The following is a 72,089-nucleotide window of genomic DNA, read 5'->3' as shown; positions in this document are numbered from 1 at the left end:
CAAGAAAATAAAGATATAGAAAAAGATATACTAAATCCCTATAATAGCTAAACTAAATAATAATAATAGAATAATAGAGGTTCGTATCAACTCCCCCACGGTTAAAATCCACCTTGTCCTCAAGGTGGGAACCACGAAGCAAAAAGGAGAGTTGAAAGCAGAAGCTTCGGCGAGGCAACTCCTCCTGGATCAAACACACACACAGATGAACGTCTTCCTTCTTCACTTCCATAAAAAATCAACAAAGGAGACCCAACTTTGTCGGAAAAATTCCTTGCCAAATCGAAAAGCTTATCCACGCCTCCCAGAATGCCCAAGCATAGCATGTCATTACTCGGAGGGATCAACCTTGCATCTTTGTCGAGCGATGCTGATCGATGATTCATACTTGGACCATCACCGACATTCAAATCCACATAGACACAAGCAATTACGGGCAAATCGGTGTAAGCAACATCTCCTTTCATGCCCCAACAATTTCCAACAACATTTTTGGATGACACTTGAACAACATTGAGTGAGGCGATTATCTTCTCCACTTCACCGATAGAACCATCCTCCTCTTTATCTTCTAGCAATGTCTCCTCCTTTTCTCCAATCTCCTCATCATATACCCCAACGAGCACTTGCGGTGGCTCATTGTCGTTCTTGACAATCCCTTTGTTCTTGAGGAACTCTCCAGGGGACTCGTTGTTTGGAACATCAAGAGGAGCGCCATCATTGTGAACATCGGTAATGTCATTGGGAACATCATCACCGAATACTATCGTGGGAGTATTATCAGTTTTCTCTTCGGCTAAATTCTCATCTTGAATGTTCTCCTCAAACTCCTCCCCATCATCCGCATAACAAAGAATGTGTTGTTTACACACATGTCCCATCACCCATTTCTCGGGACAGTGCCAGCAGAGACCCAACCTGGACCGTTCTGACTTCTCCGCCTGGGAGACTCGTATTAGCGGCAGGCGTGGCTGCTCCGGAGTTTGACTGGTCACACGTGCGGGCTGACTGTTCAGGTCCAGCGTTGGCCTTTCGGTGGAGTAGCGGGGCTGGTGGGAGGCGGGCTGGACTCGCGCTCTCACCTCCTCTCGAGGGCGAGGTCGGTCCCAACACGTCTCCGAGGGTGGAGGCCGGTTAACGGTCGGGTAGCCGCGGTCCTGCTGTTGCGCCGGTGGGTCCCAGCACGTTGGGCGGTGCCGCTGCGTTGCGGTTGTCGGGTAGCGATCAAACCCTAATTGGTTTTGATGATCTCCGCGATCAGATAGGTGGCCACCCCTCTCGACGTAGCCACCGTGGTGTCGGGGCCAAGCGTCTTGCGCGCGATCGCGGTACCCGATGGGCTGGTATCTCGGCCGTGGGCGACGATCAGGTGGATCCAAGTGGTGTGAGACGTAGGGTGATTCTGGATCAGGCAACGACGGCGGACGGAGTACTTCCACCCGGCTGCTCGGAGGGTCCCAACTGGTTACACGGCGAGGTTGGACCGGCTGGTAGGGACGGAATAGCTGTGTGGCATGAGGGAAGTCGTATTGACGACGACGATAGCCGGCGTAGTCGTATGACATGTCGACGGACTGAAGCGTGGCTGTGGTGGATGATGATCGTCTGACTTCGACGCGGCACGCGGGAATCCTTCTCGTCGGGTGTTGCAGAAGTAGTGTTGTCCGGCGGCTAGTGCTCGGCGGACAGGCGGGACTCGACAACCAAAGCAGTTGTTGTGCGCGGAATGTTCTCCGTCGGGCAGCGGTGTAGCTTCGGTTCGAGATGGTGGGAGGGTCAGCTCTCAATGAAAGCACCAGTTGTTACGACCCTACGTCGTATCCCGTTTCACCGGCGTCCTAACGAAGGATCGACGGTAGCAAGAACCGGCTGTGCGCGGGAATTCCTCTCCGTCGGGCAGCGCGAGATCTTAGTAAAAGATAATTTTCAACTCGTCGTTGGGCAAAAGATTAATATTGTATTTCGTTGATTTTCTCAAATGATCACATTCTTCCCTATTTATAACACTTAATCCTAACTTATTGAATAAGAAACAAATATATGTAAAGATATGCAAAATCTTAATAAATCTAAACTAATTAAGTGAAGACTCGTACCATCTGTCCCGCATTGTCCACAACAAGCGGCCGTCTTATCGGCTCCATTATACCTACTGGCCAGGTTGCCGGACTTCGGATTGGGACGGTTCAGGCTTTTCTTCGGTCGTCACTATAATAACATTGGTGCTGGTGACCATTAAGCTGCAACTATCAAATTAAATAAAATCAAATTGTACTTCTGAATTTCCTTTTTCCTGCTAGTCCATATCTATTATGGAAACCTTTTCTCCATCTCTTTCATTTTATCATTTATGGGCCCTCAGCATCTACTATATTATGTCAATTACTTTTTTCTCTTCTCTCTTACTTTACCAATTATGATTTAAAAATTGTGTCATTTATTAAGTGTCCATCAGAGGCGGAGGGAGGAGGGACAAAGGGGTACGAGTGTACCCCCAAAATTTTTTTTTAGTAGTGTTATATATTTAAATACAAATTATGAGTTTATATTAATAATATATGTATAATGTCCCCCTATTTGGATACTCCAAAAACTACGCGGCCAAAAACTAATGTCCCCCTAATCCATATTTGGCTATTCCTCCAATAAATACCGGAAAAAAAATAAAATACATTTAATAAATCAAAAAGTGGTAAAACTCAATTTTAATTCAAAGCATTTTTTACCGAACACAATAAAAATAACAAACCTATTGACATCCCCAATTGAAAACTGTCGACTGCTTCTGCTTCTTGCCTTCTTCAGCCGCCGACTACCGCTCTCCAACTCCAGTTTCTTGACTTCTTCCGTGACTTTCCGCCTCAATTTTCATCATACACTTTGTTCTTTGTTGAAAATGTGAGTGATTAGGAATTTAGGTGTAAAAGTTTAGTTCATTAAATAATTTAGGGATTCTGGCAGCTTGTGCAAAATAGGATAATGTTTTACACTTTATGACTCTATCTTATTGTCTTGGAAAGTTGGAATTGGGGTGAATTGAAAACAGTCGTGCTTCCAATTATTTGTGGATGAGAAATTCTCAAATATGTATTATTTTAGGGATTATAGAGTATTAAATGCAAGTATTTAATTTTAAATAGCTTCATTGTTGTTTTGGATTCTAAATTATTGTGTTTCAATTTTAAAAATTTGATCTTCTCACTTCTATTATAAGTTGTTTTTTTATGTCTAGTTATAATTGTTGTGAATGCGCAACATTAGAATTGAATGGTCAATATTTATTTTGACAAATTTTGTAATGACATCGTGTGTAGGAAATAAAATAAAAAGTGATGAGAAAACAATCCGACCTTCAACAATTTATGTCCAAAAGGAGAAAAACTCATGATAGTTCAAGCTCTCCGGCTTCAAGCTCTCTACCTTCAAGCTCTCCGGCTTCAAGCACTCCACTTTCAAGCTCTCTACCTTCAAGCTCTTCTGAAATTCTCGCACCCCTGAATATAAATTCCTGGATCCGCCAGTGGTGTCTATGCTTGACTAACTTTGTTGCTTATATACACTTCTCTATTAGTTATGTTGAAGCAGCGTATATTCATATTCCAATTCTAAGTCTTGACTTCTTTGCAATGCTAATTAATAATTGAGAGTTGATGAAAATATATATGGAGTTCCAACATATGAGTAGGATGGCCGGAATCGGTGTTTCTCCCATCGTGCTTCTGTCGCTTCTCCTCTTGGCGATCGGAGGAGCCCACGCCACCATTTTCTTCCCGCGACCTCTGACCGTGACGGGGCAGCTGTGCTGCACCCAGAACGGCAACTGCCCTGGGACACCCGTTGCTGGGGCCACGGTGACGCTTAACTGTCCGGGTTCAATCTTAAGGCCGCCTGTGTCGGTCTCCACCACCACAACTGCTACTGGTACCTTCAGCCTTTCCGCTATCAGACAGAGCATCACCGGCCTCACTATTTTCGTTGGATGCACCATCACCGTGCAGCTTCCGGTCCCCGCCACTGCTGCCTGTCCCGTCTTGTCCAATACAGGCGGCATTCTTATTTCCCTCATTAGACGTACTGGCGAGGTTGGCGGAGTTCAGAATGGGGTACCTTTTCCATTTGTTCGGCTGGGGTGAACAATTGAACATGTAATGGACGTCCAAAGACATACGTATGATATGTCTTTTGGCGTGTTATGTGGTATGTATAATAATTAATGTTGGTGTTGGTCACCATGCACCAATCTCCAACTGTCATATTTAAATAAAATTACCATGTAACTAAATAAAATTATATGAAATTATACTACTCCATCATCTACTAAGTGTTCCTGATTGACTAACTTTAATTTGTTGCTTATACTTATGTGTTGAAGCATTATTACCGTTTATTCATATTCCAATTCTAAGTATTTACTTCATTGTAATGCTAATTAATAATAGAGCGTTGATGAAAACATATATGGAGTTCCAACATATGAAAAATTATTTGAGGACATGCATGCTCATTTAAACACAAGTGTTATGAAGTTATAATGAGTATGAACAGAAACGAATTAAACATTAAATGATCGTCTCTTTCTAACAATTCACACGTGACATAAAAATTTCAGTCTTCTTGTTAGAAAATATAACCCCATGAGTATGAAAAGAAAGCCATCGTGGGGGATGAATTTCTGTTTGTATTTTTCTGAATCTATTTATAGTGGAGATCTATAGTATTTAATTTCCTTCACTGAAAGTTTAAGCTCATTTCAAAAAGTTGTTTCATTCTTCATTAAATTTCTAGGTTCGTTAGAAGGAACTCTTCAACTTTCTATTCACAGTAAGGAGCTTTTCAGTTTTTCATTGACAATTATGGTACATGTGAATGAGCTAAGTCAGTAATATATATATGTTCATATTTAGGTCCTATTCTAGATATTTTTTTGCTCGTATCTAGGACTCTAGTTTTGCACATTCTTGATCAAAGATTGGTTCTTTCCTTCAAGGCTTCATAACTTCATAGTCCTAATTTTCATTCCAGTGGGTCAAACATTGCCCCTGAATCTGGTAGTATTTGATTGACCCCAAAATATATTGGTCCATTCATTTAGGCTCTTTGTTTAAATCTAGTTATTGATGCCCAAAACCGGACAAGACCCATTAATTCTTCTTCTAAGACGACCCGTTTACTTTCACTTTAATTAATGTTAATTATTTCAGAGTATATAAGTATTTTTAATAATGGTGTATAGACGAAGGAAAATTTTAGTTATAAGAAGAATAGAATATAGCTTTGATCACTATAAGAAAAAAGAAAGGCTAAAGACGCTTTTTTTTTTATTCCATTAAAGACCCTTTTTTATGTCCCTAAATAATCACTTATGTTTCAAAAAGCATCCTTATCGGTGACGTGCCAAACAAAAATAAGGACACAAATAATCCAATCATATTGAGAGGTGTCTCTAAATAATCCAATCTCTAATTTAGAGACGCATTTATTTATAGTGTCCTTAATTTAGAGACAACATCTATTTATAGTGTCCTTAATTTAACATTAAGGACGCATGTATTTAATGTGTCTCTAATTTAAGTATTTAGAGACATATATATTTAATTTGCCTCTAATTTAGAGACACTTATTTTTGCGTCGTAGATTTTTTATTTTTTCAAAAATACTCTAAGGCGAGTAATTGCGTCCCTAGTTTTATATATTTATTGTAGTGGATGCATGAACGGCTAGATATACTTATTATGTAGAGAATGTATCAATCACAGATTTTCTCAATATTATTGCTGACCAACCTGCCCCTCCACAAGAAGGAGATGAGGGCAGCGAATCCGAGGCTAGAGAGCTTCGATGGGCTCGAACATCCCGAAGGCAACAAGGAAGGCCTGCAACACCCCCCACCGCCGATTATTCCAACACCACTGTGATATTGACCACGGACCTCCTCTAGCGGATGCTGGAATTTGAAAACCCCAAGTGGTAGAAGGAGGCCACCTGAGGGTAACCCCCCAGAAGCGGCTAAAGGCCGGCAAGAAACTCCACCAGCCAGCCCTGGAGACTATCCGGATCGAGGTGAAATTTACCCAGTATATCACTGGGATTGGTTTTGACTGGCTGCTGGAGATTGAGGAGACCTTCGTGCCGGAGGCCTTGGCCAATAAAATTTTCGCGTCCTTCCGGTTCACCGGAAGCATAGACTTGGAGGCCAGGAGCATCTCCTTCAGGGTGTTCGGCCGTGCCCAGACGAAGAGCTTGAACGAGTTCTCCATAAGAATGAGACTCCACACAGAGGCACAGTTCACCAGTTGGAGTGGTTCGGCCGCGACATATGCATTCCTCAGAGGAAGCTAGAGTTTGATTAGCAGGCCGTCTGGGAAGCCTTGTGCAACGGACGTGCCCCCGACTTTAAAGCCTCTGAGTCCAGAGGTACCCATATTGCTGATCCGGCATGCAATCTTCTTGGCCAAGCCAATACACTGGCGATCATTACTTTGGCCGAGCTCTACTTTATGTGGAGCATGAGGGAGCAGAGAAGGGTGTACTTTGGCTACTGGCTTGCTTACTCGAAAAATCAGATTGCCACTCGCCCTGCCCGCAACCTCAACGTCTGCCATATTCTCGGGGCCTAATTAAAGCGGAATTGGACCTTGGTGTTCCAGGAGGACGTGGAACGTCCCAGCCGATGCCCCAAGCCCGAATTATTTGACCTGAATTTCTTTGTATGAATACAGGTACTTGAACGGCTGCCCGGAGGGAAGCTTCGCTTCTACACGAAAGCTAGGCAGGAGAGGCAGAAGGAGCAGCATGAGGCCATGCGCGAGGAAATGAGGAGGCCAGCAAATCGTCCGGCGAGCCCTGAGAGGCATGACTAATTAGCCTTATTTTCCCTACTTTATTTTCTCTGGGCCATAAAATTTTTCTGCCCTTCTCTTCTTTTTTTTTTCTATCTGTATTTTTTTCTTGGGTCATGTAACAACTGTTCCTGCCCATTTTTTGCATTTCTAATTTTTTTCTTTTTCATAGGCCTGATAACATGTATACACTTTTTTTTCTTCCCGTATTCTAACTATTTTTCTCGGGTCAAGTTACTACTTTCCTTGCCCGTTTATTTTTTTCCTTACTTTTTCTCATTTTTCCCTTATTTCTCAATCTATCTTCTACCCCTACTGTCACGCCCGCCCCCTAGGGTTAACGAAAGCGGGCGATCGCGACTTAAAGGGGCTTAATGAACGGGCATAGAAGACTAGGATTTCAATAAAGGTTTGACCAAAATTTAAGTTTAACAATTAAACGACCAAGGAAATTTATGTTAAAATAAATGAATAGACTAAGGGTTTGACATTATAAAAAAAAAATAACGAGTTTTCAACATTCAAACAAAGAGTTTCATAGTTAAATAGAAATTGATAAAGAAGATATCACAGCGGAAGCATCCAAGAGAAGAGTGAAGTCATGTGTGAAGACACAACGACACTCGAAGTTTCAAAACAACCATAGCATATTATTAGTTCTGCTCAACACCACCAACCGCTCGTCGCTGCTCAACCTGCACATAGAGAAAACATATGCAGGGCTGAGTACTTTTGAAAATACTCAGTGGCTCATGCCGAAAACATTTTGAATAAGAGTATATATTATCATGCCATACGTAGGTAACCATCGGGGTTTGAGCTTTAGTGTCACGCCCGCATTTCCTAAGGATAGGAAGTACGGTGGACCGCGACTAGGGGAGGAATAAAGAAGCGGGGAAGAAAGGGGAGAACAGGAATATTTGACCCAAAAGCATTTATTAAAAAGAAGTTTACTTCAAACATTGTACTAAGAAGACATTTCTAAAGTTAATGTAAACAGAGTTAAATAAAAACAATGTATCGGATTACAAAGCAGCGGAAAAGACCAAAAGACAGATGATGCCGGGTATGACGACACGACACCATCCAAAAGACCAAGTAAAACACTCATTTGGCTTTCACTGCTCAACATCCGTCATCCCCATCGCCGCTCAACCTGCACATTAAGAAAACAACATGCAGGGCTGAGTACTTATTGCACTCAGTGGACACACGCCAAAATCATAGTTTGTCATGCCACATCAGTGTAACCTTGGGGTTTTAAGTGTAAGAAAGTAACCCAAGTACACAAAATATATTTCATAAATTCGACTGCGCAGTCATTTTCAGATATTGCCACCCTTATTCCCACTATCATACACTATCTGATCCAACCATGACAAGGGGCGTGGCCACACCCCAGGTCAACTAGACCGGCCAACTTGCTCTCAGATGGCTCCCGGTCTCGTGTACACTAGCCTGAGGGTTTGCAGCCCAACAGACCCGAATTCGATTAAACATATGTGGTAAACCACTTCAGATAGGTTTCAAAACAAAACAATTGGCAAGACAAACAGTTCACCTCCATAAACATTTCCGGAACAAAGTCCGTATTTAAAGATAACCCACATAAAAGTAGGGTAGAAAAGCCCACCTCGATTGCTTAGCTTTTAAAACAGTTCCCTTCAACCACACTTTCCTCGTAAAAGATCACCCTTTTTGAAAGATAAATAAATCATGATTAGAGTCAGGGTAGACGATGTTTAAACGACAATGCATGATTCCTACGTGGACGACTTCAACATCTAGCACGTTACACGAACACACACTTAACAACATCTCATAAGCCAAACACACAAAGACACGCCCGAAAACACACCCCGCACGCACCCGACACGCATACGACGTATTCAAAACGCGCACACGACACACACACAACACTCAAACTCCTGGCATACCCTTACTGTGCAACGGCTCACTTGGCTCGGAAAAGGTTCGGAAAAAGCTCGGAAAAAGGATCGGCGTCTCGGCCTGGCTCGGTGTCTCGGCCGCCTGGCTCGGCACCTCGGCCGACCGTCTCGGCCGCCTGGCTCGGCACCTCGGCCGCCTGGCTCGGCACCTCAGCCGACCGTCTCGGCCGCCTGGCTCGGCACCTCGGCCGCCTGTCTCGGCACAGCTCGGCACCTGTCTCGGCACAGTCCAGTGTACACTCACTTTCCTCCAACCTCCGATTCTCAAACCCTATACGACATTCACACCACACCTCCTACGTCCCAAAACACACCCAAACACCTGGGTCATCCCTTCAAAACTCTCCACAACACTGCCCTAGGCCGAACCCTACAACTCTCGGCCAACACACACGAAACCCTCGAACCAAACACTGATTTTCCCGAGCCATCTCTTGGCCAAACACACCCACATGCTTCACAAAACACAACACTCAGAAACACACCCAAAGCACACACAAACATCACCCAGAACACACCACACGCAGAACTGCGCAGTTTACTTGCAAAAATCATAGTAAAATCATACGACATCCAATGAAGCTGAAATTTACACACCACACCGAAGATACATCCAAGTTTATACGGTTAAAATTTCGTACCAAAAGGAGATCGTTTGCTCAGTCAAAACGGGGTCGGAACCCACTGTCAGTTACTAACAAAACATGCTCGACAACAACACATAATCACAAAACCTATTCAGCATCTAAACCTTCCCAAAACGTCCTACATGCATGTTTTTCGAATTAAACGAGAGTTGAGGCCTTGTATTACCTTTCCCGGATAGTTCAACGTAGTGTAAAAGCTTTACTTCCTCTTACGACTCCGATTCACGACGAAGGAGGGTATCACCTTGAGGAATCCAAGAAGATGATGAGAGGGAGTGAATGGAAGAAGGTAAAAACCGAGAGGGAGAAGGGAGGAAGCTTACCGGTGTTGAGATTGTGAGGGAGAAGAGAGAACCGATGATTGATTGTGATTGGGAAGGGAAAGATATCGGTTTTGTGGGAGTGGGGGGGGTTGAGAAGATCGTGGGGTGAGGGAGAGAACCGAGAGAGAGAGGGAGAGAGAGAGAGAGAGATATTTAATTTATTAATTAGGATATTAATTTGCTTTTCAAAAACCATAAACTAAATATTCACACCCATAAATAATGTAAAACAAATAAAACATACCACACCATATCTTAAACAAGATATTCACAAAAAGCAAACACCCCTTAATTAATAAAAAACGGACATTACATTCCTCCCACCTTAAAAAAAATTTCGTCCCGAAATTTCCCTAGATTACTCAAACAGCTCCGGAAACTTCTCTCTCATCTTATCTTCTAATTCCCATGTTGCTTCTTCGACTCCATGATTCCTCCACCGTACTTTCACCGAAGCAATTGACTTATTCCTCAATTTTTGCACCCTTCGATCCAAAATGGCCTCGGGCTTCTCCTCATAACTTAGATCGGGATTTAGGACCATCATCTCTTCTTGGTGAACGATGTGTGTGGGGTCAAACACGTACTTCCTCAATTGTGACACATGGAAGACGTTGTGCACATTTCCAAAGCTTGGTGGTAGAGCCAACCTGTATGCTACCACGCCGACTCTATCCAAAATCTCGTATGGACCAATAAATCGGGGTCTCAGCTTTCCCTTCACTCCAAAACGAGTTATTCCCTTAGAAGGGGAAACTTTCAGAAAGACCTTTTCCCCGACCTCGAACTGTAAATCGGTCCTTCGAACATCCGCATAAGATTTCTGTCGATCTTGTGCCTCCTTGATCCTCCCACGGATTTGTCGGACAATCTCTATCATCTCTTCTACAGAGTCTGGTCCGAGAATTCTTCTCTCACCCACTTCATCCCAATAAAGTGGCGATCTACACTTCTTTCCATACAAGGCCTCATATGGGGCCATCTTGATAGTCGCCTGGTAACTATTATTGTAAGCGAACTCTACCAAGGGCAACACTTCTTCCCAACCTACGCCTCGATCTAGCACCACGGCTCGTAGCATGTCCTCCAAGGCTTGTATCGTTCTCTCCGACTGCCCGTCGGTTTGAGGGTGGAAAGCTGTACTGAAATTCAACTTAGTCCCCAACTCGCGTTGCAGGCTTGTCCAAAATCTAGAAGTGAATTTAGCATCACGATCAGATGTGATTGTCGCTGGAACTCCATGCAAGCGTATAATCTCCCGTACATATACCTTAGCCAACTGGTCGGATCCATAAGTAGCGCGAACCGGTACAAAGTGGGCAGATTTGGTGAGACGATCTATAATCACCCAAATCACCGTGTTCCCTCGCTGGGATTTTGGCAGTCCTACCACAAAGTCCATTGCAATATGTTCCCACTTCCATTCCGGAATCTCGAGGGGTTGTAATTTCCCATAGGGCCGTTGGTGTAGCGCCTTTACTTGTTGACATGCCAGGCATCTCTCCACAAATGCCGCAACATGCTTTTTCATACCGTTCCACCAAAACTGTCTTTTCAAGTCTTGATACATTTTGGTGCTCCCTGGATGAGCAGCGTATGGGGTTTCATGTGCTTCTCTCATGATTTCCATCCTCAGGCCTTCATCCTTAGGCACACACAACCTTCCCTTGTATGTGAGACCATTATCCGCTGCCTCACGAAAATTTCCGAGTTCACCCGTCCTCACTTCTGAGCGAATCTTTTCTAGTAACGTATCTCGCCGTTGAGCTTCCACGATTCTGGCTCTTAAGTCGGGTTCCATTACCAACGTGGCTACTATTCCTTCCACAGTCTCGGGCATTCTCACCACTTCCAAGCGCATCTTACTGAACTCTTGGATTATACTCTCCTCGATAGTAAGAAAGGTGGCCAGCTGAGATTGAGACTTCCTACTAAGAGCATCGGCCACTACGTTTGCTTTTCCCGGATGGTAATTTATACCACAATCGTAGTCCTTCACCAACTCGAGCCACCTACGTTGGCGCATATTCAACTCCTTTTGCTCAAAGAAGTACTTTAGACTCTTATGGTCCGTGTATATCTCACAACGGACTCCATAGAGATGGTGTCTCCAGATCTTCAAAGCATGCACCACAGCTGCCAGTTCCAAGTCATGCGTCGGATAATTCAGTTCATGGGGCTTCAATTGTCTCGATGCATATGCAATCACTTTCCCCTTCTGCATAAGCACACATCCCAGTCCCACCTTCGACGCATCCGTATATACCGCATAGTCAGTCTCTGGCTCCGGCACAGCTAGGATTGGTGCGGTGGTCAATTTCTCCTTCAACAACTGAAAGCTCGCCTCACATTCTGGCGTCCAAATCATCTTGACTCCCTTTTTCAGTTGTTGCGTCATTGGCCTTGCTATCTTCGAGAATCCCTCGATGAATCTTCGATAATAGCCCGCCAGTCCTAAAAAGCTTCGGATTTCGTTTTGTGTAGAAGGTGACTTCCACTCCTGCACCGCTTCTACCTTGGCCGGATCTACACGAATTCCATCTGAAGTTACTACATGTCCAAGAAAATTTACTTCCTTGAGCCAAAACTCGCATTTACTGAACTTGGCATATAGTTTCTCGTCCCTTAGAGTTGCTAGGAAGGTTCTCAAGTGCTCTTTGTGCTCCTCCTCGTTCTTTGAGTAAACAAGCACGTCATCGATGAAAACCAGGACAAACCGATCCAGAAATGGATGGAACACGCGGTTCATAAGGTCCATGAACACTGCCGGGGCGTTCGTCAGTCCAAAAGGCATTACAACGAACTCATAATGACCATATCTTGTTCGAAAAGCTGTCTTGGGTACATCTTCTCGCCGAACCCTCAGCTGATGGTACCTAGACCTCAAATCCATCTTAGAGAAGACTCCTGCCCCTCGAAGTTGGTCAAACAAGTCGTCTATCCTTGGTAGTGGATACTTGTTCTTCAGCGTTAGTTTGTTTAGCTCCCGATAGTCGATGCACATCCTCATCGTTCCATCCTTCTTCTTTACAAACAACACTGGTGCTCCCCATGGTGACACGCTAGGTCTAATGAATCCCAATTCCAGTAGCTCTTGCAGTTGCACCTTAAGCTCCTCCAACTCTTTTGGCGCCATTCTATAAGGTGCTTTGGATATTGGTGCCGATCCGGGCTCCAGATCGATCGTGAATTCTACTTGCCTGTCGGGTGGGGGTCCCGGCAATGCATCGGGGAAGACATCGGGATATTCACTCACTATCGCCACATCTTCTATCTTCCTGTCTTTCTTCTCCTCCCCATTCAAATAAACAAGGTACGCTGGACATCCCTTCCTCATCATTGTAGTGGCTTGCAGCGCAGAGATAATGGACTTGCGTCGGCTCATTGGGACTCCGTGAAACTTCATCGGCTCTTTTCCGGGGGTTTCAAACGAAATTTCCCTTTCTCTACAATGAAGGGTAACGTGGTTCTCCGCTAACCAATCCATACCCAAGATTATGTCTACGCTACCCATCGTCATTATTTGCAAATTATAAGCCACTAAACTGAGTTCACCTATTCCAAAGTTCACACATGCACAAGATCGGGATATATCTATAGCCCCGCCTACCGGTGAGGTCACACTCATAGTGGGTTCGGTCTTAAGAGTAGGTAATTCCAAAGTATCCACACAAGATGTTGATATAAAGGAATGCGACGCACCCGTATCAAACAAGACAACTATAGGCATATTGAGAAGTGTGCCCATACCTGCCAAGTTTCCTTGCTCAAAGGTTTCTTTCCCGTTTGCCGGCTGTTTCCCCTTCAAGGCGTAGGCCCTTGCTTGCGATGGTAATCCTTGGCGGCGTTGTTGCGGTGGAGGTGCAGGTAGTGCCTGGGATTGTGGACGGAAACCTAGCTGGTTCTGTCTCGTTCCCGTTCCCCTGTTCTTATTTGGGCAGCTTCGGAAGTAATGGCCACTTCCACCACAGTTGAAGCACCTAGGGTCTCGACACTCCCCGGCGTGGTACTTGAAGCACCTTCCACATTGAGGGTTCCTCGGCGGAAAGTTTGCCCTCGGTTGGAAAGTATTCTGTCTCCCGCCATTGTAGGGTGGGTTCCTCATGTGTTGTGGCCTCTTACCACCATACTGAGCCTGGACACCATCCCACCTCCTCTTCTCTTGGTGGCCCGGCTGAGCTTGTAGAGGTGTCGCGTTTGTTGTTGCCACAACTCTTGGCTTAGGGAGTGCATCTTCCACGTCCAGTGCACAAGTCAAGATCTCCGAGTAGGAGAGTTCTCCTCGACAGGCCAATGCGGCCTTTATCTCATCTCTGAGCCCGGCCCGGAACTTCACCGCCCATTTCTCATCGGTGTCCATCAACTCGGGCGCATATCGTGCCATCTGCGCGAGGGCTCGGTCATACTCGGTTACAGTCATTCGGCCTTGGCTTAGTGTGTGGAACTCTACCACCTTGGCCCGTCTGTACGTCTTTGGAACATACTTGTTATCGATCTCTACTTTAAACTCCTCCCATGTTAGCGCCTCCAGGCGGGCAGGATTCATAGTTCTTTGCCGAGTCTCCCACCAGTAATCGGCAGCACCTGACAGTTGAAAGGTAGCACCAGCAATGCGCTCCCTATCTGTGCACTCCATGACCCTGAAGATACGCTCGAGGCCGCGTATCCACTCTTCCGCTTTGGATGGGTCTCCTTGTCCGTCAAATTTTGGGGAATTCTGCCTTGAGAACGTAACTATGAATCTTTCTTGTTGAGGCGGGGGTGGAGGTGGTGGTGGCGGTGGTGGTGCCTCCACGTTGGGTCCTTGTCGTGGTTGGCGTGCACGTCTTGGCGGCATTCTGATTCAATACCCATAAGTGTTACTTTAATTCTCATCCAAGATTACTACTTTCTCAAAAATTCTTATAAAACCTTCATGTAGTATAAGATGCAACACATAGGATATAAATCAAAATCAAATTCTCATTAAAAGAAAGAAGGCCAACATTGTTCCCAAGAGTAGATCGTACTGAAAGCAAAAACTGAAAAGACAACGAACTATTCTAATTCTAGACTACGACTCTATCATCCTCATCCATAGGCCCTTCCTCCGGGTCTTCGTCGTCGTCCTCCTCGGAGTTCCCTGGCAGAGCCTCCTCATAAACATCTTCATACCCTTGTTCACCCTCGTACATGCTCACATACTTGTCCTGATACACGACCCTCTCTTCCACCTCCTGTGGGGGCTGCTCCTCTCGAGAGTCCACCAGTGCACAATACACGGCTTTCCGAAAGCCAGCCATGTCACCCACCATGTCATCGGTAGCGGGCTCATGCCACGTGTACCTCCTCGCCGTTCTTTCGGCCCACTCCTTCCAGCTATCGGGAAGCAAATCTATTAGCTTCTCAATGCCGTCATGCTCTGTCACTCCGAACTCCTGAGCTGCCCTCCAGAGGGTGTCGAAGTGTGCCACGAACTCGATCAACGGTACGTGATCCTTCTTCCGGTACACTCTATAATCCCTGAGCACCCTCTGTGCCCTAAGTCTATCGCGATCACTCCGTCGCGGGGTTCGGAACATACGCGCCATCTATAGAAAAACAGAAACAACCGCCTCGCGTATAAAAACAGAGTACATAACCGAAGAAGAGAGAGAGAGAGTGTGTATGCACGTATCGCTGTTCTAACCCAAACCCGCTGGTGTTCAAAAGCCAAAAGCTCTTATCTATCATAGGTCCAAGAAGCACTAGTGAAATTCTATCACGTCTAAGTTCAAACATTCAAAAGGCCAACACATACTCACATAAAAGCTCACATCAACATTCACGTCATCATATTATCACACATCAGCCACATGCTTTCATATAAGTTCATCATACATCAACAGTTCATAACACCATAACAGTTCATAACTCAAATAATTTCCAACTTTTCCACATCACTTTGTACCCTTCCACATGTCTCAACATTTACTTAAACTTTACATAAAAATCATTTTCAACACCAAAATCACAATTTCCTCCACTTCCATATACTTTCCAAAATTTCGAAATTTTCATTACCTCATTTCAGGTTGAGTGCGATGAGTCGGATGTTGAGCCAATGACACTTTTGAAAACTTACTCCAGTCAGAAAAAGAATTTTTTTGGGTCCAGAGCAGAAAGAGAAAACCTAGGCTCTGATACCACTCTGTCACGCCCGCATTTCCTAAGGATAGGAAGTACGGTGGACCGCGACTAGGGGAGGAATAAAGAAGCGGGGAAGAAAGGGGAGAACAGGAATATTTGACCCAAAAGCATTTATTAAAAAGAAGTTCACTTCAAACATTGTACTAAGAAGACATTTCTAAAGTTAATGTAAACAGAGTTAAATAAAAACAATGTATCGGATTACAAAGCAGCGGAAAAGACCAAAAGACAGATGATGCCGGGTATGACGACACGACACCATCCAAAAGACCAAGTAAAACACTCATTTGGCTTTCACTGCTCAACATCCGTCATCCCCATCGCCGCTCAACCTGCACATTAAGAAAACAACATGCAGGGCTGAGTACTTATTGCACTCAGTGGACACACGCCAAAATCATAGTTTGTCATGCCACATCAGTGTAACCTTGGGGTTTTAAGTGTAAGAAAGTAACCCAAGTACACAAAATATATTTCATAAATTCGACTGCGCAGTCATTTTCAGATATTGCCACCCTTATTCCCACTATCATACACTATCTGATCCAACCATGACAAGGGGCGTGGCCACACCCCAGGTCAACTAGACCGGCCAACTTGCTCTCAGATGGCTCCCGGTCTCGTGTACACTAGCCTGAGGGTTCGCAGCCCAACAGACCCGAATTCGATTAAACATATGTGGTAAACCACTTCAGATAGGTTTCTAAACAAAACAATTGGCAAGACAAACAGTTCACCTCCATAAACATTTCCGGAACAAAGTCCGTATTTAAAGATAACCCACATAAAAGTAGGGTAGAAAAGCCCACCTCGATTGCTTAGCTTTTAAAACAGTTCCCTTCAACCACACTTTCCTCGTAAAAGATCACCCTTTTTGAAAGATAAATAAATCATGATTAGAGTCAGGGTAGACGATGTTTAAACGACAATGCATGATTCCTACGTGGACGACTTCAACATCTAGCACGTTACACGAACACACACTTAACAACATCTCATAAGCCAAACACACAAAGACACGCCCGAAAACACACCCCGCACGCACCCGACACGCATACGACGTACTCAAAACGCGCACACGACACACACACAACACTCAAACTCCTGGCATACCCTTACTGTGCAACGGCTCACTTGGCTCGGAAAAGGTTCGGAAAAAGCTCGGAAAAAGGATCGGCGTCTCGGCCTGGCTCGGTGTCTCGGCCGCCTGGCTCGGCACCTCGGCCGACCGTCTCGGCCGCCTGGCTCGGCACCTCGGCCGACCGTCTCGGCCGCCTGGCTCGGCACCTCGGCCGTCTGGCTCGGCACCTCGGCCGACCGTCTCGGCCGCCTGGCTCGGCACCTCGGCCGCCTGTCTCGGCACAGCTCGGCACCTGTCTCGGCACAGCTCGGCACCTGTCTCGGCACAGCTCGGCACCTGTCTCGGCACAGCTCGGCACCTGTCTCGGCACAGCTCGGCACCTGTCTCGGCACAGCTCGGCACCTGTCTCGGCACAGCTCGGCACCTGTCTCGGCACAGTCCAGTGTACACTCACTTTCCTCCAACCTCCGATTCTCAAACCCTATACGACATTCACACCACACCTCCTACGTCCCAAAACACACCCAAACACCTGGGTCATCCCTTCAAAACTCTCCACAACACTGCCCTAGGCCGAACCCTACAACTCTCGGCCAACACACACGAAACCCTCGAACCAAACACTGATTTTCCCGAGCCATCTCTTGGCCAAACACACCCACATGCTTCACAAAACACAACACTCAGAAACACACCCAAAGCACACACAAACATCACCCAGAACACACCACACGCAGAACTGCGCAGTTTACTTGCAAAAATCATAGTAAAATCATACGACATCCAATGAAGCTGAAATTTACACACCACACCGAAGACACATCCAAGTTTATACGGTTAAAATTTCGTACCAAAAAGAGATCGTTTGCTCAGTCAAAACGGGGTCGGAACCCACTGTCAGTTACTAACAAAACATGCTCGACAACAACACATAATCACAAAACCTATTCAGCATCTAAACCTTCCCAAAACGTCCTACATGCATGTTTTTTGAATTAAACGAGAGTTGAGGCCTTGTATTACCTTTCCCGGATAGTTCAACGTAGTGTAAAAGCTTTACTTCCTCTTACGACTCCGATTCACGACGAAGGAGGGTATCACCTTGAGGAATCCAAGAAGATGATGAGAGGGAGTGAATGGAAGAAGGTAAAAACCGAGAGGGAGAAGGGAGGAAGCTTACCGGTGTTGAGATTGTGAGGGAGAAGAGAGAACCGATGATTGATTGTGATTGGGAAGGGAAAGATATCGGTTTTGTGGGAGTGGGGGGGGGGGTTGAGAAGATCGTGGGGTGAGGGAGAGAACCGAGAGAGAGAGGGAGAGAGAGAGAGAGAGATATTTAATTTATTAATTAGGATATTAATTTGCTTTTCAAAAACCATAAACTTAATATTCACACCCATAAATAATGTAAAACAAATAAAACATACCACACCATATCTTAAACAAGATATTCACAAAAAGCAAACACCCCTTAATTAAAAAAAAACGGACATTACATTTAGAAAGGCCAGAGGCACCAAAATATTTTCCGTTGTTCAAAATAGAGACTGCGCAGTCATTTTTCCCCATCGTCGTCAACCATATCTGCCAATACATGACTTGGAATGTGGCCACAAACCAAGCCACTAGACCAGCCAGCCCGTACGCTAGCACACGATCTACCATAGGTGTACACTAATCCACGTAGGGTTTGCGGCCCTACGAGGACCCGAATTCGATTTATATAACAGTGGCAAAAGCCACATCAGATAGGCACGTTAAAACAAATCACGACATGATAATCACTTTAAACCACCCTTATAGCTCCACAATCATACTTTTAAACGTAAGAGAGTTTTTAGTAAAAGAAAGCCCACCTCGACCGTTTAGATTTCAAGTACTGCTTTCCCTTTGTTATCATGCTTCGTGCACGAGTTATCACCTTTTAGATAATATACTATCAATCAGTCACAAACATCGACTTAACATTATGCATGTCCCTAACGTTTCCCCTTTTCCCCGTCTTTGAATAACACATCACGTCATCACATATATAAATCATGCAGCACTGCGCAACCATTTTATAAAAATCCTCAAAATTTCACACGACTTCCGTTGGGGCTAAAATTTTACCACAAGGCAGTAGACTCATCAAACAACTTCCAGTTTAAAAATCATGTCCAAATAACCTTTTTAGGTCGGTCAAATCGAAAACGTAACCTACTGGTCGAGAAAACAGTTTCTGCCAGAAATGTGCAGTCAACTTTAAAAATTCACAAAAACTTTATCTTTAGTCAAAATGAGTTGAAATTCACACACAATACAGAACACATCATGAAGTTTACTCAGAAAAAAGAATCGAGTAAAACGGAGTTCATTTGGTTAGTCAAAAACGTGTCGGAACCTACTGTCCGAATCCACAGTTTTAAATGCTTTAAAATTTCGAATTAGGGTTTTATCCCTATTCATTCAAACACAACCTTTTCATGGTTTTAACACACAAACATTCTTAAAAGAGTCCTTACACTCATGTTTTCATATAATCATACATCATTCACTAACGATTTATTTAGACATCACGAAATTGCATTCAAAACGCATACACACATACAAACACATATTCCCCACCGATTAAATCCTTAGATTCGAAATCCCAACACTCACTAGATGCATGAGGGAGACAAAAGAAGAGTTGAGATGGAGAGGAATGAAGAATAGAGGCTTGAATGTACCTTTCTTGAACAAAACAATCGGTAGAAACGAAAAGAATGCGGATCAAGTTATATGGAATGATAACCGAACCGATTGGATCAGTTAGCAAATGTTGTTGCCACTTAATCAATGCACTCTAGCTCTCGCTCTTTCCTCCTTGCCAAAGTAATTTATAACTCCCAATTTTGCACAACTTTAACAGTAAAACGGTAAGTTCGGGGTCGATCCCACATAGAAGTTGGTGTGTCAAGTGTGTGAGTAGTGAACAGGGGGGTTGGTTGCTGCAACGCTTTAACTTGGGAGTTTTTAAATACTGTTTTTAATCTAGGCAGAATTGAACTAGCTAGCTTGATCAATGGAAATTTAACTACTGGGTCAAGTGAATTGCAGGTAACAATAGAAAAGTAAATGCGCGGATTAAAAGTGAAAATAACTTCGATTAAACTAAGACTAATTACAGCGTGAAATTAAACTAAGCTAACACTTCGAAACTAAGAAAGCGGTAAACTGAGAAGAATCTCAGCGGAAAACTTAAGTTACGCTAACAGAAATGAGTATTCTGCAGCGCTCCCTTGGGTCACCCTTTTAACTAAGCTATCTAAACTAAGCTAGAGAACTGAACTAAACTAGATAACTAAACTAAGCGAATCTAGACGGAAAGTAAGGTCACGGATCAGCTCTTTCTTGTGGTGGAACACCCTCTATTTATAAGCTCGATTCTGCCTCCAGCTGGATAACGAACTTGACAGGCAATATTCGCTCATGCTTAGAATGAGCGATTCACTGATTGCTACGTGCCCTTCTTCTATAATGACGACGCTTTTGAGTAACAGATTCATGACTCAGCTCCGTCCTTGCGTCTCATAAGCTGGCATGTGTACTCTTCTAGAACGCCGTCCTTGATAACAGAATGGTGCGCCATATCCAGCTCATTTCCTCACGTGTTCTTCTTCTAGAAGCCAGCGGTCCCCACCTAACTGCTTGATCGTTCCCCCTTGATCAACTCCCCTGATTCTTGGTCTTTTTTCGCCTTTTGTATTTGCTTGATCAGTTCGGCCTTGCTGCCTTGGTCAAGTAGCATTTCTGCACATTTTAACACTTGTTTTGCACGATAAACCGATCAAGTAGTGTACATTTTACCCCTAAACCGATGCATGAAATGAGCCTTATCACATTCACACTTGCTGGTACATCAACATCGACAGTTCTGGAGTTTTTAGAGTAGATTTGGCCACCCCCTGCTCGGCGGAATCCTCTATTTCCCCTGTTTCTTACTTGCCATTCTACTGGCAGGTAGTCGTCTTTCTTATTTCCTGAATTGGGAGCTTCATCCTTGGAATTCCTTGGTGGTCCCTTGTACTCTCTTCCTGACCTACGAAACTAAAACTTGAAATTCTTAAGCAAACTGGTCAAGTGGATGTAAGATCTAATTTTTTTTTCATTTATAAACTTCTTTCCCAGATTTACTTAGAATTTCAAAAATATTTTCGGGATTAAATTTTTTTCTTTGTTTAGATTTTAATAAGGAATTTCAGAAAAAAACATATTCACACTATGTACAACTTTTGCTAAAGTAGTCCTGGGAGTATACTGGTTCAGTCCAAAAAAATTCAAATTCCTTCCTATTTACCCGACCCAGCAGATTCTCGAAAAGTACTTAGCAAACTGACCAGTTAGGCAATAATAATGTCATGACCGCCCATACTAGGGGTACTACAAACGAGGCGATCGTGACCACGGGATAGCATTAAAGACAACATTTAAAGATAACATTTTAGATGAAAACTTAATTAGCTTTAAAGAAACTAAATGTGATAAAATTTATTATTAATTAGTAAAGACTTTTAGCAAATGATTGTTTTCAAAAGAAGCAGCAAGGAAAATAAATATCAAAATCCAAATAACTTCCAAAGAAAAAAATATTTGGTTTAGTTACGAAAACAAAAAGAACCATTTTAGAGTAACAAGGTAAACATCGAACTAAAGCCTTACACAATGGGACATGCTCAAAACAGTACGACATAAAATAAACGCTTGTGACATAGTTTCAAAAAGAATATAGCAGCGTAAATAAAGTTTCAAAAGAGAGTCAAGGATGACGCCTATGTATGAAGACACAACGCATCCAAAGATCCTAGGCCGACTCAACATCCTTCGCAACATCCCGCTCAACCTGCACATAGGGAAAGACATATGCAGGGCTGAGTACTTGTTGTACTCAATGGGCTCATGCTGAAAACATTTTATACAGTTATGTCATCCATACCAGTGATCTCGAGTTTTATACGTAGTTAAGAAATATCACCGAGAACACAAAAACATTTCATAGTCTGGCCAGACAATCGATCTCCCCACTTTCTCATAAATCCATCAATCACAATCATCATATCACAGTGCGACGAAAGTGTGGCCACACTATTCGCCCACGAGACCGGCCGACTAGCAAGGACGGCTCCCGATCCCACCAGTGTACACATCCTGAAAGGGTTTGCGGCCCAACTCAGACCCGAATTCGTTTCACACATAGCCATATAGCCTAACGGAGTAAACTCAGACGAACTAGGCATCAGGCACACAATCTCAATCAAAACAATCCATGGCATGGCATAACATTTAAACCACCCTTATAGCGCCACAATCATACTTTGAAAAAATAAAAGAGTTTAGGAAAAGAAAGCCCACCTCGTTTGCTTAAACAATTCAATATCCACTTAAGGCAACCCTCGTTCCTTGTGCTCACGTACACACAATAACCCTTGCCAACATCACAACACAAATCAGCGGTCCATCAATTCACATTATCATGCATGCCCTATCGTTACTTTCATCGTTCTCTTAAATTTCCCATCCCAACATTCATCAACATAAGGAAAACATGCCAATATTTCTTAACGTATCACACATAATCACATCATAGGATACATTCCTTAATCATACATGCATCATATAATTCACCCAACTTGGCAACAAATGATATTCTAACGTAGCAACAAATCTGGCAAAACTGTGCAGTTGGTTTGTAAAAATCACCAAAAATCCATCCGACCTCATATGAAGCTAAAATTTGGTCACAACATAGTAGACACACTCAAGTTCATCCAGTTAAAATTCCACACCAAAATCATGTCATTTGGTCAGTCAAAACAACAATGAAACTCTCTGGTCTGAACACAAAAATTCTAGCAGCACTGCGCAGTTCAATTGAAAAATTTACCAAATATTCATCCGATGTCCAATGAGGCTGAAATTTTCACACAACACAGAAGACACTTCAAATTGCATCCAGTTAAAAATTCATATCAAAATGAGGCAATTTGGTCGGTCAAATAGAAAACGAAACTTTCTGGGCGAGAATACAAGTTTGTGGCAGAATTGCGTAGTCGACTTCAAAAATTTATTAAAAATTCATCTTTCGTCAAAAAGGGCCGAATTTACACACATTACAGAAAACACCTTGAAGTTTACTCAGTTAAAAATTCGCACCAAAATAAGATCGTTTGGTCAGTCAAACTCACGTCGGAATCTACTGTCCGAACACCACAGTTTTCAGGTCTCACAATTTCGAAATTAGGGTTTCTTCCTCATTCATCCAAAAACAAATTTTCATGCTCCACACAAACAAACATGCTTCAACAGGTTCTCACAATCATGTTCTCATATAATCACACATCATTCCCCAATGAATCACTCAAACTTCACACATATTCATTCAAAATCGCATATTCACAATTCTCCTCATACAAAACACAAATTCCCATCGATTAATTATGCGATCTATGATTCCTACACTCACTATATGTATGAGGGAATCAAAAACAAGGTTTCAATGGAGAAGATGGGGAAAAGATTTTAGCTATACCTTCTTGAATCAAACGGTAGAAGCAAGTATTGACGCGATTCGTTGGGAACTCTTGAAAATCCAACTCCAGCGGATGCAAGAACAAGGATGGAGGGACTTTTGGAGAGGATGAAGAGCGTGAGAGGAGAGTGGCATGTGAAGAGAGGGAGAGGATGGAGGTGGACGAAAATTTGAGGGAGAATGGGGGCTAGGGTTTAGTTTAGGTGATTATATAGTCCTAGGTTTAATCCCAAAAATTATTTAATTGTGGAGGAATAAAATAGAGGCCAATAAATAATATCCCACAATTAAAAAAAAGGAAATTTTGAAAATTGGGTTAACAAATTTAATAAGGAATTTATTTGGTATTTACTTGGAGAGAAATAGATTCACAATTTAGGAAATAAAATAATGACTATTCCATAAAAAAGGGAACAAAATAAATTAAATCTCCAAGTAGGAAAGAAAGAGAGAGCCAAAAATTCCATAGGATGCACAAGGATATTATTTAAATCCTCAATTAAATAGAATAGGATTTAAATTTGGTAATTTCTTTTTAGGAAAAGACTCTTATAAAATAGGTAACAATTAAATAAATTTCCACGAGGAAATTTGAAGCATAAAGGGCGTGTGATATGGAGAATAAAGTACAAGGAAAATATTCACGTCCCCAATTAGTTGACTAAGGTATTAATTTGGTATTTATTTGAAAGAAGGAATTCCACAAATTGGGACAACATATATAAATTCCTTCTTAATAAAAAGGGGGGTGCCGAAAATTGGGTCTCTTTCCCATAAGGGAATAATTCAAACATTAATCCAATTATGGTGAGGAGATAAAATGTGACAAGGTTTAATTGGATTTAATTTGGATAAATATCCCAAAATAATTAATTAAATCCAAGAAAGAGAATATAGATTCCACCCATTGGATGGGCTAAAAATAGCCACTTTATTTGGCTAGAACAAAATGCATGATCTTATTTAAATTAATCCCCCACATTGGATAATATAAATAACACTTCATTCCAAATCACCCATGACAATTTATTCCACATAGTCAACTCAATTACGTAACAGCAATTAAATTTCATAAATGAAATTTCCAATCGATATATAAAAATAAAAGTCACCAAAAATATTGGGATGTTACATCCTTCCCCTCTTAACAGAAATTTCTGAACGTCTCACATAAACAACCCGGAGTATTTTTCTTTCATTCTATCTTCTAACTCCCACGTGGCTTCCTCGGGACCATGGTGTTTCACATCCCTTGCATCTTCCGATCTAGGATTTCCTCGGGCCTTTCCTCGTAGCTCATGTCGGGGGTTAGGATCAATTCCTCTTGATGAATCACATGCATGGGGTCGAACACGTACTTGCGCAATTGCGACACATGGAACACGTTGTGCACGTTCCCAAAGCTGAGAGGTAACGCCAAACGGTACGCTACAGGACCTACTTCATCGATAATCTCGTACGACCCTACAAAACGCGGTTTCAGCTTGCCCTTTACTCCAAACCTTACAACTCCTTTCACCGGGGATACTTTCTAGAATACTTTGTCACCAACATCGAATTTGATCTCTGTTCGGCGCACGTCAGCATACGACTTCTGCCTATCTTGAGCTTCTTTGATCCTTGCGCAGATTTGATGCACAATTTCGGTCATTTCCCTTATAGCGTCGGGTCCTAACATCTTCCTCTCACCAACTTCATCCCAATAGAGTGGGGATTGACACTTCCTGCAATACAAAGCTTCATACGGAGCCATATCGATCGTCGCTTGATAGCTATTGTTGTAGGTGAATTCAACCAACGGTAGAACAGTTTCCCAACTTTCCCCTCGATCTAGGACAACGGCTCGCAACATATCCTCAAGCGTTTGAATTGTCCTCTCTGACTGCCCGTCCGATTGCAGGTGATAAGCAGTGCTGAAGTTCAATTGTGTGCCCAATTCCCGTTGCAAACTCATCCAAAACTTTGATATGAACTTCGTATCGCGGTCGGATACAATGGTCTTTGGCACTCCATGCAAACGTACAATCTCACTCACGTAGAGTTTAGCTAACTTGTCCGCTCCATAAGTAAACTTAATCGGTAAGAAGTGCGCGCTTTTAGTAAGTCGATCGATAATTACCCATGTCGCAGTGTTGCCCTTTTGTGACTTCGGCAAACCCGTCACGAAATCCGTAGCTAGATGCTCCCACTTCCACTCGGGAATTTCAAGTGGTTTTAATTTCACATATGGCCGTTGGTGTAAGGCCATCACTTGTTGACACGCTAGACATCGCTCCACATACGATGCTGATAAACTCGTATTTTAACTGTTTTATTGGGAGTTAAACGTGATGATAATTGGTGTTTAAATGCATATTACTTGAGTTTACGTCCATATTTCACTACAAAGGTGCTTTGATGAGTTTATCCAGTGTTTGAAGTCAAAATAGGTAAAAAAGGGTCAAAATGAGCCAAGTCGTGACTGGGCTCTGCTTCAAACGTTAATCTGCCTACCACGATGGGGTCCAAATCCTATTTTGAGAGTACCATTGTCTTCATCATCGAACGAGCTTTGCGTGGGTACCTCACGCGCCCCAATTGGAGTTCGGATGAGAGAGATATGGCCGATCTACAAAAGCCGCGCGGACTGTCGGGATATACCCGGCCTGGTGAATTTTATGTGCAATAATTCCACCCGGACGGGTGGCCAATTTTGTTCATAAAGAGTCCAGAGACTTCTACAGGACCGGGTAGATTTTATGTGCAATAATTCCACCCGGCCTGGTCCGTCTGACTGACGATTTTTAGCCCAGACGCGATTTTTCTGAAGGAAAAATAAGAGAGAGAAGCTAGGGCAACGAAAAATCATTCTCCACAAGCAGCAAAAACACACACACTCTCTCTCTCAAGAACTCTTGGAAGAAGATTGAAGATTCAAGCTTCGATTCCTTCGCCAATTGTAATTCGTATCATGGTTTCCCTTGTTTTTCTTAGTTTCTTTTTGTTATCTACTTTGAACATGAGTAACTAAGCCTTTTATGTAGAATTCTTGGTGAAGATGCATTGATTCATAGTTTTAATCCAATTAATTTCGTTTTTATCTTGCTCTTGTAATTGTTTGAATTATTCTTGTGCTTTTTCCTATCAATTGCTTGATCACCAATTGGGAGTGTAGGATTTGTTAGAGTAATCGGGAGATGAAATATTTAATCTTGAAAGAGGAATAATTCACACCTTAATTCAATAAAACTCGGGAGAGTTGAGATTATGAGTGAGATCTTTAATCTAATCAAACTTTTGGGAGTTAGGTCTAAGATTTAGAAGGGGACTTCACTTATTACACCTAATCTACAGATATCTCACCTCGGGAGGGGGTTTAATCTACATTTATGATTGATTCAACAATTCTGGAGACTTTAAATGGTAAATTGGTTTCAATTGGGTTAAGCTATGAGTTGTGCATCGAATCCTTGAATTCTGCATATTTATTCATCATCTTATTTAATCCCTCTCTTGTTTAATTGTTCTAATTTAATCTCTGGATTTACATGTTTTCAGTAGTTGTTAGTTTCAAAACCAAATTTCCTGATTGTTTGGATAGTAGTTGAAGTTTGTTCGTGGTACTTAGGTTTACACTTAATTGTCTCTGTGGGATACGATATACTCTTGCTTGCTACTTGCTACGATAACCCCGTACACTTGCTGGTATTATTTGGGTAAAATAAAGTTGAGTCAAGTTTTTGGCGCCGTTGCTGGGGACAATTTTTTGTTATATAGCTTGATATCGTGATAATAATCAAGATTACTACTTCAAATTTTACTGCTTTATGTTTCTTTTTATTTTATTTTTAATTTTTTTGAGTTCTCACATTTGTGTTTCTTGTTCAGGTGTATGCACACACATTCTAAAGGCTTGCCTCTAGAGCCTTTCGATCCGGAAGAGGAACGCCTATAGGAGACTCACGCAGAAAATTCAAGCTTCTTCTCCTAACCGCATAGGAGCATCCTTAGTTCAAAGGGACCTTTCACCCATCCGATCACCAGTTCAGGACCATATTCTGTTTGATCCCGTTTCTCCTAGTCTGATGGAGTACGAAGAAGGTAACAACGGTCCGCCACCCCCTCCTCCCAATTATGCTGAGCTTCTACGACAGCTGGAGGAGTTGCGTCAACAGGTCAACCGTGGACCACCTGTGCCTGTGCAGAATCAATATGTATATCAAGGTCAGGCAAATCCAACTGTCCATAGCAACATCGCGGCCAATACTTTCGAGCTAAAAAGAGGACTAATTCAGATGGCGGAGAACATTGCTTTTAGGGGCAAATCCACAGATGACCCCAACAAGCATATCACTAAGTTCATTCAGATTTGCAACACAACAAAGATGAATGGAGTGACAGATGAGCAGGTTCGGCTAAGGCTGTTTCCTTTCTCTTTAGAGGATTCAGCAAAGGACTGGTTAGAGAGTTTGGAGCCAGGATCAATTAGAACTTGGGATGCTATGGTGGAAAAATTTTTGGAGAAATTCTACCCCCCTAGTGAAGCTATAAAGAGACAACACGAGATCATTGCCTTTCAGATGACTTCTACAGAGAATATCAGAGACGCATGGGGGAGGTTTAAATCTTTGATGAAACGGTGTCCCAACCATGGGTTAACCCCGACAGTCCAAGTTATTACATTTTTCAAGGGATGTGTGCCTGAAGCACAAAGGGAGTTGAATTTGAGCTCAGGCGGTAATTTTCTCAAGAAAGGAGTGAATGAAGCCATGGAAGTAATAGAGGAGTTTGCATCTAATGACGAAGGATGGAGCAACGAAAGGAGTAAGGTGCATAGGGTAGCGTCTACTACAGATCATGATCCTATGAGTGCCCTATCCGACAAGTTGGATGCGTTTACCATGAAATTCGACTGCATGGCAATGGGGCAACCGTCTCGAGAACCCCAAGGAAAAATGGGGGACGTGAACTATGTGAATCAAGGGGACAACAACCGGTACTTCAATAATCACCGCGCCAACTTCCAGGATGGAGGATATAATCAATTCGGGAACAAATGGCATCTCAATCTCTCTTATGGAAACCCAAATAATGCTCTGCAACCACCCCCGGGGTTCACAGTTACTGATGGGGTGGTTAATGATCCGAAGAAGATGACCACGGAAGACATACTCAAGTCTTTCATGCTACAGTCCAACAAGCTCATGAAGCAGAACAATCAAAGGATGGAGAAGGTTGAGACAGATGTACAAAGTATGGCCACTCATCTGCAGAACATCGACACACAGATCAACCAGATTTCCCAGACTGTGAGTACTATTACTCAATCGGGAAAATTCCCTTCGAACACCATCATAAATCCCAAAGAATGCAAAGCTGTGCATCTAAGGAGTGGCACTATTTATGAAGCCCCCTCACTGCCTGCGACCACATCTGATACCGTTCTTGAGCCCAAGGCTATCGTGGCAGAGAAGGAAAATGAGGCTGAAAAGGAGAATACTGGCACCACTTCTGGAGTAAAGGTGCCATTCCCACATGTACTGAATCAGAAGAAGAAGAAGAAAGATGAGCAGTTCACTCGATTTCTGGACATCTTCAGAAAGGTGCATGTGAACATTCAATTGATCGAGGCACTGCTGCAGATGCCTAAGTACGATAAGTTTCTGAAGGAGGTGATAGCCCAGAAGACCAGTTGGGGGCAGGTTGACACTATTAACCTAACTGAAAATTGCAGTGCTCTGCTGCAAAGGAAACTGCTTGCCAAGCTGAAGGACCCTGGAAGTTTCACTGTCGACTGCCTCATTGGGGGCTATAAGGTGGAGAATGCTCTCTACGATCTAGGCGCGAGCATCAATCTAATGCCACTATCGGTGTTCAAGCAACTGAACATCGGTAATTTGAAGCCCACCTCAGTCACACTACAGATGGCCGACATATCTGTCGCGTATCCAGAGGGCATCGTGGAAGACCTACTGATTAAGGTCGGGGAATTTATTTTTCCTGCCGACTTTATGGTCTTGGACATGGAAGAAGACAATGGAGTCCCCCTACTGCTAGGACGTCTCTTCCTTGACAATGTTGAGGCAAATATAAACGTGAAAAGGGAGAGTTGACAATCTTCATGGGAGAAAAAAGGCAAACGTTTTCCCACAAACCGAGAAGCATGGATGGAAGAACTGAGGAGTGCAAGGTGGTGCGTCTGAAGCACCAAGTGACTACTGAAGGAGGAGGATCGAGTGCAGTCAGAAAAGTGAAGAAGAAGGACTTTTATGAGCTTCACATGGAGATGATGGCTTCCACTGACTCGGAGCCAATAGCATGGATCGAGGCAGACCATAGTCGCCATTCACCGGTGCACGCGGTGATCATTACTGAACCCCCTAGGATGGGGGGTAAAATACCAACTGCTGTCAAGGGAAGCAAGATAACTGCTCCAACACTGAAGGAGCCTATCCCGAGAGAGCCTGAAAAGTGGTGGCTCATCAATTGTGTTATATGTTTCTAGAACTTGCTCGTGATCTTCCTTGAGTCTACATAGTGAATATAGAGATAGGAAGTGACGTTAGGCCATCCATTCTAGCCTATTAAGACCTTCACCCTAAAACACAAGATTTTGATAATCCTTTGTTAGCCAAGTTTGAGCCTAAAAGCCTTTTTCTTTGATAGCTAATCAATAGGGATGTGTTTAAAAGATGAGTTTGGGGGAAAGAGAACTCTTGGGATGAGAAAAAGAGTTAGGAAAGATAAAGTCTTGTGTTGAATATCTTTGGGAAAGTCGACGTGTGCCTTTACTATTAAAAAGGTTGTGAAAAAAAATATATAACTTTGGTGGTATAAGCTAAGCGAAGCCTAGAGGAGGTATAAGCTAGACGAAGTCTAGAAGTGCATAAAAAGCCTAGTTTGGGGGAAAATTGGTGGATGAGAAGAGTCTTAGTACTACTGAGGATTTGACATGTTTATGGATGAAGTTATTGTAGTTCATTTGGATTATAGTCACTTTGGCCAAATTTTCCTCACCTAACCAAAAAGCCTACATTACAACCTACAAATAAGACCTTTCAGATCCTTGATTTATAGTCACAAAATAGTAGAGGAGGGGTTAGATTTCGAGCAAGCCTATGGTAAACTATGCATGATTGATTGATTTGAGAGCTTGTTTTTTTAACTATACACTTTGAGAGTGGGAGAATTACACTACATATCTATCTTGTGAGGGTAAATTGACAAGGTTGCATATGTGTTAGTAACTTGAAGCAATGATCAGTTGGTTTACAAGTGTGTGAAGTTATTGATGCATGCTATGGTTTATTAACTGAGGCAATGATGAGATCCAACTTATGTGTACGAGTTTATATTTAGTTGTCTTCTGCCTCTTGTTTGAGGACAAACAAGTGATTAAGTTTGGGGGAGTTGATAAACTCGTATTTTAACTGTTTTATTGGGAGTTAAACGTGATGATAATTGGTGTTTAAATGCATATTACTTGATTTTACGTCCATATTTCACTACAAAGGTGCTTTGATGAGTTTATCCAGTGTTTGAAGTCAAAATAGGTAAAAACAAGGGTCAAAATGAGCCAAGTCGTGACTGGGGTCTGCTTCAAACGTTAATCTGCCTATAAAGATGGGCTCCAAATCCTATTTTGAGAGTACCATTGTCTTCATCATCTAAAGAGCTTCGCGTGGGTACCTCGCACGCCCCAATTGGAGTTCGGATGAGAGAGATATGACCGATCTACGAAAGCCGCGCAGACTGCAGGGATATACCCGGCCTGGTGAATTTTATGTGCAATAATTCCACCCGGCCGGGTGGCCAATTTTGTTCATAAAGAGTCCAGAGACTTCTACCCGACCGGGTGGATTTTATGTGCAATAATTCCACCCGGCCTGGTCCGTCTGACTGACGATTTTTAGCCCAGACGCGATTTTTCTGAAGGAAAAATAAGAGAGAGAAGCTAGGGCAACGAAAAATCATTTTCCACAAGCCGCAAAAACACACACACTCTCTCTCTCTCTCTCTCAAGAACTCTTGGAAGAAGATTGAAGATTCAAAACCAAATTTCCTGATTGTCTGGATAGTAGTTGAAGTTTGTTCGTGGTACTTAGGTTTACACTTAATTGTCTCTGTGGGATACGATATACTCTTGCTTGCTACTTGCTACGATAACCCCGTACACTTGCGGGCATTATTTGGGTAAAATAAAGTTGAGTCAGATGCTACATCCCCTTTCATTCCATTCCACCAAAAACGTTGCTTCAAATTTCGATACATCTTCGTGCTTCCGGGATGAGCAGTGTAAGGTGTGTCGTGCGCTTCACTCAAAATCTCATCTTTTAGCGCCTCATCGCTCGGCACACACAATCGTCCATCGCACGTCAAAGCATTATCAGCCTCTTCACAGTAATGATCAAGCTTCTCGGCTCTCACCTTCACACGTAATTCTTCCAACTTCTCATCACGTCGTTGGGCTACTATGAGCTTGGTTCTCAAATCTGGCTCAATCACTAGCGTCGCGATTCTTCTTCCTACTATCTCGGGCGCTTTCACTATCTCCAATCTCATTATGTTGAATTCGCGAATCAACGCTTCCTCTTGCGTTAGGAAATAAGCCAATTGCGGTTGGTTCTTCCTACTTAAAGCATCGGCTACTACGTTCGCCTTGCCCGGATGATAGTGAATACCACAGTCATAATCTTTCACGATCTCTAACCAACGTTGTTGTCGCATGTTTAGCTCCTTTTGCTCGAAGAAATACTTGAGACTCTTGTGATCCGTATATATTTCGCATCTCACTCCATAGAGATGATGTCTCCAAATTTTCAGTCGTGCACTACTGCTGCTAGTTCCAAATCATGGGTCGGAATATTCAGCTCATTCGGTCTCAACTGTCGGGAAGAATATGCTATCACTTTCCCATCTTGCATTAACACGCATCCAAGTTCTACTTTTGATGCATCAGTATGGACGACGAAGTCCGTGTCGGCTGCCGGCACTGCTAGAACAGGCGTTGTGGTCAATTTTTCTTTCAACAGTTGGAAACTCGCCTCACATTCCGGTGTCCAAACCACTTTGATTTCTTTCTTCAACAATTGTGTCATTGGTCTCGCAATTTTAGAGAATCCCTCGATGAAGCGTCGGTAGTATCCTGCCAATCCCAAGAAACTGCGAATTTCACTTGGTGTCTTCGGCGATTTCCAATTTTGCACAGCCTCGACCTTTGTTAGGTCTACATGAATTCCATTTGCCGTCACAATATCTCCAAGAAAGTTCACTCGAGTCAACCAAAACTCACACTTACTGAACTTGGCATAAAGTTTCTCCTTTCATAACATTTCCAACACAGTTTACAGATGCCATCCATGTTCCTCCTCGTTCTTCGAGTATACCAACACGTCATCGATGAAAACTAACACAAACTTGTTGAGATATCGTGGAAAATTCGGTTCATCAAGTCCATGATAACTGCCGGGGCATTGGTCAGTCCAAAAGGCATCACAACGAATTCATAATGGCCATAACGAGTGCGAAAAAACAGTCTTAGGCACATCCTCTCGTCGGACCTTTAGTTGATGATACCCTGATCTCAAGTCCATCTATGAAAATACGCCCGCTCCTCGAAGTTGGTCAAACAAATCATCAGAAATCGAACACGTGAACAACTAGATCTCAACCTCTAAACTACTGGAAATCATGTAAACATCATGGATCTAAACATCTAAGCCACCAATTGCGAAAAGCATCCAAGAAACATGAGTAAATAGCATCATCATCATGAAAATAAACACTGAGGCTTCATAAAACCAGAAATAGGTTGAGATCCAAAGGCGGAGTCATCAATTCCTCCGATGAAACTAGAGATCTAACTACATCGTCTTAAAAAGCGGTAAAGAAAGCAAGGATCCAACGTCGAAGTCGTCAATTCCATCGTCGAAACCATTAAACTAAGCTAAGAAGACAGTTAACTATCTAAACTAAGCTAAGAAATCAGCAACTCAACTAAACTAAACTAAGAGAGCAGTGACGTTAAGCGCCTATGAGAGTTTCCTACTTAAACTACGAGAATGGTAGCGTTAAGCGCTGCTTTCTTCATTCATGTTGGTCCCTTTATATAGGGAGGCCTCAAGCTCAAATCCCTAGGGTATGCTCTTCATGATTTGATGTTTGTACCCTTAAAATATGATCTTTTAAATCTGCTCATTTTTCCCCGCCCCGGGTAATTTGTGTGCGTTCCTGGGTTCGCCAGATTTTTCACGCACCTGCTCTCCTGATAATTCTCTTTGACCTAGCGGATTTTTGACACTTTTTACTCCTTTTCTGCTCATTTTGCATCTGCTCGGTCAATTTGCAGCATTTACTTAATCCAGTCAATATCTGCACACTTAATCTCAAATTTGCGCATTATCTCCCCAAAAAGGCATGTAAGATCACCAAAAACCAATGCATGAAACGAGCCTTATCAGCGCACTCTTGGTAAATCGGTCTATAATTACTCAAATGGCGGTGTTCCCTCACAGAGTCCTTGGCAATCCCGTCACGAAATCCATGGCGATGTGCTCCCATTTCCATTTAGGAATCTCTAGTGGTTGTAACTTCCCATATGGTCGTTGATGTAGAGCCTTCACTTGCTGGCAGACTAGACATCTCTCAACAAATGACGTTATCTCTCTCCATACCATTGCACCAAAAGGACTTCTTCAGATCTTGATACATTTTCGTACTTCCTGGGTGGGCGGTATAAGGAGTCTCATGTGCTTCACTCATAACTTCGTTTTTGTGGACATGCATGCTCATTTAAACACAAGTGTTATGAGGTGAAATTGTGTATAATTATTATGAAATTTCAAATTTTATTGGTGAATAACCCACAAATTAAATAGTAAAATGATCGTCTCTTTCTAACAATTTACACAACATAAAAATCCCAATCCCTCCTGTTAAAAAGAAAGCAATTGTCGGAGATGAATTTCTGTTTATACTATTTACTTTATTTTTCTCAAGCTAATACACAATATTATTAATAGTTGTGCATGATACAATGTATAAGCAATCTTATTTACTTCTCAATATTCTTGATATGATCTTCCCCTCGATCATCGTCATGATATTCTGGGTCACAATCACAACTTGAGGAGAAGGGAGAGAAAGACCAATTCCGCCCATCCTAATGCTAATTGCTTTTTGTTTTTTGATTTGGTCTATAGAAATGAGCTCTATTTATAGTTTTTTATTGGTGTGAATAATTCTGATTATAATTATTTTACGTGGAAATTTTAGTTATGTTTTAGGGTTTGGCTGATCTATCTATACAGTTGGTCAATTCCCTACAAATAGTAGTAATTAATTACTTGCATTTTTGAGTTCAAAACTACAGTTGTTTTCATGTTACGTGCTGCTTTAATATGTTATTGACTTTATTGCATAGTAGTATCTGATAAAAAGCAAGCATTTTCTTTGAATTTTGAAACATATACTGTTGAACTGAATATGACTCGGGTGCCGTTAGGATAAATAGGGAGTCCACGAGAGTTTGTTAATTTAGAACGGTTTCTCTTCTTCCCTTCCCTACATATACTACATCTTCTTGGATTATAGTTGTATATATTCAAGAGAATATTGTATCAGCTTCTCAATCATTCAATAAGAGGTTTCAATGTTTCTAATTATCAAAACGCTTCATTGTTACATCACTTTACCTCTTGTTATTTGGTGTGTTCTTGCTTCTTGTTACTATATCTTACACTAATGTTTGTAAAAAAGAAAATTGCTATTTCATTAAATCATAATTTTTGATTGGCTTCATCAATCACGTAAATTTCAAATTCAGCAAATTAAATCATAACATTTTCACCATCTTGCAAATTTGGCTGAGTCAGCCTTCGCATGGTTCAAGAGGGAAGTCACCGGACCCAGACTTGGAATCAACTTGTACCAAGACTCGTCATCATTAGAAGGGGTTGGCGCTAAATAACTTTGGTGTTCTTCAGGTGAAAATATTGGCGGGAAAATATTTACTCTCCAATGTTTAAAAAAATTTAATGATGTTTTTTCTAATTATTTTCTTCCGATATTTTTTATTCTAGTCAAATTAAAATATACCAACAATTGATAAAATAATGTGATTTGTGGTTGTGACTGTGGCGTGGCTGTTATTAGGCTGGACAAGTTTTTGTGGTTGTGGACAAGTTTTTGTGGTTGTAGCGTGGTTGTTTTACACCACTGTGGACACTCTAAGTTTCAATTAAAAAAAACATACTCCATCCGACCACCAATTAACAAGCTCTTTTGACTAGGCACGCGTTTTAAGAAATTGTTTAACTTTGTGAAGAAAAGTAAAGAGAGAAAGTGGGTAGAAAGTGAGACCCATTTAAAATGTTAGTTTTATATTGGATTGTGAGAGTATAAAGTTGGTAGGATGTGAGGTCTGCATACTAAAAGTGGAATAGAGTAAATGGTTCTATAGATCGTGGACAACACAAAATGACAAAATAATTCTTTAAATGATGGACAGAGAGAGTATAAAATATATTGTGTTAATAAAACAACAATCAATATATCTTTTAAGGTTATAATAAAAAATACTTACTACATTCGTAACATAAGTGAGCATATTTTTTAAGGATATGATAAAAAAAATAATCCCTTCGTCAACGAATAAAAGTTTCGGCATGAGATTATAAAAAAAGGAAAATTAACTGGAAAAGATAGTTTTTACGAGGATATTTCCGAGCATAAGGGTGCCCATCGATGATTTTTTGCAAGCACAATGTTTGCTCACAAGAAAAAAGCATTTGCGAGCACATACTATCGGTCGCGTTTCCTTCTCTTTGCAAGCATTTGTATATGCACGGAATCAAAATTAATTATTTGAGTAAAATAGTTGTGCGCGTTATATTAGAGCACAATTTATGAAACTCTTATACAAATCAATTTCTTCTTTCCCATTTTTCCCTCAGTTCCTTCCTTTTTCTTGCTTGCGATTTCTTTGATTTGGAATTGTTTCCTTTGCCCAATCCATGCAATGGAACGCATAGCAAACTCAGGAGAGTTGTCTCATCTATCATGAATATAAAAGGCGAAACGAACGACAATGCTAGCTTCGGAATAGTTTGGTATACAGCCTGAGCATTGGCTGGTTTAATTTGCAGAATTTGAAATTTGGGTAGTGATTTATAGACATAATGTCTCCATGCCATAATACCCTTATGTTTTTTTTTATATTGTGACTAATATACCCTAATATCATATTAAATGGATAGATATCTACTTAAGGAAAGCTAAATCAAATTAAATATCATTATACAAATCATATTCATTAATTATAGATAAACTAAAATCATGCATATATCAAAGTAATAAACGTATTTAAAAAAATCATAGGTTATATACCATTTGTGTCATGTTAATTTACCACTAAAATTATTTTAGAAAAAAAATCATTAATTTCGATTATAAATTAATTATTATTGTAGCATTAATTACCACATTAAATAACTAAATTATTATATCTAATTATAAATAATTTGATACTTAATATAGTCTATATGTTTTTTTCATATAAATTCTATTAATCAGTTGATAGCTTGATTTTTAGTGTTTTAGCTTGTTCCTTTTCGATAGAATTTTTGAAATATGCTTGTAATAAAAAAATTTATTGTAATTGACTACTACTACAAAGTCTTTGTCACTCGATGCAATGAATTATGCTTGAAATATTAACTATATAGCTTTAAAATATTAAATAGATGTATTAAGAAGAGGATTGATCCCTTGGGCGACAAATATACGCGCTTCGTGAGCGACCAGTGACGTGGCAACGTCATTATCAATTTTCTCTCTTCATTTTTAATTCCCTCTCTCCTCTCTCCCGTATCTCCTCTTCTCTCCTTCTCTCTCTCCTCCTCGCCCCTTTTCTCCTCCTATGTCCATCTTCATTTTCTGATCTGTGATCTGCCATCAGTTTTGTTGTGCAATTTTTGAGTCATATGAAAATTCCTTCATTTGATATGCTTTATCGTCCCGGCAAAATCTCGCCGTCATCTTCCCTATTCCCATATTCCTTCTTGTAACTTACTTTTTCTATCTGCAACCTTTTTTTTGGATCTTGAAAACAATTTCTCAGTCTTTAGCTTATACTGACAAGGGATTACTATTGTAGTGGATGTAATTGCAAAATCTAATCTTCGTGTTTTAGCGAAAGAAAATATATCAATACGAGTTTAAATCCAGAGCAAGAATTTTTTTCCTTATAGAGATCTACATAGATCTATTAAATGAAAATATATGTAAAAGCTTGTATACTTGATTTCACAAAATCTAAGGAAAAATTGGAAGAAACTCATTTTGATGAAAACATTAAGCGCACAAATGCTTTGACAGATGCAAAAATAAGTCCATGGGAATTGTAGGAACGATTTGTATACATTAAATAGTTAGAAGTATTGATTCTATGGTGAAAAGCTTCTTGATAGAGTTAGGAGAATTTGGTGAGAAAGAAAAATTACAGACGAGAGAGATTGAAGCCATGGTTCAAAAATTTTACTCATTAAAAATTATAGATAGGAATGAGATGATTTAGAAACCGGTTGAATAAAAAAATAGATATTGCTATAATTGAGTATACATGAAATTCGAAAAATAGATTTAGAGAAGAGTCTTGATTTAGCTGAATCGTAGTGAGAGAGGGGGATAGACAATAAGCAGAAACGATGAAGGAGGGGAGGGGAGAAGAGAGAGGAGAGATGAAATTAGAGAAAAAGAGAGAAAATTGCAGATGACGATTGCCACATCATTTGTCGCTCACCAAGCGCCCACGTAGGGGCGCCTAGCAGAACAATCCTCGTCTTAAGAATATTAAAAAAGGGATGTATTCATATCCTTTTTCTAATTATTGTTCATTCTTCCAACTAAATCTCAGCCCCACAATTTGAAGATCTAATGGCAGAAAGTAGTGCCACATGTATTTAATTAAAATATTTAAAAAATTCAAAAATGTCATTTTGGGAAGCCATTAGGCATCGGTTTTTTAATTCCATAAATCTCTCCCTCTAATATCAACACATGATTAATGAAGATTGATTCTAATTTTTTTTTTCTAAATTAAAATAGATTTTCTCTCTCATCTCTCTCTCTCTCCATTGTAGACGTCTGTTGTTCTACTTTATAAATCAAATTCTTTGTAACAAGAGATCTCGAATCTGGCTCGGCTCCTACTCCACTGGCGTCGCCGCCGCCCGCGCCTACGACACCGTCGTCTTCTACCTCCGCGGCCCTACCGCCAAGCTCAACTTCCCCGACTAAATTGCCGCAGGCGGCGCCGCCATCAACGACCTCTCCGCCACCTCCATAAGGAAGAAAGCCGTCGAGGTCGGCGCCAGAGTCGACGCCCTCTACTCCACCAATCGCCACCCCACGAAACCCTCTTGGTTTCAAGAAGAGATCGATCAAACAAGCAGCCCGAGCCAGAACCGGCTGAACCCGCCACTTGTAATTTTGCAGAAAGTAATGTACAATTTTAGTTATTTAATGTAGAGTTGCCTCTAGCATGATGTAGATTACTAATAGTTATGTGTGAATAAAACTTAAGGTTTTCTAAGGACCGGACTTAAATTATGTAACAATCAGATTGAATAATACTCCCTCTGTCCCATTAGAAATGAAACGTTTTCCTTTTTTGTCTGTCCCATTAAAAATGAAACGTTTCTAAAAATGGAAACAATACTCTCTCTACTTTTTCTTCTCTCTTACTTTACTCTCTCTTCATTAACTCACAAAACAACACTACATAAAATCTCATGCCGAAAAGCAAATGTTGCATATTTAATGGGACGGAGGGAGTATTATTCTTCCAACAATCCTCGATTCTAAATAGTATAATTCAAGTTAAATTTTTTCCAACAATTCCAAGAGCTCTAGGTTTTCATCTACTTCGTTACTTTCAGTATTTGGTCATCAATAAAATAATAATGTACGTAAACGGTCTAATAATGTATGTAAACGGTATAACAATGTACGTAAGAAGTAGTTTAATGTCTTGCAACACGTTGAATCCATACTATTTGGGTTTAGAATTCCATTGGGCTAGGTTGTAGTACCGACTCACTAACGAAACCTTCACCAAGGGTAGGGAGATAAATCCTTTCCCCAAGGGTTTAGTAATCTATCGGGGTAGGACATATTACCAACGATTGCCTATACTTTTTGTTTATATTGTTTGTTTCTGATGTACGTAAACGGTATAATAATGTCGGAAAACAGTATAATAATGTACGTAAGAAGTAGTTTAATGTCTTGCAACATGTTGAATCCACACCAATTGGGTTTAGCGATCCATGTGGCTAGGTTGTAGTACCCATACACAAAATGAAATCATCACCAAGGGTAGGGAGTTTGAATCATTCCCCTAGGGGTTTAGCAATCTATTGGGCTAGGGTATAGTACAACCACATGCATTGAATTTCATTTTTTATGTGTATTTAAGATTTCATACAGTAAATAATGTAGGAAGGAAAATTGGCTTTAATGTATATGCATCATACTAAATGATGTACCTGTGTAAGGATTAAATATTTGGTGGAATTTGAATCCATACCCTTTTGGTTTAACAATCCATGGGGCTAGGTTGTAGTACCGACTCACAAAATGAAACCATCACCGAGGGTAGGGAGTTTGAATCATTCCCTACGGTTTAGCAATCCATGGGGCTAGGGTATAGTACCATCACATGCATAAATTTCGCTTTGTAATGTGTGTTTTGGATTTTGTACAGGAAATAATGTACAAATATAGTCTTATAATGTATATGCCTTACAGTGAATAATGTACGAAAGTAGTAGTTTAATGCATATTTTTTCCGTCAATTTGGTTTCAATCATTTTGGTAATGTACATATTTATGGTTTTAATGTACAGTACATTAGTAGCAAATAATGTAACAATTAACCTGAATAATGTAACATAATAAATGTAAGAATACCAAATAGACTACTACACAAAACAATAAATAATTGAATCCTACAAGAACGGCTCTAACTTCTTGCCCTTAGTGAACGTTGTGCTACTGGGTTGGTACTACACCCTAGCCCCATGGACTATTAAACCCTTGGGGAATTGATATAACTTATGTCCCTCATCATATAAATTATTGTCTACATTAAAATATAATTTTGGCATATTATAATTTACAACACAATAATAACCTAGCACATCTTTGAACATCTTTAAAGCTTGTCGTTTCGTTAATGCAATGAGCATATCATCATCAAAGTCATCCTCGAATCGATTCTTGCACTCGTTGAACCTATTCAGAAACACATACAATGTAGTATCAGTTAATGAACATTTATGGCTAAATAATGTAACAAAACATGATGTACAAATCTAGCTACATGATGTAACAGAACATGATGCATAAAATTAGTATCAAATGATGTACTAATCTATCTAAATGATGTAACAGTAAATAATGTTTTAAAGTCATGTACAAGTATGCATATATAATTTAGCATTATTTCCTACTGAAATAATGTACAAATACAACCCCTAAATGTAGCTTTTTAATCAAAATACTGCATAGAAACAATGTACAGTGGTAGTGAGAATAAATTAACAGATTTGGTTTACAATAATGTACATTTATCAAAGAATAATGTATTAACCAATGATGTACAAATAAGCTACCATGATGTAGCATGGAAAAATACATATAATTCATGTACTAAACTGCATACATGATGTAACATAAACACATGTTCTTAAATCATGTAAAAATAGGAACTTATAATGTATCACAGGATAATGCACAAATGCTTTATAAAAGAAGATATAAAGAAGTATATAGAGCAGATAATGTACGAGCATTGTTTAAATAATGTAGCAAACCAAAATCGATATCCATCACCAAATCAGAAATTGTAAATTGACCGAATAATTGTAGAAGTACTAAAACGAATATGAAAAATTCAATTAACGAATGACATATCGTAGAAAGACCTAAATAATGTACAGATGCTTTTTAAAAGCAGATATAGAGGAGCATGTTGAGCAAATAATGTAACTCAAATAATGTAGCAATTCATACCATAATCCAGAATAATGTACCACATCAGTACGTAATGTAAATATTGGGTTAAATAATGCACAAATGTTTTATAAAAGAAGATATAGAAGAGTATATAGAGCAGATAATGTATGAGCATTATTTAAATAATGTAGCAAACCAAAATCGATATCCATCACCAAATCATAAATTGTAAATTGACCGAATACTTGTAGAAGCACTGAAATGAATACCCAAAATTCAATTAACGAACGACATACAGTAGAGGGACCTAAAATTGAATTTCGGTAATGAAAGAAAATTACCTCGGATTTACAAAAAATGTAGTTTTCAGTATACACGAAGTGAAATTATTACTTAATCATCGGATTTCGATCATAAATTTTACCTGCTTTCGGGCTAGGCATACAAATGGCGACGTCTGGTTATGACAAAATAGCAAAATTGACCGTTGAATGATGAGAACAAGATCAAAGTTTGCTTTGGTCCGATTTCCCGTCGTCCTTGCAGCACAAATCATCGTTTTTTCTTGATCTGTGGATAAAAAACGACGCGGTTAGGGTTAGGGAAGAGGGGTGCAGTGAGAAAGTCGTGACTAATGAAAGAGAATGGAATTAGGGATATGTCAAGCGTCTCTCCAAATAATCTCGTAATTATCGCACTTGCAGTTTTGAAACTGTTGATATAATTCCTGTGTATACAAATATACCCCTATAATGTACCACGAACACGATATGATGTAACGTGGACAATAAAATATCCTCATCATCTATTCCGTCCAAAATCTTGATCTAATGGTTATTATTATGTTGAAACTTAACACTATAGAGACAATATGACCATAATGCTCCCCTGTTAAAAAATTGATTAAGATTCAACTATAATATTTCAAAAATTAAAAAACAAGAAATTATTATTCAGTACGAAAATAATAGTAAGATAATCCACTTTTCTATTTTAGACTACTTTAACGTATCATACATCAACTAATTAACTAAGGATAAGAATTAAGATTATGACAAAATCGTAAGTGCTATTAATACTAGTATATCAAATATTTGGAGTATTATTTTTTATAGAGTTAGGAACGAATTCTTATTTTTGCAAAGAATATGAGAAAATACTAAATATGTAGCTTTAAAATGTTAAATATATGAGTTAAGAATATATGATTTTTTTTATCAAGTTGTAACGTTGAAAAATTAATTAAAATTTTCAAACATAAAGAATTAATACCAAAATTATGAAATTTTTAACATCAAAACTGCATACTCAATTAGTATTATTACTTCATAGATCAAATTTTAATATGTTGCATAATATGGTGAATTGACGTAAGAACTCTAATATGTTATTAAAGAAAGAGAAAATGTTATCTATATAGCTACAAAATACTGAAACATATCATTTAATTATTTTGTCGATCGATGCTCGATAGAGAGACATTCCACAATTTAAGAATTTAAAGAAATAAATTTTTTGCAAATTAAAATCAGAAGCTCAAACTCAATCAGTATAATATGAAATTAAAATCAAAATTATGAAATTATTAAAATAAAAAATTGTAAACTCAATTCGTAATAATTTATAATGCATCGAATTTTAATTTATTTCAATTCTTAAATTATTAGAACTTTACTTCGAACTTCAGTATACATATAATTACATAAATAAAAAAAAATCTTTTTCAAAGAAAGGTTGAAAAATAAAGATATGCTATACCTTATTAAAAATTATATATTGGAAAGTAAAGATACGTGTAACCTTATAACAATTTGTAAAGTAAATATGTATAGTTAACTTTCCAAAATCAATACTCCCTTTGTAATAAATTAGTTGTTTTATACCCTAAATTAGCCGTTTTAAAAATAGAATATAATATAAAATTACTATTAAACATGGCCATTATGTCTCTAAAACATTTCTCTTGAAATTTATAATATTAACCAAAAATATATGACTTTAATAACAACTTTCATTATTTTTAACATGAGTATAAGTATAAGAATCACACTTGGTTTTCATCAGATATACTACCATATGCAATGCATAAAAAAACAGTATCAGTTAAGTGTTTACATGAAATAAACTGTAGTTTTGAACTCAAAAAGGCAAATAATTGAGTAGATTTGTAGGGTGATTGACTAACTGTATTCATAGAGCAGCCCAACCCTAAAACCTAATTAAACTTGTCACCTACATAACATATATTCCACCAAAAATAATACATACCCCACACCCTTAATTAAAATTCACAAAAAAAAACTATAAATAGAGGTGATTTCCATAGACATGAACTCACCAAATCAAAAAAAAAACAATACTACCAAACATATAAAGAAAAGCAATTATGAGTAGGATGGCCGGAATCGGTGTTTCTCCCATCGTGCTTCTGTCGCTTCTCCTCTTGGCGATCGGAGGAGCCCACGCCACCATTTTCTTCCCGCGACCTCTGACCGTGACGGGGCAGCTGTGCTGCACCCAGAACGGCAACTGCCCTGGGACACCCGTTGCCGGGGCCACGGTGACGCTTAACTGTCCGGGTTCAATCTTAAGGCCGCCTGTGTCGGTCTCCACCACCACAACTGCTACTGGTACCTTCAGCCTTTCCGCTATCAGACAGAGCATCACCGGCCTCACTATTTTCGTTGGATGCACCATCACCGTGCAGCTTCCGGTCCCCGCCACTGCTGCCTGTCCCGTCTTGTCCAATACAGGCGGCATTCTTATTTCCCTCATTAGACGTACTGGCGAGGTTGGCGGAGTTCAGAATGGGGTACCTTTTCCATTTGTTCGGCTGGGGTGAACAATTGAACATGTAATGGACGTCCAAAGACATACGTATGATATGTCTTTTGGCGTGTTATGTGGTATGTATAATAATTAATGTTGGTGTTGGTCACCATGCACCAATCTCCAACTGTCATATTTAAATAAAATTACCATGTAACTAAATAAAATTATATGAAATTATACTACTCCATCATCTACTAAGTGTTCCTGATTGACTAACTTTAATTTGTTGCTTATACTTATGTGTTGAAGCATTATTACCGTATATTCATATTCCAATTCTAAGTATTTACTTCATTGTAATGCTAATTAATAATAGAGCGTTGATGAAAACATATATGGAGTTCCAACATATGAAAAATTATTTGAGGACATGCATGCTCATTTAAACATTACATTCATCACGTACACCAGCAGCTAGTACCTGTTCCCCTGGAACGCCAGTCGTACACCACCCTTGCGCACGCATGTCACCCTGCAGGTTAAATCGCGTGTATAAAATGACACCATCATAATATATAAGCATAACTGGAGTTATATTAGGTGAAAATCAAGCTGGCAATTGCAGCGACAGATCAATAACATGATTTTGGGAGGGGTATCCATTTATTGGAAATGGTGTGAGTGAAGTAAAGAGAAGGATAAAGAACTTTTTCCTACTTCAATAAGAGAATTGGAAGAGTTTGGTATAGTGCCTGAACTTTGGTCATGTAACGCCCGTTTTTCTAAACTTAATTTTTTAAACCCTAAAGTACTTGCATTTAATGTTATTAATGTTGCGAAGTCCGTGAATTAATTGTTGGGTGGAATTGTTGCTGGATTAGAAATTGGTGAAATAAAATACTACACGAATTAAAATAATTCCTTTCCGTGAGAAATATATTTTGGACTCAATTCGCAAGTTGGATCGAATAAATTGAATAAATAATATAAAAATTCAGTCCGTGATAAATAAATTGTGGATTGTATAATTTAAAGAAAATACAAAGGGACCGTGAATTAAACAAATCAAATCAAATCCCCTTCCTGTTGACTTGGTCACCAAGTCAATAATTCAAGTTTAATTAAAGATTCTGCAGAGATTTTCCTCCTCCGTGATGAGATATTCCTCCTCCGTGATCTGCAAATAAATACCAAGTAAATTCAAATTAATCCAAAACAAAAAAAAAGGGATTCGAAAATCACCCCTCTCAACCCACGATCAAAACCGTTTTCCCCTCACCCCCTAAATCTCTCCCATACCTTTAACCACCCTCCCTCTATATTGTTCACTTCAAATCAGTTTATTCTTCTCTCTTCTAATCGTTCTCTACAGCGAGAAAAAAACCAAGACCCATTCTTCTCAACTTCAATTCAAGGTAATCCATTTCATCAATTCATTTTGGAGATTTCTCACTACTGTTCGAAATCAACATCAGTAACAGAAATCACCATCCGGAGGAACCTCCTTGTTCGGTTGTAATTGGGTTGGTTTCGGGGATGCGCGGTGTTGTTTCGGAGCTGTTCGGGGCGAGTTCGGACAACTGCGCGAACCGGCGGAGAAGCCGATAGCGTTGACAACGGCTCTGCGCATCGGCGGTGACAGAGAAACATCAGAGGCCGCCGGCGTGAGATAGTCTGGCGGTGGCTGGCGCTGCTGAAGGCGGCGGTGGCTGGGCGCTGCTGACGGCGGCGGTGGCTGGACGTAGAGGACGAATCGGCGGTGGCTGGCGGAGTTTGGAGGAGCGACGGATTGGACGACGGCGCGACAACAGCTCCGTTTCTCCCGGCGAGCAGTGGTCGCCGGCGTGAAGGTCGACGCGACCGGGGAGCGACGATGGGCAGCTGGTGAATCGGAGGAGGCGACATGATACGAGCATATTCCTTGGATTATCCCCATATCTATATTATTTAGTTAGTTATTGATTTACCATATCTTTTCATATTTATTAGGATTATTTTCTTTTTCCTTAAGTTAGGGCATCCACTATTATAAATAGTGGACATTGTTATTCATTTGGATCATTCGAGAAATATCAAATCAATTTATCTTTTATCGTTCTTTTATCTTTTCATACTTTATTTTTCCGCAAGTTCATCTCGTCAAACCCTAATTGACTGAGAACCCTAGGCTGACGGGAGGATCCCACGAACGAACCTAACCCTTCTCCGGCGACCTCGCGCTGCCGGGACCGATACGAGTACCCTCGTATCATCTGGTGCTTTCATTGTGATCTCATCCTCCGTATTTCTGCTATCATGTCATACACCTACACCGCCTACCTCCATCACCAATTCGACCAACCTCATCCGTGCCCCGACACAGACCCATATCAGTGGCCATCGTTGTACGCCGCCCCAACTACTGAATATGGACAGCCAGAACCACCGCCCTTCTCTGACAGACCAGACCCATCCTACGGGCTGCCATTGTTTGGCTCTCGAGACGAGCAGCCACCATACACAGCGAAGACCAACGCACCGCCGCGATCCACGTTCGCTGGCCAGGATCTGTACCGCCATGTACAGTGGCAGCCGCCCGACCATGTACAGTGGCCGCCGCCATGCCAGACCCACCCACAACAAATCCACTACTACCAGCCGCCGTTGTTATATCCGCAACCTCTCGATCAACCGGATTGGCAATGTCTCCCAACGACCAACAATGTCGTCCATATGGAGCCTCTCAACATGCCACGTGATCCAGTGACGTCGGAGTCTGAACCGAACCTAACGGTGGCTGCCTTGGCTTCACAGCTCGGGCGTTTGACTGCTACTGTCAAGCAACTGACGTCTCTGATGGATGCAAACAAACGCTGCCTGGGCGATCCACACGCCGCGACACGACCTCCACCAGACCCTATAGCCAGTGTCATGTACACGGAGCCGGTATCGTGTCCCCTACCACATATGGCCGCCGCTGCCCCAACTTATGTGTTGAAGCATTATTACCGTATATTCATATTCCAATTCTAAGTCTTGACTTCTTTGCAATGCTAATTAATAATTGAGAGTTGATGAAAATATATATGGAGTTCAAACATATGAAAAATTATTTGAGGACATGCATGCTCATTTAAACACAAGTGTTATGAAGTTATAATGAGTATGAACAGAAACGAATTAAACATTAAATGATCGTCTCTTTCTAACAATTCACACGTGACATAAAAATTTCAGTCTTCTTGTTAGAAAATATAACCCCATGAGTATGAAAAGAAAGCCATCGTGGGGGATGAATTTCTGTTTGTATTTTTCTGAATCTATTTATAGTGGAGATCTATAGTATTTAATTTCCTTCACTGAAAGTTTAAGCTCATTTCAAAAAGTTGTTTCATTCTTCATTAAATGTCTAGGTTCGTTAGAAGGAACTCTTCAACTTTCTATTCACAGTAAGGAGCTTTTCAGTTTTTCATTGACAATTATGGTACATGTGAATGAGCTAAGTCAGTAATATATATATGTTCATATTTAGGTGCTATTCTAGATATTTTTTTGCTCGTATCTAGGACTCTAGTTTTGCACATTCTTGATCAAAGATTGGTTATTTCCTTCAGGGCTTCATAACTTCATAGTCCTAATTTTCATTCCAGTGGGTCAAACATTGCCCCTGAATCTGGTAGTATTTGATTGACCCCAAAATATATTGGTCCATTCATTTAGGCTCTTTGTTTAAATCTAGTTATTGATGCCCAAAACCGGACAAGACCCATTAATTCTTCTTCTAAGACGACCCGTTTACTTTCACTTTAATTAATGTTAATTATTTCAGAGTATATAAGTTCACGCCGACCTTCAGTAATTAGTATTTTTAATAATGGTGTATAGACGAAGGAAAATTTTAGTTATAAGAAGAATAGAATATAGCTTTGATCACTATAAGAAAAAAGAAAGGCTAAAGACGCTTTTTTTTTATTCCATTAAAGACCCTTTCTATGTCCCTAAATAATCACTTATGTTTCAAAAAGCATCCTTATCGGTGACGTGCCAAACAAAAATAAGGACACAAATAATCCAATCATATTGAGAGGTGTCTCTAAATAATCCAATCTCTAATTTAGAGACGCATTTATTTATAGTGTCCTTAATTTAGAGACAACATCTATTTATAGTGTCCTTAATTTAACATTAAGGACGCATGTATTTAATGTGTCTCTAATTTAAGTATTTAGAGACATATATATTTAATTTGCCTCTAATTTAGAGACACTTATTTTTGCGTCGTAGATTTTTTATTTTTTCAAAAATACTCTAAGGCGAGTAATTGCGTCCCTAGTTTTATATATTTATTGTAGTGGATGCATGAACGGCTAGATATACTTATTATGTAGAGAATGTATCAATCACATATTTTCTCAATATTATTGCTGACCAACCTGCCCCTCCACAAGAAGGAGATGAGGGCAGCGAATCCGAGGCTAGAGAGCTTCGATGGGCCCGAACATCCCGAAGGCAACAAGGAAGGCCTGCAACACCACTGTGATATTGACCACGGACCTCCTCCAGCGGATGCTGGAATTTGAAAACCCCAAGTGGCAGAAGGAGGCCACCTGAGGGTAACCCCCAGAAGCGGCTAAAGGCCGGCAAGAAACTCCACCAGCCAGCCCTGGAGACTATCCGGATCGAGGTGAAATTTACCCAGTATATCACTGGGATTGGTTTTGACTGGCTGCTGGAGATTGAGGAGACCTTCGTGCCGGAGGCCTTGGCCAAGAAATTTTTCGCGTCCTTCCGGTTCACCGGAAGCATAGACTTGGAGGCCAGGAGCATCTCCTTCAGGGTGTTCGGCCGTGCCCAGACGATGAGCCTGAACGAGTTCTCCATAAGAATGAGACTCCACACAGAGGCACAGTTCACCAGTGGGAATGGTTCGGCCGCGACATATGCATTCCTCAGAGGAAGCTAGAGTTTGATTAGCAGGCCGTCTGGGAAGCCTTGTGCAACCGACGTGCCCCCGACTTTAAAGCCTCTGAGTCCAGAGGTACCCATATTGCTGATCCGGCATGCAATCTTCTTGGCCAAGCCAATACACTGGCGATCATTACTTTGGCCGAGCTCTACTTTATGTGGAGCATGAGGGAGCAGAGAAGGGTGTACTTTGGCTACTGGCTTGCTTACTCGAAAAATCAGATTGCCACTCGCCCTGCCCGCAACCTCAACGTCTGCCGTATTCTCGGGGCCTAATTAAAGCGGAATTGGACCCTGGTGTTCCAGGAGGACGTGGAGCGTCCCAGCTGATGCCCCAAGCCCGAATTATTTGACCTGAATTTCTTTGTATGAATACATGTACTTGAACGGCTGCCCGGAGGGAAGCTTCGCTTCTACACGAAAGCTAGGCAGGAGAGGCAGAAGGAGCAGCAGGAGGCCATGCGCGAGGAAAGAAGGAGGCCAACAGATCGTCCGGCGAGCCCTGAGAGGCATGACTAATTAGCCTTATTTTCCCTACTTTATTTTCTCTGGGCCATAAAATTTTTCTGCCCTTCTCTTCTTTTTTTTTCTATCTGTATTTTTTTCTTGGGTCATGTAACAACTGTTCCTGCCCATTTTTTGCATTTCTGATTTTTTTCTTTTTCATAGGCCTGATAACATGTATACACTTTTTTTCTGCCCATATTCTAACTATTTTTCTCGGGTCAAGTTACTACTTTCCTTGCCCGTTTATTTTTTTCCTTACTTTTTCTCATTTTTCCCTTATTTCTCAATCTATCTTCTACCCCTACTGTCACGCCCGCCCCCTAGGGTTAATGAAAGCGGGCGATCGCGACTTAAAGGGGCTTAATGAACGGGCATAAAAGACTAGGATTTCAATAAAGGTTTGACCAAAATTTAAGTTTAACAATTAAACGACCAAGGAAATTTATGTTAAAATAAATGAAAAGACTAAGGGTTTGACATAAAAAAAAATAACGAGTTTTCAACATTCAAACAAAGAGTTTCATAGTTAAATAGAAATTGATAAAGAAGATATCACAGCGGAAGCATCCAAGAGAAGAGTGAAGTCATGTGTGAAGACACAACGACACTCGGAGTTTCAAAACAACCATAGCATATTATTAGTTCTGCTCAACACCACCAACCGCTCGTCGCTGCTCAACCTGCACATAGAGAAAACATATGCATGGCTGAGTACTTTTGAAAATACTCAGTGGCTCATGCCGAAAACATTTTGAATAAGAGTATATATTATCATGCCATACGTAGGTAACCATCGGGGTTTGAGCTTTAGAAAGGCCAGAGGCACCAAAATATTTTCCGTTGTTCAAAATAGAGACTGCGCAGTCATTTTTCCCCATCGTCGTCAACCATATCTGCCAATACATGACTTGGAATGTGGCCACAAACCAAGCCACTAGACCGGCCAGCCCGTACGCTAGCACACGATCTACCATAGGTGTACACTAATCCACGTAGGGTTTGCGGCCCTACGAGGACCCGAATTCGATTTATATAACAGTGGCAAAAGCCACATCAGATAGGCACGTTAAAACAAATCACGACATGATAATCACTTTAAACCACCCTTATAGCTCCACAATCATACTTTTAAACGTAAGAGAGTTTTTAGTAAAAGAAAGCCCACCTCTACCGTTTAGATTTCAAGTACTGCTTTCCCTTTGTTATCATGCTTCGTGCACGAGTTATCACCTTTTAGATAATATACTATCAATCAGTCACAAACATCGACTTAACATTATGCATGTCCCTAACGTTTCCCCTTTTCCCCGTCTTTGAATAACACATCACGTCATCACATATATAAATCATGCAGCACTGCGCAACCATTTTATAAAAATCCTCAAAATTTCACACGACTTCCGTTGGGGCTAAAATTTTACCACAAGACAGTAGACTCATCAAACAACTTCCAGTTTAAAAATCATGTCAAAATAACCTTTTTAGGTCGGTCAAATCGAAAACGTAACCTACTGGTCGAGAAAACAGTTTCTGCCAGAAATGTGCAGTCAACTTTAAAAATTCACAAAAACTTTATCTTTAGTCCAAATGAGTTGAAATTCACACAAAACACAGAACACATCATGAAGTTTACTCAGAAAAAAGAATCGAGTAAAACGGAGTTCATTTGGTCAGTCAAAAACGTGTCGGAACCTACTGTCCGAATCCACAGTTTTAAATGCTTTAAAATTTCGAATTAGGGTTTTATCCCTATTCATTCAAACACAACCTTTTCATGGTTTTAACACACAAACATTCTTAAAAGAGTCCTCACATCATGTTTTCATATAATCATACATCATTCACCAACGATTTATTTAGACATCACGAAATTGCATTCAAAACGCATACACACATACAAACACATATTCCCCACCGATTAAATCCTTAGATTCGAAATCCCAACAATCATTAGATGCATGAGGGAGACAAAAGAAGAGTTGAGATGGAGAGGAATGAAGAATAGAGGCTTGAATGTACCTTTCTTGAACAAAACAATCGGTAGAAACGATTAAAACTCTTGATTCTTCGACAAACTCTTGGCGAATCGAAAGGATCTTGAGTAGAGTAGAAGAACAAGTGTGGGAGAGTGGAGAAGAGGGAATGGACGTGTGGGAGATGGAAGTAGGCGTGTGATATTGGAGGCTAGGGTTAGGTTTTAGTTTAGTCTTTTATTTATAGAGTTAGGAAATAATATATCCCATAATTAATTGAAGATTTGGGAGAATAAATCAAATAAAGATTTGAGAGATTTGGGGGGATGATTGGCGTGTAAATTGAGGGAGAATAAGGGAGGATATTTCGAAAATCATGGGCTATTTAATTAGCCTATGATTTTATTTGGTATTTCACGGAGTAGAATAAAATAATACGGAGCAGGAAAATTAATAAAAATTCTCCCCAAATTACATGGTAGTAGGCGTGTGATTTAACTCCTTCCACAAGGAATAATTTCCAATCTTTAATAAATGAAAGTAAGGAAAGATTTGCTAGGATACTCCAATTAAATCATGGAAAGAAATAATTAAGGGATCAAAATAAATAATGAATGAATTCCCTCCTCCAAAAAATTAGGAGATTTCGAAATCTCCTTGAACAAGACATAGGGTCGAAATTTCCATGGAGGAAATAAAGAATAATTGGCTTTGGATTTAATTGGATAATTATCCCAAACAAATAATTAAATCCAAGAAAATAGAATTCCTCTCCATAAATTCATAGTGGTCGAAAATTCCAATAAAAATGGGTAAGGTAATTATTGATGATCCTAATTAAATCCCACTCCCCTTAAAATATAATTCACCGCTATATATTTCATTCCACATCAATTAATTTAAGTCACGTCATAAAATCAACGAATATGACTCGGTCAAATCAAAATTAGGTCACCAACGCAAGTACATAACAATTCGTCATTTAATTGCGGCAATCAAAGCAATAAATACAATCATCTTAGGGTTCAAAAATTAGGGTTCGAAAAAGTGGGACGTTACACCTACCATCAAGCTACTCCATCCCTGCCCCCTTGTTCACATGGCATGAAGCCTAATGGTTCCAAAAAATGGAGAAAATTTAGTACAGGCCCAACGTGTTCACTAGGGGTTGCTCTTCCAATGAGGCAGGTTCAGCAAGTTCGAAAAAATTAAGCTCAAAATGGTTATCCCTATTGCCTTTAGTCCTTACTATCTGTGTCACTTTTCTCTTAGCATCAATGACAGCCACTCTATTCTTTTTATTGTGTTTAGTAGAAAGTATTCTACTCTAGGCTTATAACTCACTTTGAAGAGGGCTTCACAGTTGGTCTCAAATTTAGGCAATCGTTCTTACTTCATATAACTGACTTTGATTTATTAAGAGAAAGAAGGATTGACAAATTGGCATGTATTCTCTCTTCAATTACTTTCCCTAAGGGGCTTTTGCTATTTGTTATACCAATTATGCATAAACACCGAACCCAAAAAAAACTTTCAACTGACTCTTAGACCTAACAGATTATTCACATGCTTGACACTGACTGCACTAACTGCTCTCCCCGCTCCCACTCCATCCATGCTTGTCCCCAAGCAATCCCAATGAAGTGGAAAATAGGGCAGTTAGTGGCGACATGAAACAAACACAACAAAACACAAACTTCTCACACTTAGACCAAACATTGGGCTAAGTGTAAGAAGGTAAAACACAAACAAGACATATATACATAACAGTCTCCTCACACTTATGCCAAGCCATGGGCTAAGTGTGAGCAGATACATAAGAAACACAGAAAACAACACATGCTAAACACACAAACTTCTCACACTTAGGCCAAGCCATGGCCTAAGTGGGAGAAGGCATAGAAACACCAATAAACAACCTAGGATGCATACTAAAAAACTAAACTGAAAAAACTAAAAGCTACAAACAGAAATTAAAATTTACTTGGTTACTAGGGGTGGTGGATCAATTCTGACCCTGGCTCCTTTGGGAGTCAGCCTTCCTGGGGGTGCTGGTGGTGCTTGCCTTCTTGGTCCTCTTGCTGATAATGAGGGTTGCATTCTGGAAGGACTTGGAAAGACACGAAAAGAATGCGGATCAAGTTATATGGAATGATAACCGAACCGATTGGATCAGTTAGCAAATGTTGTTGCCACTTAATCAATGCACTCTAGCTCTCGCTCTTTCCTCCTTGCCAAAGTAATTTATAACTCCCAATTTTGCACAACTTTAACAGTAAAGCGGTAAGTTCGGGGTCGATCCCACATAGAAGTTGGTGTGTCAAGTGTGTGAGTAGTGAACAGGGGGGTTGGTTGCTGCAACGCTTTAACTTGGGAGTTTTTAACTACTGTTTTTAATCTAGGCAGAATTGAACTAGCTAGCTTGATCAATGGAAATTTAACTACTAGGTCAAGTGAATTGCAGGTAACAACAGAAAAGTAAATGCGCGGATTAAAAGTGAAAATAACTTCGATTAAACTAAGACTAATTACAGCGTGAAATTAAACTAAGCTAACACTTCGAAACTAAGAAAGTGGTAAACTGAGAAGAATCTCAGCGGAAAACTTAAGTTACGCTAACAGAAATGAGTATTCTGCAGCGCTCCCTTGGGTCGCCCTTTTAACTAAGCTATCTAAACTAAGCTATCTAAACTAAGCTATCTAAACTAAGCTAGAGAACTGGACTAAACTAGATAACTAAACTAAGCTAATCTAGACGGAAAGTAAGGTCTCGGATCTGCTCTTTCTTGTGGTGGAACACCCTCTATTTATAAGCTCGATTCTGCCTCCAGCTGGATAACGATCTTGACAGACAATATTCACTCATGCTTAGAATGAGCGATTCACTGATTGCTACGTGCCCTTCTTCTAGAATGACGACGCTTTTGAGTAACAGATTCATGACTCAGCTCCGTCCTTGCGTCTCATAAGCTGTCATGTGTCCTCTTCTAGAACGCCGTCCTTGATAACAGAATGGTGCGCCATATCCAGCTCATTTCCTCACGTGTTCTTCTTCTAGAAGCCAGCGGTCCCCACCTAACTGCTTGATCATTCCCCCTTGATCAACTCCCCTGATTCTTGGTCTTTTTTCGCCTTTTGTACTTGCTTGATCAGTTCGGCCTTGCTGCCTTGGTCAAGTAGCATTTCTGCACATTTTAACACTTGTTTTGCACGATAAACAGATCAAGTAGTGTACATTTTACCCTTAAACCGATGCATGAAATGAGCCTTATCACATTCACACTTGCTGGTACATCAACATCGACAGTTCTGGAGTTTGTAGAGCAGATTTGGCCACCCCCTGCTCGGCGGAATCCTCTATTTCCCCTGTTTCTTACTTGCCATTCTGCTGGGCAGGTAGTCGTCTTTCTTATTTCCTGAATTGGGAGCTTCATCCTTGGAATTCCTTGGTGGTCCCTTGTACTCTCTTCCCGACCTGCGAAACTAAAACTTGAAATTCTTAAGCAAACTGGTCAAGTGGATGTAAGATCTAATTTTTTTTCATTTATAAACTTCTTTCCCAGATTTACTTAGAATTTCAAAAATATTTTTGGGATTAAATTTTTTTCTTTGTTTAGATTTCAATAAGGAATTTCAGAAAAAAACATATTCACACTATGTACAACTTTTGCTAAAGTAGTCCTGGGAGTATACTGGTTCAGTCCAAAAAAATTCAAATTCCTTCCTATCTACCCGACCCAGCAGATTCTCGAAAAGTACTTAGCAAACTGACCAGTTAGGCAATAATAATGTCATGACCGCCCATACTAGGGGTACTACAAACGAGGCGATCGTGACCACGGGATAGCATTAAAGACAACATTTAAAGATAACATTTTAGATGAAAACTTAATTAGCTTTAAAGAAACTAAATGTGATAAAATTTATTATTAATTAGTAAAGACTTTTAGCAAATGATTGTTTTCAAAAGAAGCAGCAAGGAAAATAAATATCAAAATCCAAATAACTTCCAAAGAAAAAAATATTTGGTTTAGTTAAGAAAACAAAAAGAACCATTTTAGAGTAACAAGGCAAACATCGAACTAAAGCCTTACACAATGGGACATGCTCAAAACAGTACGACATAAAATAAACGCTTGTGACATAGTTTCAAAAAGAATATAGCAGCGTAAATAAAGTTTCAAAAGAGAGTCAAGGATGACGCCTATGTATGAAGACACAACGCATCCAAAGATCCTAGGCCGACTCAACATCCTTCGCAACATCCCGCTCAACCTGCACATAGGGAAAGACATATGCAGGGCTGAGTACTTGTTGTACTCAATGGGCTCATGCTGAAAATATTTTATACAGTTATGTCATCCATACCAGTGATCTCGAGTTTTATACGTAGTTAAGAAATATCACCGAGAACACAAAAACATTTCATAGTCTGGCCAGACAATCGATCTCCCCACTTTCTCATAAATCCATCAATCACAATCATCATATCACAGTGCGACGAAAGTGTGGCCACACTATTCGCCCACGAGACCGGCCGACTAGCAAGGACGGCTCCCGATCCCACCAGTGTACACATCCTGAAAGGGTTTGCGGCCCAACTCAGACCCGAATTCGTTTCACACATAGCCATATAGCCTAACGGAGTAAACTCAGACGAACTAGGCATCAGGCACACAATCTCAATCAAAACAATCCATAGCATGGCATAACATTTAAACCACCCTTATAGCGCCACAATCATACTTTGGAAAAATAAAAGAGTAGTAAAAGAAAGCCCACCTCGTTTGCTTAAACAATTCAATATCCACTTAAGGAAACCCTCGTTCCTTGTGCTCACGTACACACAATAACCCTTGCCAACATCACAACACAAATCAGCTGTCCATCAATTCACATTATCATGCATGCCCTATCGTTACTTTCATCGTTCTCTTAAATTTCCCATCCCAACATTCATCAACATAAAGAAAACATGCCAATATTTCTTAACGTATCACACATAATCACATCATAGGATACATTCCTTAATCATACATGCATCATATAATTCACCCAAATTGGCAACAAATGATATTCTAACGTAGCAACAAATCTGGCAAAACTGTGCACTTGGTTGTAAAAATCACCAAAAATCCATCCGACCTCATATGAAGCTAAAATTTGGTCACAACATAGTAGACACATTCAAGTTCATTCAGTTAAAATTTCACACCAAAATCATGTCATTTGGTCAGTCAAAACAACAATGAAACTCTCTGGTCGGAACACAAAAATTCTAGCAGCACTGCGCAGTTCAATTGAAAAATTTACCAAATATTCATCCGATGTCCAATGAGGCTGAAATTTTCACACAACAAAGAAGACACTTCAAATTGCATCCAGTTAAAAATTCATATCAAAATGAGGCAATTTGGTCGGTCAAATAGAAAACGAAACTTTCTGGGCGAGAATACAAGTTTGTGGCAGAATTGCGTAGTCGACTTCAAAAATTTATTAAAAATTCATCTTTCGTCAAAAAGGGCCGAATTTTCACACATTACAGAAAACACCTTGAAGTTTACTCAGTTAAAAATTCGCACCAAAATAAGATCGTTTGGTCAGTCAAACTCACGTCGGAATCCACTGTCCGAACACCACAGTTTTCAGGTCTCACAATTTCGAAATTAGGGTTTCTTCCTCATTCATCCAAAAACAAATTTTCATGCTCCACACAAACAAACATGCTTCAAAAGGTTCTCACAATCATGTTCTCATATAATCACACATCATTCCCCAATGAATCACTCAAACTTCACACATATTCATTCAAAATCGCATATTCACAATTCTCCTCATACAAAACACAAATTCCCATCAATTAATTATGCGATCTATGATTCCTACACTCACTATATGTATGAGGGAATCAAAAACAAGGTTTCAATGGAGAAGATGGGGAAAAGATTTTAGTTATACCTTCTTGAATCAAACGGTAGAAGCAAGTATTGACGCGATTCGTTGGGAACTCTTGAAAATCCAACTCCAGCGGATGCAAGAACAAGGATGGAGGGACTTTTGGAGAGGATGAAGAGCGTGAGAGGAGAGTGGCATGTGAAGAGAGGGAGAGGATGGAGGTGGACGAAAATTTGAGGGAGAATGTGGGCTAGGGTTTAGTTTAGGTGATTATATAGTCCTAGGTTTAATCCCAAAAATTATTTAATTGTGGAGGAATAAAATAGATGCCAATAAATAATATCCCACAATTAAAAAAAGGAAATTTTGAAAATTGGGTTAAAAAATTTAATAAGGAATTTATTTGGTATTTACTTGGAGAGAAATAGATTCACAATTTAGGAAATAAAATAATGACTATTCCATAAACAAGGGAACAAAATAAATTAAATCTCCAAGTAGGAAAGAAAGAGAGAGCCAAAAATTCCATAGGGAATGCACAAGGATATTATTTAAATCCTCAATTAAATAGAATATGATTTAAATTTGGTAATTTCTTTTTAGGAAAAGACTCTTATAAAATAGGTAACAATTAAATAAATTTCCACGAGGAAATTTGAAGCATAAAGGGCATGTGATATGGAGAATAAAGTACAAGGAAAATATTCACGTCCCCAATTAGTTGACTAAGGTATTAATTTGGTATTTATTTGAAAGAAGGAATTCCACAAACTGGGACAACATATATAAATTCCTTCTTAATAAAAAGGGGGTGCCGAAAATTGGGTCTCTTTCCCATAAGGGAATAATTCAAACATTAATCCAATTATGGTGATGAGATAAAATGTGACAAGGTTTAATTGGATTTAATTTGAATAAATATCCCAAAACAATTAATTAAATCTAAGAAAGAGAATATAGATTCCACCCATTGGATGGGCTAAAAATAGCTACTTTATTTGGCTAGAACAAAATGCATGTTCTTATTTAAATTAATCCCCCACATTGGATAATATAAATAACACTTCATTCCAAATCACCCATGACAATTTATTCCACATAGTCAACTCAATCACGTAACAGCAATTAAATTTCATAAATGAAATTTCCAATCGATATATAAAAATAAAAGTCACCAAAAATTTTGGGATGTTACATCCTTCCCCTCTTAACAGAAATTTTTGACCGTCTCACATAAACAACCCGGAGTATTTTTCTTTCATTCTATCTTCTAACTCCCACGTGGATTCCTCGGGACCATGGTGTTTCGCATCCCTTGCACCTTCCGATCTAGGATTGCCTCGGGCCTTTCCTCGTAGCTCATGTCGGGGGTTAGGATCAATTCCTCTTGATGAATCACATGCCTGGGGTCGAACACGTACTTGCGCAATTGCGACACATGGAACACGTTGTGCACGTTCCCAAAGCTGAGAGGTAACGCCAAACGGTACGCTACAGGACCTACTTCATCGATAATCTCGTACGGCCCTACAAAACGCGGTTTCAGCTTGCCCTTTACTCCAAACCTCACAACTCCTTTCACCGGGGATACTTTCAAGAATACTTTGTCACCAACATCGAATTTGATCTCTGTTCGGCGCACGTCAGCATACGACTTCTGCCTATCTTGAGCTTCTTTGATCCTTGCGCGGATTTGATGCACAATTTCGGTCATTTCCCTTATAGCGTCGGGTCCTAACATCTTCCTCTCACCAACTTCATCCCAATAGAGTGGGGATTGACACTTCCTGCAATACAAAGCTTCATACGGAGCCATATCGATCGTCGCTTGATAGCTATTGTTGTAGGTGAATTCAACCAACGGTAGAACAGTTTCCCAACTTTCCCCTCGATCTAGCACAACGGCTCGCAACATATCCTCAAGCGTTTGAATTGTCTTCTCTGACTGCCCGTCCGATTGCAGGTGATAAGCAGTGCTGAAGTTCAATTGTGTGCCCAATTCCCGTTGCAAACTCATCCAAAACTTTGATATGAACTTCGTATCGCGGTCGGATACAATGGTCTTTGGCACTCCATGCAAACGTACAATCTCACTCACGTAGAGTTTAGCTAACTTGTCCGCTCCATAAGTAATCTTAATCGGTAAGAAGTGCGCGCTTTTAGTAAGTCGATCGATAATTACCCATGTCGCAGTGTTGCCCTTTTGTGACTTCGGCAAACCCGTCACGAAATCCATAGCTAGATGCTCCCACTTCCACTCGGGAATTTCAAGTGGTTGTAATTTCACATATGGCCGTTGGTGTAAGGCCATCACTTGTTGACACGCTAGACATCGCTCCACATACGATGCTGATAAACTCGTATTTTAACTGTTTTATTGGGAGTTAAACGTGATGATAATTGGTGTTTAAATGCATATTACTTGACTTTACGTCCATATTTCACTACAAAGGTGCTTTGATGAGTTTATCCAGTGTTTGAAGTCAAAATAGGTAAAAAAGGGTCAAAATGAGCCAAGTCGTGACTGGGCTCTGCTTCAAACGTTAATCTGCCTACCACGATGGGGTCCAAATCCTATTTTGAGAGTACCATTGTCTTCATCATCGAACGAGCTTCGCGTGGGTACCTCACACGCCCCAATTGGAGTTCGGATGACAGATATGGCCGATCTACAAAAGCCGCGCGGACTGCCGGGATATACCCGGCCTGGTGAATTTTATGTGCAATAATTCCACCCGGCCGGGTGGCCAATTTTGTTCATAAAGAGTACAGAGACTTCTACCCGACCGGGTGGATTTTATGTGCAATAATTCCACCCGGCCTGGTCCGTCTGACTGACGATTTTTAGCCCAGACGCGATTTTTCTGAAGGAAATATAAGAGAGAGAAGCTAGGGCAACGTAAAATCATTCTCCACATGCCGCAAAAACACACACTCTCTCCCTCTCAAGAACTCTTGGAAGAAGATTGAAGATTCAAGCTTCGATTCCTTCGCCAATTGTAATTCGTATCATGGTTTCCCTTGTTTTTCTTAGTTTCTTTTTGTTATCTACTTTGAACATGAGTAACTAAGCCTTTTATGTAGAATTCTTGGTGAAGATGCATTGATTCATAGTTTTAATCTAATTAATTTCGTTTTTATCTTGCTCTTGTAATTGTTTGAATTATTCTTGTGCTTTTTCCTATCAATTGCTTGATCACGAATTGGGAGTGTAGGATTTCTTAGAGTAATCGGGAGATGAAATATTTAATCTTGAAAGAGGAATAATTCACACCTTAATTCAATAAAACTCGGGAGAGTTGAGATTATGAGTGAGATCTTTAATCTAATCAAACTTTTGAGAGTTAGGTCTAAGATTTAGAAGGGGACTTCACTTATTACACCTAATCTACAGATATCTCATCTCGGGAGGGGGTTTAATCTACATTTGTGATTGATTCAACAATTCTAGAGACTTTAAATGGTAAATTGGTTTCAATTGGGTTAAGCTATGAGTTGTGCATCGAATCCTTGAATTATGCATATTTCTTCATCATCTTATTTAATCCCTCTCTTGTTTAATTGTTCTAATTTAATCTCTGCATTTACATGTTTTCAGTAGTTGTTAGTTTCAAAACCAAATTTCGTGATTGTTTGGATAGTAGTTGAAGTTTGTTTGTGGTACTTAGGTTTACACTTAATTGTCTCTGTGGGATACGATATTATTTGCTACGATAACCTCGTACACTTGCTGGTATTATTTGGGTAAAATAAAGTTGAGTCAAGTTTTTGGCGCCGTTGCCGGGGACAATTTTGTGTTATATAGCTTGATATCATGATAATAATCAAGATTACTACTTTAGATTTTACTGCTTTATGTTTCTTTTTATTTTATTTTTAATTTTTTTGAGTTCTCACATTTGTGTTTCTTGTTCAGGTGTATGCACACACATTCTAAAGGCTTGCCTCTAGAGCCTTTCGATCCGGAAGAGGAACGCCTATAGGAGACTCACGCAGAAAATTCAAGCTTCTTCGCCTAACCGCATAGGAGCATCCTTAGTTCAAAGGGACCTTTCACCCATCCGATCACCAGTTCAGGACCATATTCTGTTTGATCCCGTTTCTCCTAGTCTGATGGAGTACGAAGAAGGTAACAACGGTCCACCACCCCCTCCTCCCAATTATGCTGAGCTTCTACGACAGCTGGAGGAGTTGCGTCAACAGGTCAACCGTGGACCACCTGTGCCTGTGCAGAATCAATATGTATATCAAGGTCAGGCAAATCCAACTGTCCATAGCAACATCGCGGCCAATACTTTCGAGCTAAAAAGAGGACTAATTCAGATGGCGGAGAACATTGCTTTTAGGGGCAAATCCACAGATGACCCCAACAAGCATATCACTAAGTTCATTCAGATTTGCAACACAACAAAGATGAATGGAGTGACAGATGAGCAGGTTCGGCTAAGGCTGTTTCCTTTCTCTTTAGAGGATTCGGCAAAGGACTGGTTAGAGAGTTTGGAGCCAGGATCAATTAGAACTTGGGATGCTATGGTGGAAAAATTTTTGGAGAAATTCTACCCCCCTAGTGAAGCTATAAAGAGACAACACGAGATCATTGCCTTTCAGATGACTTCTACAGAGAATATCAGAGACGCATGGGGGAGGTTTAAATCTTTGATGAAACGGTGTCCCAACCATGGGTTAACCCCGACAGTCCAAGTTATTACATTTTTCAAGGGATGTGTGCCTGAAGCACAAAGGGAGTTGAATTTGAGCTCAGGCGGTAATTTTCTCAAGAAAGGAGTGAATGAAGCCATGGAAGTAATAGAGGAGTTTGCATCTAATGACGAAGGATGGAGCAACGAAAGGAGTAAGGTGCATAGGGTAGCGTCTACTACAGATCATGATCCTATGAGTGCCCTATCCGACAAGTTGGATGTGTTGACCATGAAATTCGACTGCATGGCAATGGGGCAACCGTCTCGAGAACCCCAAGGAAAAATAGGGGACGTGAACTATGTGAATCAAGGGGACAACAACCGATACTTCAATAATCACCGCGCCAACTTCCAGGATGGAGGATATAATCAGTTCGGGAACAAATGGCATCCCAATCTCTCTTATGGAAACCCAAATAATGCTCTGCAACCACCCCCGGGGTTCACAGTTACTGATGGGGTGGTTAATGATCCGAAGAAGATGACCACGGAAGACATACTCAAGTCTTTCATGCTACAGTCCAACAACCTCATGGAGCAGAACAATCAAAGGATGGAGAAGGTTGAGACAGATGTACAAAGTATGGCCACTCATCTGAAGAACATCGACACACAGATCAGCCAGATTTCCCAGACTGTGAGTACTATTACTTAATCGGGAAAATTCCCTTCGAACACCATCATAAATCCCAAAGAATGCAAAGCTATGCATCTAAGGAGTGACACTATTTATGAAGCTCCCTCACTGCCTGCGACCACATCTGATACCGTTCTTGAGCCCAAGGCTACCGTGGCCGAGAAGGAAAATGAGGCTGAAAAGGAGAATACTGGCACCACTTCTGGAGTAAAGGTGCCATTCCCACAGGTACTGAATCAGAAGAAGAAAGATGAGCAGTTCACTCGATTTTTGGACATCTTCAGAAAGGTGCATGTGAACATTCAATTGATCGAGGCACTGCTGCAGATGCCTAAGTATGCTAAGTTTCTGAAGGAGGTGATAGCCCAGAAGACCAGTTGGGGGCAGGTTGACACTATTAACCTAACTGAAAATTGCAGTGCTCTGCTGCAAAGGAAACTGCCTGCCAAGCTGAAGGACCCTGGAAGTTTCACTGTCGACTGCCTCATTGGGGGCTATAAGGTGGAAAATGCTCTCTACGATCTAGGTCTGAGCATCAATCTAATGCCACTATCGGTGTTCAAGCAACTGAACATCGGTACTTTGAAGCCCACCTCAGCCACACTACAGATGGCAGACATATCTGTCGCGTATCCAGAGGGAATCGTGGAAGACCTACTGATTAAGGTCGGGGAATTTATTTTTCCTGCCGACTTTATGGTCTTGGACATGGAAGAAGACAATGGAGTCCCCCTACTGCTAGGACGTCCCTTCCTTGCCACTGTTGAGGCAAATATAAATGTGAAAAGGGAGAGTTGACAATCTTCATGGGAGAAGAAAGGCAAACGTTTTCCCACAAACCGAGAAGCATGGATGGAAGAACTGAGGAGTGCAAGGTGGTGCGTCTGAAGCACCAAGTGACTACTGAAGGAGGAGGATCGAGTGCAGTCAGAAAAGTGAAGAAGAAAGACTTTTATGAGCTTCACATGGAGATGATGGCTTCCACTGACTCGGAGCCAATAGCATGGATCGAGGCAGACCATAGTCGCCATTCACCGGTGCACGCGGTGATCACTACTGAACCCCCTAGGATGGGGGGGTAAAATACCAACTGCTGTCAAGGGAAGCAAGATAACTGCTCCAACACTGAAGGAGCCTATCCCAAGAGAGCCTGAAAAGTGGTGGCTCATCAATTGTGTTATATGTTTCTAGAACTTGCTCGTGATCTTCCTTGAGTCTACATAGTGAATATAGAGATAGGAAGTGACGTTAGGCCATCCATTCTAGCCTATTAAGACCTTCACCCTAAAACACAAGATTTTGATAATCCTTTGTTAGCCAAGTTTGAGCCTAAAAGCCTTTTTCTTTGATAGCTAATCAATGGGGATGTGTTTAAAAGACGAGTTTGGGGGAAAGAGAACTCTTGGGATTAGAAAAAGAGTTAGGAAATATAAAGTCTTGTGTTGAATATCTTTGGGAAAGTGGACGTGTGCCTTTACTATTAAAAAGGTTGTGAAAAAAAATATATAACTTTGGTGGTATAAGCTAAGCGAAGCCTAGAGGAGGTATAAGCTAGACTAAGTCTAGAAGTGCATAAAAAGCCAAGTTTGGGGGAAAATTGGTGGATGAGAAGAGTCTTAGTACTACTGAGGATTTGACATGTTTATGGATGAAGTTATTGTAGTTCATTTGGTTTATAGTCACTTTGGCCAAATTTTCCTCACCTAACCAAAAAGCCTACATTACAACCTACAAATAAGACCTTTCAGATCCTTGATTTATAGTCACAAAATAGTAGAGCAGGGGTTAGATTTCGAGCAAGCCTATGATAAACTATGCATGATTGATTGATTTGAGAGCTTGTTTTTTTACCTATACACTTTGAGAGTGGGAGAATTACACTACATATCTATCTTGTGAGGGCAAATTGACAAGGTTGCATATGTGTTAGTAACTTGAAGCAATGATCAGTTGGTTTACATGTGTGTGAAGTTATTGATGCATGCTATGGTTTATTAACTGAGGCAATGATGAGATCCAACTTATGTGTACGAGTTTATATTTAGTTGTCTTCTGCCTCTTGTTTGAGGACAAACAAGTGATTAAGTTTGGGGGAGTTGATAAACTCGTATTTTAACTGTTTTATTGGGAGTTAAACGTGATGATAATTGGTGTTGAAATGCATATTACTTGATTTTACGTCCATATTTCACTACAAATGTGCTTTGATGAGTTTATCCAGTGTTTGAAGTCAAAATAGGTAAAAAAAGGGTCAAAATGAGCCAAGTCGTGACTGGGGTCTGCTTCAAACGTTAATCTGCCTATCAAGATGGGGTCCAAATCCTATTTTGAGAGTACCATTGTCTTCATCATCTAAAGAGCTTCGTGTGGGTACCTCACACGCCCCAATTGGAGTTCGGATGAGAGAGATATGGCCGATCTACGAAAGCCGCGCGGACTGCAGGGATATACCCGGCCTGGTGAATTTTATGTGCAATAATTCCACCCGGCCGGGTGGCCAATTTTGTTCATAAAGAGTCCAGAGACTTCTACCCGACCGGGTGGATTTTATGTGCAATAATTCCACCGGGCCTGGTCCGTCTGATTGACGATTTTTAGCCCAGACGCTATTTTTCTGAAGGAAAAATAAGAGAGAGAAGCTAGGGCAACGAAAAATCATTCTCCACAAGCCGCAAAAACACACTCTCTCTCTCTCTCTGTCAAGAACTCTTGGAAGAAGATTGAAGATTCAAAACCAAATTTCCTGATTGTCTGGATAGTAGTTGAAGTTTGTTCGTGGTACTTAGGTTTACACTTAATTGTCTCTGTGGGATACGATATACTCTTGCTTGCTACTTGCTACGATAACCCCATACACTTGCGGGCATTATTTGGGTAAAATAATGTTGAGTCAGATGCTACATCCCCTTTCATTCCATTCCACCAAAAACGTTGCTTCAAATTTCGATACATCTTCGTGCTTCCGGGATGAGCAGTGTAAGGTGTGTCGTGCGCTTCACTCAAAATCTCATCTTTTAGCGCCTCATCACTCGGCACACACAATCGTCCATCGCACGTCAAAGCATTATCAGCCTCTTCACAGTAATGATCAAGCTTCTCGGCTCTCACCTTCACACGTAATTCTTCCAACTTCTCATCACGTCGTTGGGCTACTATGAGCTTGGTTCTCAAATCTGGCTCAATCACTAGCGTCGCGATTCTTCTTCCTACTATCTCGGGCGCTTTCACTATCTCCAATCTCATTCTGTTGAATTCGCGAATCAACGCTTCCTCTTGCGTTAGGAAATAAGCCAATTGCGGTTGGTTCTTCCTACTTAAAGCATCGGCTACTATGTTCGCCTTGCCCGGATGATAGTGAATACCACAGTCATAATCTTTCAAGATCTCTAACCAACGTTGTTGTCGCATGTTTAGCTCCTTTTGTTCGAAGAAATACTTGAGACTCTTGTGATCCGTATATATTTCGCATCTCACTCCATAGAGATGATGTCTCCAAATTTTCAGTCGTGCACTACTGCTGCTAGTTCCAAATCATGGGTCGGAATATTCAGCTCATTCGGTCTCAACTGTCGGGAAGAATATGCTATCACTTTCCCATCTTGCATTAACACGCATCCAAGTCCTACTTTTGATGCATCAGTATAGACGACGAAGTCCGTGTCGGCTGCCGGCACTGCTAGAACATGCGTTATGGTCGATTTTTCTTTCAACAGTTGGAAACTCGCCTCACATTCCGGTGTCCAAGCCACTTTGATTTCTTTCTTCAACAATTGTGTCATTGGTCTCGCAATTTTAGAGAATCCCTCGATGAAGCGTTGGTAGTATCCTGCCAATCCCAAGAAACTGCGAATTTCACTTGGTGTCTTCGGCGATTTCCAATTTTGCACAGCCTCGACCTTTGTTAGGTCTACATGAATTCCATTTGCCGTCACAATATCACCAAGAAAGTTCACTCGAGTCAACCAAAACTCACACTTACTGAACTTGGCATAAAGTTTCTCCTTTCGTAACATTTCCAACACAGTTTACAGATGCCATCCATGTTCCTCCTCGTTCTTCGAGTATACCAACACGTCGTCGATGAAAACTAACACAAACTTGTTGAGATACTCGTGGAAAATTTGGTTCATCAAGTCCATGATAACTGTCGGGGCATTGGTCAGTCCAAAAGGCATCACAACGAATTCATAATGGCCATAACGAGTGCGAAAAAACAGTCTTAGGCACATCCTCTCGTCGGACCTTTAGTTGATGATACCCTGATCGCAAGTCCATCTATGAAAATACGCCCGCTCCTCGAAGTTGGTCAAACAAATCATCAGAAATCGAACACGTGAACAACTAGATCTCAACCTCTAAACTACTGGAAATCATGTAAACATCATGGATCTAAACATCTAAGCCACCAATTGCGAAAGGCATCCAAGAAACATGAGTAAATAGCATCATCATCATGAAAATAAACACTGAGGCTTCATAAAACCAGAAATAGGTTGAGATCCAAAGGCGGAGTCATCAATTCCTCCGATGAAACTAGAGATCTAACTACATCGTCTTAAAAAGCGGTATAGAAAGCAAGGATCCAACGTCAAAGTCGTCAATTCCACCTTCGAAACCATTAAACTAAGCTAAGAAGACAGTTAACTATCTAAACTAAGCTAAGAAATCAGCAACTCAACTAAACTAAACTAAGAGAGCAGTGACGTTAAGCGCCTATGAGAGTTTCCTACTTAAACTACGAGAATGGTAGCGTTAAGCGCTGCTTTCTTCATTCATGTTGGTCCCTTTATATAGGGAGGCCTCAAGCTCAAATTCCTAGGGAATGCTCTTCATGATTTGATGTTTGTACCCTTAAAATATGATCTTTAAAATCTGCTCATTTTTCCCCGCCCCGGGTAAATTGTGTGCGTTCCTGGGTTCGCCAGATTTTTCACGCACCTGCTCTCCTGATAATTCTCTTTGACCTAGCGGATTTTTGACACTTTTTACTCCTTTTCTGCTCATTTTGCATCTGCTCGGTCAATTTGCAGCATTTACTTAATCCAGTCAATATCTGCACACTTAATCTCAAATTTGCGCATTATCTCCCCAAAAAGGCATGTAAGATCACCAAAAACCAATGCATGAAACGAGCCTTATCAGCGCACTCTTGGTAAATCGGTCTATAATTACTCAAATGGCGGTGTTCCCTCACAGAGTCCTTGGCAATCCCGTCACGAAATCCATGGCGATGTGCTCCCATTTCCATTTAGGAATCTCTATTGGTTGTAACTTCCCATATAGTCGTTGATGTAGAGCCTTCACTTGCTGGCAGGCTAGACATCTCTCAACAAATGACGCTATATCTCTCTCCATACCATTGCACCAAAAGGACTTCTTCAGATCTTGATACATTTTCGTACTTCCTGGGTGGACGGTATAAGGAGTCTCATGTGCTTCACTCATAACTTCGTTTTTGAGGACATGCATGCTCATTTAAACACAAGTGTTATGAGGTGAAATTGTGTATAATTATTATGAAATTTCAAATTTTATTGGTGAATAACCCACAAATTAAATAGTAAAATGATCGTCTCTTTCTAACAATTTACACAACATAAAAATCCCAATCCCTCCTGTTAAAAAGAAAGCAATTGTCGGAGATGAATTTCTGTTTATAATATTTACTTTATTTTTCTCAAGCTAATACACAATATTATTAATAGTTGTGCATGAAACAATGTATAAGCAATCTTATTTACTTCTCAATACTCTTGATATGATCTTCCCCTCGATCATCGTCATGATATTCTGGGTCACAATCACAACTTGAGGAGAAGGGAGAGAAAGACCAATTCCGCCCATCCTAATGCTAATTGCTTTTTGTTTTTTGATTTGGTCTATAGAAATGAGCTCTATTTATAGTTTTTTATTGGTGTGAATAATTCTGATTATAATTATTTTACGTGGAAATTTTAGTTATGTTTTAGGGTTTGGCTGATCTATCTATACAGTTGGTCAATTCCCTACAAATAGTAGTAATTAATTACTTGCATTTTTGAGTTCAAAACTACAGTTGTTTTCATGTTACGTGCTGCTTTAATATGTTATTGACTTTATTGCATAGTAGTATCTGATAAAAAGCAAGCATTTTCTTTGAATTTTGAAACATATACTGTTGAACTGAATATGACTCGGGTGCCGTTAGGATAAATAGGGAGTCCACGAGAGTTTGTTAATTTAGAACGGTTTCTCTTCTTCCCTTCCCTACATATACTACATCTTCTTGGATTATAGTTGTATATATTCAAGAGAATATTGTATCAGCTTCTCAATCATTCAATAAGAGGTTTCAATGTTTCTAATTATCAAAACGCTTCATTGTTACATCACTTTACCTCTTGTTATTTGGTGTGTTCTTGCTTCTTGTTACTATATCTCACACTAATGTTTGTAAAAAAGAAAATTGCTATTTCATTAAATCATAATTTTATAGTTAAAGAATCTAATGGGTGAACTAAGAGTGTCCACAGTGGTGCCGCCGCCGCGACGGACCACTGCTAGATGGGTATAGCGGGGGCTCAACCTCATTTGCGGCGTGGAAGGGGCGGTCCCAGTGGAGATCTGGCGACCGTCGGTCGGAAAATTTTTATTTATTTTTTCTTTATTATTTTCTATAGATACAACCTATTTCTTATTCATTTTTTTCATTCCATTTCAATCTCCAATCTAAAATTTTACTCAAATCCTCTCTCATAAAATGGATATTAAGTGTTGTGTTAAGTGTTTTTATTTAATTTTTGTTGTATAATTTTCCCTTATTTATAATACAACGAATATTTAGTGTTATATTGGCTGGTTTAATTTGCAGAATTTGAAATTTGGGTAGTGATTTATAGACATAATGTCTCCATGCCATAATACCCTTATGTTTTTTTTTTATATTGTGACTAATTTACCCTAATATCATATTAAATGGATAGATATCTACTTAAGGAAAGCTAAATCAAATTAAATATCATTATACAAATCATATTCATTAATTATAGATAAACTAAAATCATGCATATATCAAAGTAATAAACGTATTTAAAAAAATCATAGGTTATATACCATTTGTGTCATGTTAATTTACCACTAAAATTATTTTAGAAAAAAAATCATTAATTTCGATTATAAATTAATTATTATTGTAGCATTAATTACCACATTAAATAACTAAATTATTATATCTAATTATAAATAATTTGATACTTAATATAGTCTATATGTTTTTTTCATATAAATTCTATTAATCAGTTGATAGTTTGATTTTTAGTGTTTTAGCTTGTTCCTTTTCGATAGAATTTTTGAAATATGCTTGTAATAAAAAAATTTATTGTAATTGACTACTACTACAAAGTCTTTGTCACTCGATGCAATAGAATTATGCTTGAAATATTAACTATATAGTTTTAAAATATTAAATAGATGTATTAAGAAGAGGATTGATCCGCTGGGCGACAAATATATGCGCTTCGTGAGCGACCAGTGACGTGGCAACGTCATTATCAATTTTCTCTCTTCATTTTTAATTCCCTCTCTCCTCTCTCCCGTATCTCCTCTTCTCTCCTTCTCTCTCTCCTCCTCGCCCCTTTTCTCCTCCTATGTCCATCTTCATTTTCGTATCTGTGATCTGCCATCAGTTTTGTTGTGCAATTTTTGAGTCATATGAAAATTCCTTCATTTGATATGCTTTATCGTCCCGGCAAAATCTCGCCGTCATCTTCCCTATTCCCCTATTCCTTCTTGTAACTTACTTTTTTCTATCTGCAACCTTTTTTCGGATCTTGAAAACAATTTCTCAGTCTTTATCTTAGACTGACAAGGGATTACTATTGTGGTGGATGTAATTACAAAATCTAATCTTCGTGTTTTAGTGAAAGAAAATATATCAATACGAGTTTAAATGCTGAGCAATAATTTTTTTTCCTTATAGAGATCTACATAGATCTATTAAATGAAAACATATGTAAAAGCTTGTATACTTGATTTCACAAAATCTGAGGAAAAATTGGAAGAAACCCATTTTGACGAAAACATTAAGCGCATAAATTCTTTGACAGAAGCAAAAATAAGTCCATGGGAATTGTAGGAACGCTTTGTATACATTAAATAATTAGAAGTATTGATTCTATGGTGAAAAGCTCCTTGATAGAGATAAGAGAATTTGGTGAGAAAGAAAAATTACAGACGAGAGAGAATGAAGCCATGGTTCAAAAATTTTACTCTTTAAAAATTATAGATAGGAATGAGATGATTTAGAAACCGGTTGAATAAAAAAATAGAGATTGCTATAATTGAGTATACATGAAATTCGAAATATAGATTTAGAGAAGAATCTTGATTTTGCTGAATCATAGGGAGAGAGGGGGATAGAGAATGAGCAGAAACGATGAAGGAGAGGAGGGGAGGGGAGGGGAGGGGAGGGGAGGGGAGAGGGGCGAGAGGAGAGATGAAATTAGAGAAAAAGAGAGGAAATTGCAGATGACGATTGCCACATCATTTGTCGCTCACCAAGCGCCCACGTAGGGGCGCTTAGCTGAACAATCCTCGTCTTAAGAATATTAAAAAAGAGATGTATTCATATCATTTTTCTAATTATTGTTCATTCTTCCAACTAAATCTCAGCCCCATAATTTGAAGATCTAATGGCTGAAAATAGTGCCTCATGTATTTAATTAAAATATTTAAAAAATTCAAAAATGTCATTTTGGGAAGCCATTAGGCATCGGTTATTTTATTCCATAAATTTCAACCTCTAATATCAGCACATGATTAATGAAGATTGATTCTAGTTTTTTTTCTAAATTAAAATAGATTTTCTCTCTCATCTCTCTCCCCCCATTGTAGACGTCCGTTGTTCTACTTTGTAAGTCGAATTCTTTGTAACAAGAGATCTCGAATCTGGCTCGGCTCCTACTCCACTGACGTCGCCGCCGTCCGCGCCTACGACACCGTCGTCTTCTACCTCCGCGGCCTTACCACCAAGCTCAACTTCCCCGACCAAATTGTCGCAGGCGGCGCCGCCCTCAACGACCTCTCCGCCACCTCCATAAGGAAGAAAGCCGCCGAGGTCGGTGCCAGAG

At 40.2% G+C, this 72,089-nt stretch overlaps 3 protein-coding genes across 3 annotated transcripts; all 3 read left to right on the top strand.

Moving 5' to 3' along the window:
- The first annotated feature begins 27,621 nt into the window (after positions 1-27,621).
- On the top strand, positions 27,622-29,649 carry LOC121797101. The gene has a single exon (XM_042195828.1). The coding sequence runs from the start codon at positions 27,622-27,624 to the stop codon at positions 29,647-29,649; it is 2,028 nt and encodes a 675-aa protein (XP_042051762.1).
- Positions 29,650-61,758: 32,109 nt separating this feature from the next.
- LOC121797100 lies at positions 61,759-63,000 on the top strand. The gene has a single exon (XM_042195827.1). It carries the CDS (start codon positions 61,759-61,761, stop codon positions 62,998-63,000), a length of 1,242 nt encoding a protein of 413 aa, XP_042051761.1.
- Positions 63,001-63,051: 51 nt separating this feature from the next.
- LOC121797099 lies at positions 63,052-63,780 on the top strand. Its single transcript, XM_042195826.1, has one exon. It carries the CDS (start codon positions 63,052-63,054, stop codon positions 63,778-63,780), a length of 729 nt encoding a protein of 242 aa, XP_042051760.1.
- Positions 63,781-72,089: the final 8,309 nt, after the last annotated feature.

The sequence above is a fragment of the Salvia splendens genome, chromosome 3 (assembly GCF_004379255.2).
Source record: "Salvia splendens isolate huo1 chromosome 3, SspV2, whole genome shotgun sequence".
In the NCBI taxonomy this organism is placed as follows: domain Eukaryota; kingdom Viridiplantae; phylum Streptophyta; class Magnoliopsida; order Lamiales; family Lamiaceae; genus Salvia; species Salvia splendens.
The sequence above is the reverse complement of the archived record's forward strand: the minus strand, read 5'-3'. Positions and strand labels throughout refer to the sequence as shown.

What these genes read in the sequence shown, in the direction of transcription:
- LOC121797101 (XM_042195828.1), top strand. Translation starts at nt 27,622, where the DNA reads ATGGAGTACGAAGAAGGTAACAACGGTCCGCCACCCCCTCCTCCCAAT.
- LOC121797100 (XM_042195827.1), top strand. Translation starts at nt 61,759, where the DNA reads ATGGAGTACGAAGAAGGTAACAACGGTCCACCACCCCCTCCTCCCAAT.
- LOC121797099 (XM_042195826.1), top strand. Translation starts at nt 63,052, where the DNA reads ATGCATCTAAGGAGTGACACTATTTATGAAGCTCCCTCACTGCCTGCG.